The sequence below is a fragment of the Xyrauchen texanus genome, chromosome 23 (assembly GCF_025860055.1).
Source record: "Xyrauchen texanus isolate HMW12.3.18 chromosome 23, RBS_HiC_50CHRs, whole genome shotgun sequence".
NCBI lineage: Eukaryota > Metazoa > Chordata > Actinopteri > Cypriniformes > Catostomidae > Xyrauchen > Xyrauchen texanus.
In genome coordinates, this window is record NC_068298.1 from 18,801,089 (window position 1) to 18,872,322 (window position 71,234).

General features: G+C 38.4%; 5 protein-coding genes across 9 annotated transcripts in view; 1 reads left to right on the top strand and 4 right to left on the bottom strand.

Annotated features, from left to right (window-relative positions):
* Nucleotides 1-4,561: 4,561 nt before the first annotated feature.
* LOC127617055 (non-neuronal cytoplasmic intermediate filament protein-like) lies at nucleotides 4,562-22,616 on the bottom strand. The gene is made up of 10 exons (XM_052088927.1): nucleotides 22,514-22,616; nucleotides 21,790-21,931; nucleotides 21,269-21,427; nucleotides 19,746-19,865; nucleotides 17,480-17,575; nucleotides 13,388-13,525; nucleotides 10,958-11,092; nucleotides 8,531-8,641; nucleotides 8,333-8,457; nucleotides 4,562-5,227 (listed from the first exon to the last, which is right to left on the bottom strand). The coding sequence occupies exons 1-10, from the start codon at nucleotides 22,612-22,614 to the stop codon at nucleotides 5,185-5,187; spliced, it is 1,170 nt and encodes a 389-aa protein (XP_051944887.1). The 5' UTR covers nucleotides 22,615-22,616; the 3' UTR covers nucleotides 4,562-5,184.
* Nucleotides 22,551-45,317, bottom strand: LOC127617054 (inositol polyphosphate 5-phosphatase OCRL-like). The gene is made up of 25 exons (XM_052088926.1): nucleotides 44,545-45,317; nucleotides 43,774-43,853; nucleotides 40,276-40,367; nucleotides 39,959-39,997; nucleotides 39,611-39,724; nucleotides 38,578-38,727; nucleotides 38,237-38,462; nucleotides 37,991-38,149; nucleotides 37,802-37,903; nucleotides 37,348-37,462; nucleotides 37,132-37,248; nucleotides 35,820-36,001; nucleotides 35,596-35,707; nucleotides 35,248-35,357; nucleotides 34,965-35,100; nucleotides 33,808-33,918; nucleotides 33,282-33,447; nucleotides 32,938-33,173; nucleotides 31,083-31,106; nucleotides 30,174-30,290; nucleotides 30,006-30,090; nucleotides 27,807-27,934; nucleotides 26,247-26,358; nucleotides 23,807-26,157; nucleotides 22,551-22,600 (listed from the first exon to the last, which is right to left on the bottom strand). Exons 1-24 carry the CDS (start codon nucleotides 44,587-44,589, stop codon nucleotides 26,033-26,035), a joined length of 2,883 nt encoding a protein of 960 aa, XP_051944886.1. The 5' UTR covers nucleotides 44,590-45,317; the 3' UTR covers nucleotides 22,551-22,600; nucleotides 23,807-26,032.
* A 914-nt stretch (nucleotides 45,318-46,231) lies between these two features.
* LOC127617208 (protein eva-1 homolog C-like) lies at nucleotides 46,232-50,706 on the bottom strand. Of its 3 annotated transcripts, none has more exons than XM_052089136.1 (8): nucleotides 50,499-50,702; nucleotides 48,659-48,864; nucleotides 48,438-48,561; nucleotides 48,185-48,337; nucleotides 47,854-47,997; nucleotides 47,669-47,740; nucleotides 47,362-47,442; nucleotides 46,232-47,090 (listed from the first exon to the last, which is right to left on the bottom strand). In XM_052089136.1, the coding sequence occupies exons 1-8, from the start codon at nucleotides 50,593-50,595 to the stop codon at nucleotides 46,702-46,704; spliced, it is 1,266 nt and encodes a 421-aa protein (XP_051945096.1). In that variant the 5' UTR covers nucleotides 50,596-50,702; the 3' UTR covers nucleotides 46,232-46,701. The 3 variants fall into 3 exon arrangements, with proteins under 3 accessions (XP_051945096.1, XP_051945097.1, XP_051945098.1); XM_052089138.1 differs by having other exon boundaries at nucleotides 46,852-47,090; nucleotides 47,362-47,504; nucleotides 50,499-50,706; XM_052089137.1 differs by lacking the exon at nucleotides 47,362-47,442 and having other exon boundaries at nucleotides 46,236-47,090; nucleotides 50,499-50,697.
* A 7,138-nt stretch (nucleotides 50,707-57,844) lies between these two features.
* On the top strand, nucleotides 57,845-62,513 carry LOC127617209 (chloride intracellular channel protein 2-like). The gene is made up of 6 exons (XM_052089139.1): nucleotides 57,845-58,079; nucleotides 59,680-59,789; nucleotides 60,422-60,547; nucleotides 61,121-61,221; nucleotides 61,337-61,506; nucleotides 61,660-62,513. Exons 1-6 carry the CDS (start codon nucleotides 58,026-58,028, stop codon nucleotides 61,816-61,818), a joined length of 720 nt encoding a protein of 239 aa, XP_051945099.1. The 5' UTR covers nucleotides 57,845-58,025; the 3' UTR covers nucleotides 61,819-62,513.
* A 3,058-nt stretch (nucleotides 62,514-65,571) lies between these two features.
* The window catches only part of LOC127663444 (sodium/potassium/calcium exchanger 3-like), a 16,606-nt gene continuing 10,943 nt past the window's right edge, over nucleotides 65,572-71,234 (bottom strand). For all 3 annotated transcript variants that reach the window (XM_052155051.1, XM_052155052.1, XM_052155050.1), the window contains 6 exons: nucleotides 71,210-71,234; nucleotides 70,441-70,607; nucleotides 70,121-70,235; nucleotides 69,902-70,014; nucleotides 67,493-67,558; nucleotides 65,572-67,383 (listed from right to left, as the gene is read on the bottom strand). The exon at nucleotides 71,210-71,234 is cut by the window's right edge and continues 261 nt beyond it. In XM_052155051.1, coding sequence (XP_052011011.1) covers nucleotides 67,273-67,383; nucleotides 67,493-67,558; nucleotides 69,902-70,014; nucleotides 70,121-70,235; nucleotides 70,441-70,607; nucleotides 71,210-71,234 — 597 coding nt within the window. In that variant the 3' untranslated portion in view covers nucleotides 65,572-67,272. The remainder of the gene's footprint in view (nucleotides 67,384-67,492; nucleotides 67,559-69,901; nucleotides 70,015-70,120; nucleotides 70,236-70,440; nucleotides 70,608-71,209) is intronic.

The window sequence follows — 71,234 nt, forward strand, 5'->3', positions numbered from 1 at the left end:
ACTCTGTAATTTATTATTGTTCTTTTCTTATTATGAAAATACTTTCTCAATTGACTCTCACTTTTGTATATTTTCACAGTCATTATTTTCTTTCTTTCTTCCCCCCTCCCTCCCCTGTTTTCTCTTTCAGATTAACTTTGTTTATTAGTTCAGTCGGTTAGGTTGGGATAAAATGGCTGAGCTGCCTATCAGGAGGTGATGGCTGAATTGAATCATACCAGCTGCTCTCTCGTCAACAATTCCTCAATTCCTAATCCAATTTTTCCATGTCTGAAACAGCCTGTTCTCTTTGGCTCAAATATAAGGCTTTGGTAATAACTTTATACAGGGTTGGGTGCTGATTCCTTAAAAGAAATTCCCCACCAATGTATAAGGAAAGATTCCTTGGCAGCAAATCCCAATATTATTTTACTTTGAATTAATCGAAACTGGTTAAGAGCATGACACTGGTTAAGAGCATGACACAAGAAAGGCATATTTCACATAAAAATCAAAGGAAAAAAAATAAGTACAGATCAATGGTATGTTTACATTTTGTAGCATTTAGCTATTGAGGTTGTATAATTATAGTATAATTGTAAAAAAAAAATACTGCATTACAGTATTGAGAATCACAAGTTTAATCACCACTGAAGCTAACGGGAATAAAAATAAATAAATACAAACTCACATACAATGATTGCACACATTACAGTTATGCGAATTCAGGGAAATATATATATATATATATATATATATATATATATATATATATATATATATATATTAATAGAATTACTTATTAATATAACTGATTTATATATATATATATATATATATATATATATATATATATATATATTAGTAATTCTATAGAATTGAAATATAACTCTTATGTTTTATTTTGGGGTGAAATATGACCTGGATATGTTTTTATGCAATTCACCCTCAAATTCTCAATTTAAGCCTTTTTATTATCAGCTGAGTTCATCCATTATTATGTATTTGTATAGGTCTGTCTTCTGTGTAGCAATAACACTTGTCCAACCAGAGTCAGGTGTGTAAACTTTCAGAAGCTTTAAAAATTTGTAAAAATAAAGAGTGAGTTTTATCTTTGTTTTTCTTAGATGCCTCTCCCTCCATTTTCACTTCTCATCAAGGGCATCAGGATTAAAGAGCCAAAAGGGCTGTCACTGATCGTTGACCCAAAACTCAGCTTTGATGACTGACCCCACTGCCAAGTTGGAGAAGACCGCCCTCTGACCCCCTCAACATCACTGCTGGCCTACAAGGGGGTTAACAACCCCCTAAACCTTTTCAGGGTACTCTTGGGGCAAATACGAGGGCTGAAAATCCCATATCAACCAACGCATCGTGTCCAACTGTGCAATCATCTGCAATATCATTGTGTTAAATGTTTTAAAGAACAGTTGATTCAAATTTTTTTCAGCTGGATAAATTCATTCTTTTCAAATTGGGGAAAATGTAAATTTTGAAAATGACACACAAACTCTCCCCGGATGATTAACAATGCAGTGCAGAATCATTTAAAAATGCATTACCTATGTTTAAGAAACATTTAACTAAACATATTTAATTTGTGGTACATCATCATGCGGCAAACAAATTAGCAAATAATGAGAACGTAATTCATCACATAAGCAGAAGCAGAAACAAGCCAGATAAAGTGAGACAGAGAAAGACAATAAGCATCAAATAAGAAAAAAAATCCTTGTTAAACTATGCTGCCTGACCTTTTAATCTCCCCCTGCTGATGTCAGTTCCTCCCATCTCTCTTCCATTGTCAAACCAGAAGCAAACCAAGAGCTCAACAGGCCAGGCCCAGGGTCCCATACTTTATCATAAGCACCCAGAAGACTCTGGGATGTGTGCATGTTTAAAGAGGGGGAGGTTCAGAGTGATCCGGTGCCCTAGGGCAGCAAGAATGACTAAGTACCCCAGCAGTGAAGATAAAGGCCCCAAAGATGGAGTGACTTCCTCTCCTGCTGCCCATGTTTCATATCCACAGAATTGGAGGTGTCAGCATGGCTGCACAGGTCATTTCAGCCACAGCATGGCCTTTACAGATGAGCTTCAATTAAACCGGAATTAGTATCTGCACTTTTATCTTCAATGCAGATAACAACCTTCTGATAGAGAAAATAATCACAGTGTTACGTGCAAGGTTCAAAATGACGATTGAAGGCCATGCTGGGTAAATATCCATGGCTCCAAGACTTCAAAAGACTTGAACAACAGGACAATTGTGGTCTCTTTCAAGTCCACATCCGCAGAAAATATTCCCATGAATTGAAATGTACTGAAAATGAAGTGCAAAAGATAAATAAAAACAGACTGCATAATTTCAAAGGCAAAGATTAATTTAAAGGCCTTAATAAGTTCCACAAAGGAGACAACAAGAGACTCACTCAAATCTCTGAAGAAGAAAAAAAGCAGAATGTATTAACAAGCTACTAGACCAACAAGTGAATAAAAATGTTGAGGCCTTGCAGGCCTTTGGCAAAACAAATTTGTCAAAAGAGTTACAATTGAAATCTGGTCTCTTAGACCCAGCTTAAACCTGGTATTAAGATGCATTTCAGGTGACCCAAACACAAGTGGTCCGTGATAAATGCAGGTCTAAATGGGGTGCCAAACATTTTATGATCACAAAAAACATGTATGGAGTAAAAAACACAAGTGACTACATCACATATGAGGTGTAAATGCTAACCCGTCCTGAATGCGTTCCAGACAGCATTGAAGCACCACCCCTCACCTATCAATCAACCACTGCGACAAAAAAAAAATGACTTTGACCTTTGCTGGTTACAAGCAGCTTTAAAAAGGAAATAACCATACGTTAGGAAAATTTGAAAAAGAAAATACATAAACAAGCAAAAAGAACTACACAGAACATCTTCAGTGTCCGATATCAATATGCAGGGACAGAGATGACAAGCACACACATCTGAAGCTCAGGTGCTCCACTAAAACAACGGATAATTCTGGTAGAAATTTTGCTTTAGAATTTAACATTTTAAAATTTAGAATTTAATCTGGGAGAAACAGCACGATGGATTTATTAGCGCTTTCTTTATCTTTTATGACTTTTTGCGGTTTATTATCCTGCAGTAGTAAACTGAAATTAGATACCCTCCTCTTGAAATCTGAACACAAGTGGTCACAGGAGACTTACTTAAGCGACCAGGTGTAAACAGTGAAGTGCATCACCTGACCACATGTGATTGTATCACCCGAGACGTATCTTAATACCAGATGTTTTAGATCACGATCTTTCCTGTGACTTGTTTTGCTCAATAATGTGCAATCGTTCATGACACACTGTGAATGACACATGATGGTCTACCTACACTTTCAAACTAATAGATTTTTGCAAACATCTAAATATTTTGCAATAAACAAACAAACAAAAATAAAATAAGTCAGCATTTGGATTTAAATAAGCAGCCTATGATTGGATCATTATTGCAGTGATTAATGGGTTTCAGCTGGCTGACAATTCTTTTAACTCTAACTTGATGCAGTGTGTAGCTTCTCATTTCTTAAACATCCACGTCAGAAGATGTATCCCGTGGTCATGGATAATTTTTTTTTACTGTGTTTCAGAAGGGGCTGCATCAAGCAAAGAAAACACCTAAGTAGATTGCTTAAATCATTGGAATTGGTCTCTCAATGCAATAAAAAATCTGGAAGGATAGTGGTGAACCGTCAGCTTAAAGGAAGAAATGTGGTCTGAAAAAAAATCTTGAACGATCGTGATCAGAGATCACTAAAACGCTTGAAGTTACATCGTATAAAATCTACAGTAGAACTCACGACTATTTTAAATAGTGAAAGTAAGAGCATTTCCACATGCACAATGCGTAGAGAATTTACAGGATTGGGACTACACAGCTTTGTGGCCACAAGAAAGCCACTTGTTAGTGAGGCTAATCGGAAAAAACGATTTCAATTTGCGAGAGAGCATAAAGATTGGACTGAAGAAATGGAACAAGGTGATGTGTTTTGATGAGTCCAGATGTACCCTATTCAAAAGTGAAGGACACGTCAGGGTAAGAAGGGAAGCGTATGAAGCGATGAACCCGGTTTGACTCTCCCGTCATCAATACAAGATCTCGGCCAAAAATGTATGCAACTCTGGATGGAAATAAATGTTGTGACGTTGCATAAGTTTGTCGAAACAATGCCAAGACAAATTTATGCCATAATCAAAGATAAAGGCAGTCCAATGAAATAGACTATGCTATTTTTATTTATTTTTTTGGCCATGCAGTTTATATTGGTTCTATACTTATAAATTAAAAAAAGTCAGTAGTTTAATATTTTTCTAGAATTTTTCACACTTCATAGGATTGTAATTAATTTCCTCATGAATGTTGTTTCAAATCAAAATATGTAATGTTGTGATTAGGCTCTGAGCTGATTGGTTTGATTCATGGCCTAGAACTCAATATGAAGAATTTATGAAAACCCTATGGCAAATATTAATGGGAAAAATACTTCTGGAATCAAGAGGGTTGAGATTCAGAGAAAACTTTGTAAACTTTTTTGCTTAAATATTTGTTTATTTACCTTTCTTTGTAGGGCATTATCACTCATTGTGTGCCCTAAAAAAAGCTTTTGGACCGTGCAAGAGCCTGTATTTGCAGAATGACAAGGCTCAAAGAGTGAATTATTCAACAGAGCTACACACACACCAAGAGAGTGAGAGAGAGAGAGAGAGAAAGAGGAACAGTGAATGTGTGTATGCATATGTGTGAGAGATTATGATTATGTGTGTGCATCATTGAAAGGTTTAAGGACTGTTCAAATTCAAACAGAAGATTACTGTACTGAAGATCCCAACCCCATCTCTCACACTTTCTACAAGCATACCCCCAATGCGAACACACTCCTCACAAGGATTTTTCCACAGTCTAAATTGAGGACCTAAGGTTACCTACCACTGACCAGTTATCAATAAGCTTGCATGAACACTCATATGTTTATCTTTAGAGAAGGTTTAAATCTGCTCAAAAGGTTAAGTGTGTCTGACATCTGTTTTCTTTTTCTTTTCTGATTTGTGTGGCTCACTGTTAAGGGTTGAATTGTAAGTAGTTTTAGTGTTTCTTTGTGTCTGCTGCCGTCCAGAGGAGAACATCTATGTCTTGGCGTCTCTGCTCTCTAAACCTTTCTTGCACCTTACAGGCAGCTCAGTCTCTCTTCCTCTTCTTCCACCAATCCCCTGGAGCAGGAAAAAAAAAAAAAAAACTCAAACTGCTGTTATTCCCCCCCCAAAGCTTATCCCATGGCTAGCATACCTTACATCTCGGTCTGAGCAGTTTTTAACACTTAATTTCAAAATCCTGACTTTAAAATAAAGCTACATTTGATCTGCGCTAGAAAAGGGTTAGGGTAACTATTTCGGTGCCAAACTATAAATTGCTTTAAAATACAATAGAAGCTCATAAACACAAGGTCCAATGAAGAAATGTTCTTTCTTCCATGGAACACAAAGGAAATGTTAGACTGAATTATATTGACTGACATCTGTCAGCATGAACTTTTATTGTATGGAAAACTAGCAGTGTCAACATTCTTCTAAATTTCCCCTCATGCTTCATGGAAGAAATAAAGTTATATGGGTTTGAAACAATAACATCACACATGTTGATTTTTGAGTGAACTATTCCTTTAAGCTTTACACTGTGTCTACACTGGAAGCGTTGACGTCTCAGAATGTTCATAAAACCAATGAGCTGTTAACGAGGCTGCACTTCAACAATAATACATTGTTTCATTCAAAAACAGTTCAATGAAAATAAAATCTGTTTAAAAAATAAAACCCTACTTTGTTTTCAGATGAAATCCATTATAGTATAAACATTTATTTTATAAAAACAAAATAACATTAAACGAAATGTTAGTATTGCTACAACTGCGTAATGTTCTTGGTTAGAAACAAAATATATGAAGAGAAGGCTCAAGACCGGGAAATCACAAGATAGCTTTGATGAAATGGTCAGAAGTTAAATACAAAAAGAACATAAAATTTAAAAAAATAAATAAAAATCATTGAATTTCAAACTGACAGGAAAAATAAAGTGGCTGGCATAGCTGTTCAGATGTTAGATACAGAAATAGATTACAGTCTAGACAGCTTCATGCTTATTATGGGAGGGATTTAGCCTTAAAAGAATAGTTCACGTAAAAATTGTAATTATCTAATTATTTGTGAACACAAAAATCAATTTGCTTCAGAAGACATTCATAGATCGACTGGAGTTGCATGGATTACTTTTATGCAGCCTAAATGTGACTTTTGGACTGTCAAAGTGCTGGCACCCATTTACTTTCATTGTAAGGACCTTACAGAGCTCTATCTTCTAAAAAATGTAATATGTGTTCTGCAGAAGAAAGACAGTCATACCATGATGCCATCCCAGATGTGTAAGTAAATAATGAGAGAGTTTTCATTTTAGGGTGAACTATCCCTTTAACACAGCGCTTGTGTCTGGAGCAGAAATGGTGTTAGAATAATCATAAGCAACTGTATATCAAGATGAAATGTCTGTTAAGATGCTGGCACAGATGCTGGGATGAATGGTGTGCAGCCTGTTCGGGTTTTAAACTGATAATGATGCTGAATCTAACATAATGCTCGTCACAGGCAAGACAGACCAGCATCTGGCAAAAACTGCATTTGGGATTTTTCACAAGTCAAATGGCAATGGAGATGACAGCATTGTGTCATCAGGGGTTTGTGGAGCAGACAGCTTTCTAAAGTACCCATGAATATACAAACCAAGCTTACATCTCTTATTAATGGTCTTTCATCAAGAATAAGCAAGAGGCAAAAATATGACACATCATTGACGATGCACAAATTACAACCTGTAGACAATCTAGCTGACTTTAAAGTAAGCTATTGGGTCAGAAAGTACACAAGTGGCATCAACAGCCTTACTTGTTGACAGAGGAGACAAAACCAGCTCTTTATGTCCATTTTAATGAGCCATTGTTTGTAAGGTAGTCGTTTCCTGTGCAATATTCCTCTGGGGCCCGGAGGCTCTAATTTAGGAGCGTTTCAAGGGATCATTGGTGAGGTTATGTGGTGGATGAGTCATGCCGCATACATCAGGGGAGTTTTTCATTCCGGTTAGTGCCATGTAAACGAACAGGTTTAGGGAAGAAGGAAATGACCTAATGTTTTCTGCGACTGCAAGGGGGAAGTGTTTCCTGTGACCTTGCTTGGCCACAGGAATGAGGGCACTATTCTTAGGTATGTCTTCATCTGTGCATTGTGTCACTCATGCGCCCTGCTGTGCAATGACATAATCCTATATATACGTATTCTCTGATGTTCCTCAAAGCAAGTAATAACATAGATGTTAAAATGAATAACAATATCACCATTAATATAGCACGTTATGATTCTGGCTCTGCAGGTGAAAATTGTGTCTAAATGGTAACGGTCTTATTTCATTGTTTTTTTGTAATCCCCCTTTTCTCCTAATTTGGAATGCCCAATTCCCACTATTTAGTAGGTCCTCGTACTCCCCTCAATCCGGGTGGCAGAGGACAAGACTCAGTTGCCTCAGCTTCTGAGACAGTCAGTCCACGCATCTTATCATGAGGCTCATTGTGCATGACACCGCAGAGACTCCCAGCATGTGGAGGCTCATGCTACTCTCCATGATCCACGCACAAGATATAAATCCACAGATGTGCGGATGCAATCTCGGTTTATTAAAATAAAAAGGTAACAAAAGAATGTATTCAAACCTGCAACTTTACTCACTAATGATGATAATGTTACCACTAGTTCAACCAGTCAGGCTTTTAACAGTAGAGCAGACTGATGTCTTTTACCATGAGCTAACAATATCCAATGCCAGCAGCTTTAGGGCTGAAGTTATCACATTAATTATGTGAAATATTTGAGTGATTTAATTCGACATCAAGAGTTTCAACCACAGTTGCCGCCAGAAAACCCAAAGTTCCATAGTACAGCTTTAATAAGCAAGCCAGGAGTGGCGGGATCTTGTGAATGTACAAAATATTGTGAATGGCGGGTATTGTGCAGAAATCAGTCAAACTCTCTGCTGAGTTCTGTGCACACATATTCCCTGCTCATTATTTACTTTAACCAGACAGAAATAATGTGTGACAGACTTGCCACACAAATAGTGCTACTTATAAAGAAGCATATGAGAGATAATGCATTTGATCGCATACAAATTATAACCTGCACAAATACTGGTACAATTTTAGCAAGATTATTTTAGCAATACTTGTTGGCTCTGAATGAAATATGTTTTTAGTTAGCCAGTAGTTAACCATGTATCACCTGTAGGCAGCGATCTCTATGTCCAGAGCCATCTTCTGACTCAGCAGTTCTTCATAATCCCCACTTTGCACCTTCATCTGAAGATGAAGATCAGCCTGCTCTTCCTCCACTTGACAAATGTAATTCTGTCCAAAAACAGTACAGTGGTGAGATATTGAGAGCTCCTTGTAGTCAAATTCAAAGGGTGAGTGTTTGTACCTCTAGCTCTTCTATCTCTTCCATGTATTTAGCTTTTTCTGCCTCTATTTCAGCCTGAAGCTCATCTCCATACTTCTCCAGCTCAGCCACCTCTTTATGCAGCTCTGTAATCTAAAATTATACATTTACAATAAACACAAACGTGTGCAAAAATACAATATATACTGTAACATAACCCTGATCTTGCCGTTGTGTTGTGATTAATGGCTATTTTTGTCCAAAACTATCATTTCTGTGAGCATGTTGATATTTCATGTTGTATATACCCCTAACAACAAACACAATTTAGAGAAATGTCTGGACACAAGGTGCATGACTGAGTAATTACTGTAATCAGGCAAGTTAAACAGTCAGCTGTCAGAGACGGATGGAGATTGCCGGCTGTTTCTCTTTCAGGTAGATCACAAAGACTCTCGGCTCTGTGCTATTAACAGGCTGATGAGATGTCGGACGATGAAAATAGCTGTAGCTCTGCATTGGGTTTTGAGTGAGATTAGGGAGGTCTGGCATGTTGCCTTGAGAAGTCTGGACGTGACTCTCCGATATTGTACAGCACAAGTTAAACAGGACCTGATTTCACCACCAACAGTTTATTTAGGCAAACTGTCTTACAGAGCAACTAGATCACTAGTATCCATAATTCATGGAAGGAATGAGAGCAACAGGTAAATTAGGAACATGACTAAGAGGGGAGGTAAATGACGAAGTAGTAAAAGCAATAGGAAGAGAGAAAGACATTGTGAGATGGAGGGAGAGGAAGAGCAAAAAGAGAGAGAGAGAGAGAGAGAGATAGGAAAGAAGCAAAGCACGCATCACGGTTGTGCTGCAGATCAGGGAATAGGATCCTGTGTTATGAGAGTGGGCAGTATGGTTTGAAAGGGTCAGTTTATTTTAAAAGAAGGGCTATGAGCACAGTAATTAGAACCAAACCTCCCGGTTTGCCATTTCAAATGAAAAGGTGCCATTTGTGGATGACCAACAAATATCTTGTTATGGTGAATGTAAATCGTGGCCAATAAGCAGTTTCTATTTGTTTGAAACAAATCTTGAATGATTTCTCTTTATCCTGATGCACCATCAATTTTTCTTTACTGTCTTTTTTCCTTTAAAAAAATAAATAAAAACCCTTCTTGCCGGAGAGGGAGTCTGACAGGTGAGATTTTATTACTATGGCTCAGTATGGTTTGCCGTCTCCTGAGGCACTGCAGGAATGTGTTAAGTTTATGAAGTTTATGATTGGGGGAGAGAGTGCGTTGGCAGACTGTGAAATGTATTGTTCATAATGGAACAGTGAGAGAGATAAACGCTGTTAGAGACAATACACTCCTCACATCACCTAGTGATCTCTCTCAGAATAAACACTCCGGGCAACAGGAGTACTCTTACTTTATTCCTCAGCTGTCAGTCTGACTGAGGACTCTGCACTGTGAAACACCCTCCCCCACAAAAACTTCTCAGCTCTTACCGCTCCTCCTAAACACTGATTTTCACCATTAGGACTGACACGAGGACTGATGTCTGATGCTGAGCTGTTGAACTGGTGGGTGTCCAAGTCAATCATTTGAGTGAATCTGTGGCCATGTAGACACTGCAAAGTTTTGGGTGTGACAACTGAATTTAAAAGCATGAGTGAATCCCCTAAATTATCATTCCAACTGTGTATGTATTACAGGAGTCACTCCCTAACCCATGATGCTTGACATGGTGATAACCATAGCAATGCTTTGGCGTCTCGCACTGCACATGAGAAAAATGGGTGTCAACAGGTTAATGAGCAGAGTTAGGCTATTTTTGACCCAAGTAATATTATGACATTTTTTAGAAAACTGCTGTCAACAGAAGCACTGCATTTTGTTTATGTTCTTCAAGCTGCTACTTTCAAACAGCATGCTCTCTCTGGACCTTAATGTACAGTATGTCAAGGCAAGTACATCCATCTCAGTAATTTGCTAGCACTGCATCAGGAGAAGAGGCATAACAGCATTAACAAATTGTTGTTCAGTTTGATTCTGTAAACACTCTACTGATTTAATGAGAATATGGCAGTCATTACCTTAATTTTTAAGCAGTGAATTTGGCTGTATATTGCAGTTGTCATTCCCATAAATAAGCAAACTCTGTATGTCAGCTGAAATGAAAACTAGGCAGTCAGGGATAGAAGTTAATTCCATTCTATACGCAGTACTATTGTGTGTTTGGGCTCAGAACGTTCAGCTGACAAAACATTGAAACTGTGAAATTTTGAGAACATTAAGGTCTTCCGATGAAAATCAGAAGTGACCTCAGACCTAACCACAGTATGACATATGGACCGTATCTATATCACAGCCAGTTTTGTTTATATCAAATAAAATATAGCATCTACTCTGATTTAGGCCTTTTGGTGGTTCAGAGCTCAAGAGCTGCATTGTGGGTAAACTAACTCACCAGGTCCTTCAAGTTGTTCACGTCGGTCTCTTTGGAAATGTCCATCACTTTCCCTCGAGTCAGCTCAGCCAGCTGTTCCTGCTTCCCCTTTTCTGCAGCATCAACGGTGGCAGCACTCGAGGCTCTGGATTCGAACTGAAAGGCAGGTTCACAGCCTCAGACTTACTGGATCTCAGAAACAGATTTACTTCACAGAGAAACCCATTAAACAGAGATCCACAGAGAACAGGCTGTGAAGATGAATCACTGATTATTCCCAAAGAAAGCATATGAAGGCCCATCAGGTCAGCAGGTGCAACCAGACAAAAATCAGCCTCCAATTACTGTTTGCCCCAAATCACAATCAATATCAAGTGTGAGTGAAACAACTGGACCTTGTACAACACTAATTAAAAACAAAGAACCAGTTTTTAAATCGGAGAGAGGTGGTTAAGAGTGTGTTTGTGTATATGGGTGTTGTTTTTTGTGCATGTATACAACATTTAGCACACTAACAGGAGATATTCTATGCCTGCTTTCCTTACACTCAAACACACACTAGAAGACTCTTTAAAGTCCCTGTAAAGGCAATTCTAAAAAAAAAATTCTAAACACATTATAAATGTTAGAAATGTATTGCTAAAACATATTACAAAGACTGTGAACTGTGAAGGACTGAATTGTGGAGTTAGACCGTTAAACAGCTTTTCACCATTGCTATTTTCCGGATTTTTTGGGCGGGCCTAAAACAGGGGCTCGATGACGCACTGGAGCCCCTGAGCTCCTGGACACGCCCCTACTTGATGACGCACTGGAGCCCTGAGGCTGGCCGCTCCCTAACAATATAAATAGAGCACATTCAAGCATCAGTTTGGCTCAATCATGAAGTTACTGTCAGTACTATTATTAGTTACTACAGCCTACAGTTTGCTAGTTAGCTATGCCTTCGCACAGAAATGCGTACTACCTGGATGCGATCATGTACTGAAACAGATCGGTGTCCTTATTTAAATTTCCTAAAAACGATCACATCAAGAAGAGGTGGATTAATTTTGTGAAGAGCCACCTTGATGGAGAGCTGAGGATCACCACCAAAACCCGCCTCTGTAGTGATCATTTTACAAGGGATAGTTTTATAAACTTTCGTCGGAGACGAAAAAAAATATATATATAAAGTATAGTTTTACTTTTATTAGTAAAACCTAATAAACTGCTAGGAGCATCCATTCCGGCTGTAGCGGTGACAGTTGAGTGTGTGTGGCGACGGCAGCTTTCCCGCGAGTGGGCGTGGTTTCAGCGCAGCCAGCGGACACGCCCCCAGCGTTTGAGAGCAGAGACCGTTGCTCATTTTTTCAAGATTTTGATAGCTTATTTTATGTACTTGCCGACTTTTTTATCATTCAAATTTGGCTGGGTGGCTAATAACACATTTTTCTGTGATATGATAAACTCAGAACACATACTTAATTTTGACTTTACAGGGACTTTAAAGGCTCTCCAGTCTCCTGGTGGAAAAGTGCATTCTTCTACACTTCAGACCCATTCTGCCTAGGAGCCTGGGAAGGGCTCCAGAGCACTGATTGCTGCTTTGACCCCAGTAGAGAGTATCTACTTCTGGGGCAAACGGGGTCAGAGGGCACTGGTGCTCTAGAATGACCTTTAGAGAGTCCACTTTCCTCAAATGACATAGAGGGGACAATAGTGCTCTGTGGACGGAGCTTTTAGATATACAAAACTGTCCCATAAAGAGTAGTGTGAAACAGGAAAGGAAAAAAATACACATACCAGCCCCATTGAGATATGCTAGTTCACCCAAAGAATAATTTACAAGTCCTATTGACAACTTAATGACAATTTAAAAGCATCAATCCCAATTCAGGTTCACTGCATGGAAAAGAGCACCATGAACATTCTGCTACATTTCCTGTTTTCCACAGAAGAAATATTCATACAGGTTTAAAGTTTTAAAGGATGAGCACATGACGGAATTTTCATTTTTGGGTTAACTTATTGAAAATAGGGTGGTCCACATTGAAAATATGGGATTCAAAATCTATTTAAGCCTGTAAATAAAGTTTTAAAATGTAAAAAAATGTTAAACAAAATAAATGTTATGGGGTAAAATGAATAAGCACCATTAAAAATTCTGCACTATTCAGGTCACTAAACAAATAAACAAATTTGTGACAATGGCCATGTTAACTCATTTGTTTCAAAGGTCAGATTTCTTTGCTTCCATTGAAGCACACAAGTTGCTTTTTGGAACATGCTCAAATCAGGGTCCATACCAGTTAGAATGCATGTTTTCATTAAAGCAAAATGGAAGTACTGTATACCCAATACTATGAAACTCTGGCCATGACAGCTTGACAAAAGGAAAGTTAATGTGGGAGTAAAACAGCTTAAGTACATATGTGTTAAAGTTCCATGGTCTGTATGTGTCTGATGTACCTTTAGGCTTTCAGCCAGCTCACTGTAATACTCTTTGATGTCCATGATAGCTGGTGTGATATCAATGGAGGGGAATTGCAGGGAAACAATGGGAGAACCTTCATCCAGAGGCCTGGGCTCACACAGGTTCTCCACCCTCTGTCGACAAACAAAACATTATGACCTCTTGATTTTCCTCAGGTAATAATATCTGCTTTTTCAAGACAGGAAAGCTGTTCATTAATCTAGGCCCAATAAAGTGTTCATGAGGAGATTGAGTCCGAATCTCAGCTTTTTCAACCCAAGTAATGATAGAGCGGCAGGGGGGGGGTTGTGCAGTGTTGTCTTGCGGAGGATTCTGTCTGACCGGGGGGTGGGGGATGTCTACTGAGGCGGAACGCTGTGTCCTGCCAGACATGGGCAGAATGTTGTTATGGACCATGCCAGACATAGATGGGTTAAACCATTACGCACAGTCTCCAGGATGCGAGTCAAGTCCAAGTTGGGGTGGCAAAGCTAATTTTTAGGGTGGCAGCTTCCAACATCACCCCCCCCCATGGCAGAATACGCTGATAATAATAGCAGTTAATAAAACATGAGGAACTTCTATTTTCATTCCATATGCCTGTACTGGGAGTTACACCGCACATCCCAGAGGGAGTGTAATAAATATGATACAGAGTCAAGTCAAGTGGTTTTTATTGTCGTTCAACCATATACAGTTAGTACAGTACACAGCGAAACGAGACAACGTTCCTCCAGGACCATGGTGCTACATAAAACAACATAGGACAAACACAGAACCACATGAGACTACACAGACTAAATAACATACCTATATAAAGTGCACGTGCAAACGTGTGCAAAAAGTACGGGACGGTACAATAAATTACTACAAATTAACAGGACAAAAGGTACAGTGAGAGACCAGTACACAGTAGTGCAAAAAGATGACAGTTTCTAAAAATACCAAATGTAAACATAATATTAGATACTATGAGATGAGTGTTCTATGCACATAGCAGTTATTGAGGTAGCAGCCAGTTATAAAGTGACCATAATTAAAGTGCAACTCAAGACATGTGTGTGTGTGTGTGTGTGTGTGTGTGTGTGTGTGTGTCAAACCAGTCTCTGAGTATTGAGGAGTCTGATGGCTTGGGGGAAGAAGCTGTTACGCAGTCTGGCCGTGAGGGCCCGAATGTGTTGGTACCTCTTGCTAGACAGCAGGAGGGTGAAGAGTTTGTGTGAGGGGTGTATGGGGTCATCCACAATGCCGGTTGCTTTGCGGATGCAGTGTTTTTTGTAAATGTCTTTGATGGAGGGAAGAGAGACCCCGATGATCTTCTCAGCTGTCCTCACTCTCCTCTGCAGGGCTTTACTCCAGGCAGTGTTGCAGCTGCTCAGGATGCTCTCAATAGTCCCTCTATAGAATTTAGTGAGGATGGGAGGTGGGAGATGTGCTTTTCTCAGCCTTTGAAGAAAGTAGAGATGCTGCTGGGCTTTCTTTGTAATAGAGCTGGTGTTGAGGGGCCAGGTAAGGTTTTCCGCCAGGTGAACACCAAGGATTTTGGTGCTCTTGACGATCTCCACAGAGGAGCCGTCGATGTTCAGAGGAGAGCGGTCACTCTCTTAAAGTCAACAACCATCTCTTTTGTTTTGTCCACATTCAGAGACTGGTTGTTGGCTCTACAGCAGTCTGTTAGCCGCAGCACGTCCTCTCTGTATGCTGACTCGTCATTCTTGCTGATGAGACCCACCACGGTCCTGTCATCGGCGAACTTAATGATGTGATTCGAGCCGTGCATTGCTGCACAGTCGTCAGTCAGCAGTGTGAACAGCAGTGGACTGAGCACACAGCCCTGGGGGGCCCCAGTGCTCAGTGTGGTGGTTGAGATGCTGTTCCCAATCCGGACTGACTGAGGTCTCCCAGTCAGGAAGTCCAGGATCCAGTTGCAGAGAGAGGTGTCCAGGCCCAGCAGGTTCAGCTTTCCAATCAGGCGCTGAGGAATTATTGTGTTGAATGCTGAGCTGAAGTCCATGAACAGCATTCAAACGTATGAGTCCTTTTTATCTAGGTTGGCGAGGGCCAGATGGAGGGTGGTGGTGATGGTGTCGTCTGTTGAACAGTTTGGACGATACGCAAACTGCAGTGGGTCTAGTGAGGGGGGCAGCTGGGTCTTAAAGGCCTCATGACGAGCCTCTCGAAGCAGTTCATGATGATGGGTGTGAGTGCGACGGGACGGTATTCGTTGAGGCAGGACACTGAAGACTTCTTTGGCATGGGGATGATGGTGGTGGCCTTGAAGCACGTTGGAACGACGGCGCTGCTCAGAGAGATGTTGAAGATGTCGGTAAGAACATCTGCCAGCTGGCCTGCACATCCTCTGAGCACTCTGCCAGGAATGTTGACTGGTCCAGCAGCCTTCCGTGGGTTGACTCTACCTAGAGTTTTCCTCACATCAGCCGTGGTAAGACAGAGCACCTTGTCATTGGGAGGAGGGGTGGTCTTCCTCACCACCATGTCGTTCTGTGCTTCAAACCAAGCGTAAAAGTCGTTCAGAGCATCTGGAAGGGAGGCATCTTTGTCACAGGCAACTGATGTTGTCCTGTAGTTGGTGATGGCCTGGATGCCCTGCCACATGCGCCGGTGTCGCTGCTGTCCTGGAAGTGACTGGATTCTCTGGGCGTGTGTGCGCTTTGCCTCTCTGATGGCCCGGGACAGTTTGGCCCTCGCTGTTCTTAGGGCAGCCTTGTCGCCTGCTCTGAAAGCGGAGTCTCGGGTCCTCAGCAGTGCATGCACCTCCGCAGTAATCCACGGCTTCTGGTTGGAGCATGTGGTGATGGTCTTGGAGAAGGTGACATCATCAATGCACTTGCTGATGTAGCTGGTCACTGATGCTGTGTATTCCTCCAAGTTGGTAGAGTCGCCATATGTTGCAGCCTCCCTGAACATGTGCCAGTCAGTACACTCAAAACAGTCCTGAAGAGCAGAGATGGCTCCTGCTGGCCAGGTATTCACCTGCTTCTGGAGCGGTTTTGAGCAACTGATGAGTGGTGTGTATGCTGGAATTAGCATAATAGAGATGTGGTCTGAGTAGCTGAGGTGGGGGCGGGGCTCTGCCCGGTACACACCTGGGATGTTTGTGTAAACAAGATCAAGCATGTTCGCCCCTCTTGTTGCAAAGTCTACATACTGATGGAATTTAGGGACCACTGTCTTGAGATTCGCATGTTTGAAATCTCCGGCGACAATAAACAGTTCGTCAGGGTGAGCGTTCTGCGAGCCCGTCTAGCTGAATGGCAGCGTCCGGAACTCTGTCGCTGAGCCACGTCTCCGTGAAAACAAAGACGCAGCAGTCTCAAAGCTCACGCTGCATAGTCTTCTGGAGTCGGATGTAGTCCAGTTTATTGTCCAGGGAGCAAACATTTGAGAGCAGGATAGACGGGAGAGCCGGCCAGCCATGATTTGTTTTTAGCCTAGCATGGACCCCCGCCCTCTTGCTGCGCTTTCGCTTCCTCACACACCGCTTGCGATGTCCCCTCCCACAGGCATCAGGCCACGCCGAGGACTAGAGGCCTGGTCTCCGCAGCAAGCTGAGTTTGCGTAGCAACTCCTGCAGATCATCATGAAGCTTGGTTGTTGCATGAATCCTATATTTGAACAGTGTCTGGTGATGGTAGACACGAACCCCGGTTGCTCCGATGTCCATGTGCTGAATAAGTCGGGCTAAGTGACAAAATAGCACCATTTTGGATCCTGAGTGGCCACTGCCACAGACCATCTTGGATCAATAGGCTCAAGAGGAAATCAAAGAGAAAAAAATATGGGCGATTGAGATTTCTGTTTCCAGCACTTGCATACCTCCGGATTCCTCATATGGGAGATTACTACATTCTTTTGCTGTGTGATCTGAGGGACTGTGTTTCCTGTCAGTCTCTATTCCCCTAATCCTGTTCTCATTACAATAAGAGAAGACATCTTAAAAGGTGAAAGTCCCACTTTGCCCCTTACTAGAAAGTGCCAACAATTCTACGGTCTAATGTAAAATGATTACTTTCAATTTCCAAACCTCAAAAGAGAGTTATTATTGTTGACCTTCTGCATTGCCTTACCATTTCATGCTGCCTTTCCATGGCTACCAGCTGCTCCTCATAGATGGACACTTGCTCTCGAAGGGCCAGGCAGTAAGCGGTAATTGCATCCACCTCCTGAGGGGGGCAGCAGAAATAAAGGTCAGTTGATTCACAAAGCACTTACCCTCTGCATCTACTATCACGATTATCATCATTGTCACCGGGCTATCCTGATTGCACCCTGGTAAAAACTGCAATGCAGGGAAGATGAGATCCACACACAGCCTGTCCTCCCCCATTCAGACAAAGCTCTGCTTTATTCGGCTCATCAGGGTATCTTAAGTGCCTGATTAATTGTCGAGGAATTCAATTATACAGAATTAAAGCATTTGCATGTGAATTCTGCAGTGTGGCAGTGGGTCTGGGCAGAAGTGGAAGCACAGAGCACACAAACTTCCCCGGAGCCCAGAACTGGAACAGTGGCCGCTGTTCCCGTTATCTCAGCTTGAACACAAGTCTGGTATTGGAGGGAGTCTAGACATCTTTTTGATGCTGATTTGCTTCCTCTGTTCCACACTGCCAAAGGGCTGAGCTTCCTCTGAAACCACCGCATTCCAGCAAGACGCAGTACTGGTGACTCCAACCACACTTTCTAATGCTACCTATATCCACGGTCATCATGTCTTTAAAATGCTAGTGAAAAACCCTGGCAGATGCTGTAAATTACTGACAACAGAATACTAGAATGTTAAGTAGCTGCTTTTAAGTCTGTAAACACAAATATGATGGGCTTTTGAAAGTTCAGCCTTTCTATGGAAAATTAGAACAGAGAATAATGACCTTAAAGATTCGTTACTCAAACATTTTAAAGATTCTGTCATAATTTACTCACCCGAACTGTTGTTCCAAACCCATCTTTCCTTCTGAGGAAACTAATCCATTAAAACTATAGTTTACCCCAAAATTTAAATTCTCTCAGCATTTACTCACCCTCATGCCATCCCAGATGTGTATGACTTTTTATCTACTGCAGCACACAAATTAAGATTTTTAAAATAATCTCAACTCTATAGGTGCCACAACATTTTAAATCTCCAAAAAGTACATAAAAGCTGCATAAAAGGTAATCCAAATTACTTCAATGGTTTAACACATCTTCTTAAGTGATCTAATTGGTTTTGGAAGACAAGAGACCACTCCTACCAACTCCTTTTTTTCCTATAAATCTTGGCATCAGCAGTTACCTTGTTGATCACGATTACAAGCTCAATTACACTTCCTAGCACCATCTAGCACTCTGCACATGCGCAAAGCACTAGGAAGTGTGACGGAACTTGAAATCATGATGAGGCCTAGAGAATGCAATGTCAAGATGTACAGGGAAAGAGGAGTTATATTTTGGTCTGTTCTCACCCAAAATCAATTTGATTGCTTAAGACAATCAATTAATTTCGATTAATTTGGTGTCATTTAGATTTATTAATATATTCCTTTAAATCTCTTATTGTTACCATTCTAATATTGTTACCAGACCATGTCTCTACAGTATAGTATCTATATAAGACTGCAATCATATTTCAATGTTATCCATCTGAATCCATTATAACTATATATTTTTTTCTCTTTACTCTTTTATTTTTTCTCTTCAACCCTCCATTCACATCTCAGCCCAGACTGAGAGCTAAGCCATTCTCTGTATTGCATCTAGGAGATATGAGAGGCTGAATGAGTGAATTATTAAGCATGGTGAAAGCTTTCCCACATCTGCAGTTTTCCTGGAGATGTGCTCTGGCATCTGTGGGGTGACGGAGTGGTTTATAGAGAAAGCAGCTCAGGTTTCAGAGTGGCCGCTTGCCGGGAGACAGCAGGGCCCATAATCAGACTTTCCAGAACCGATCTGGGAACAGCAGCTATGCTGTGCCACTCCAGGGACTTTCAGTCACCATCACTGGAGAACAACCCATCCAGAGCACAGACCAACAATGCGCTCTAGTGGTGGGGACAGTGTAGAACTTTTCTAAAGTTATAAATGCCTTTATAATCATATACAAATATATAAATTAGAATCTGGATATACATTTATGGTGGGCTGGTGTTGCATAGTGGTTAAAGCTTATGGTTGTAATAAGAATGCTGATTCAATCTCCACCAAAAGCTAGGTGGGATTGTTCCTTTAATAAGGGTATACTATACGTTGCTTTGGATAAAAAAAATAATCCATTGCTAAATGACTGCTTAATTTAATATACTATGTACATATCACATGTCAAAAAAAGAACTGCATTTGTCGTGTACTTTTCATTACCACTGAGACATCCTCTTGCTCCAGCTGGATGAGAGTCCTTTGTTCAACCACCTCATCATATTTCTTCTGAAGACGCTGCAGCTCACCCTTAAGCTCCTCTGTGTCACATAAAATCTCCTCCTGTGAGAAACAACAGACCAGCAGATAAATCAAAACAGGCCCAGGAATAGATAAAAAAAATTGTTCTGATGACATTACCAAATGATAAAACTACAGCTCTTAATATAGTCAAGCAACACTGTCTGGAATTTTCCAAATATTAATATAAGGATATTGCAATTAAAAAATCAATAGCATATATGAATTGTAAAAAGTGACATTTGAACTAATTAAATGTAAACAACTTTTCAAAATTCACTGGTGTCAATTCAAGGAATAGTTCACCCAAAAATAAAAATTATCTTATCATTTTGCCATCCCAGTGTAGGGTATTTCACATATAATTTAGAGATGTGGACGGGATCAGTTAAAATGCCCGCATTCTCACACCATAATATGTAGGATACTTTGCACGAATTCTACCACTATTATATGTAGGGAATAAAGGAAATGTGACATTTAGAAGTGAACTTTAAATTGATTTTCATTCTCACAGCATTATATAGGATATTTGGTATGCAACATTTAAGAGGGAATTTAGGGTCTCGAAACATGTGAGCTATGGACTGAATTAAACTGTCCTTATTGTACCTTATTAGGTAATTCAATGTATACTGGAATTAGTCACGTTCGACGACCATTATAAATTAGATAAATGACAAATAACTAGATTATTTGTTTTAATAGATTCTCCACCATTGAAATCGTAAAACAACATCTAGTTGTATCAGCTCACAATTTCTACTGTAAGGAATTAGCTTTAGTGAATTATGATTAATTCACTTAATTTGGGTGATATTATTCTCATGGCTTATTGAAAATAATATCACATGTATTTAGGTACAGCTTTGAAGCAAAATCTTTTAGAAACAGGGATGAGATTATTTATGAAAATATACCAGTCACATCGTTTTTGAACACAGACAAACTTTATTACTAAACATAAATCTAATCTAACACATATATGCATGAGACAGGTTGGTGAAAAGAGTGATCAGTACAGTGAAAATTAATTTTATGAAGTCTGTTGACAATACCTTAAGAAACATTTATCCTTTGAGTCGAAAATCGGATTACCCAAATTATTTAAATAATACACCACCACTTTGAGCACAATTCTTAAATATTGATCTGTTTCTCACCCACACCTATCATGTCACTTCTCAAGACATTGATTTAACCACTGGAGTCTTATGGATTACTTTTATGATGCTTTTATGTGATTTTCTGAGCGTCACAATTTTGGCACCATTCAATTGCATTATATGGACCTACAGAGCTGAATTCTTCTTCTAAAAATCATAATTTATGTTCTGCAGAAGAAAAAAGGTGAGTGAGTAAATGATGAGAGTTGTTTGGGTGAACTATCCCTTTAAAACCACCATAAATTTCCAGCATCATCCAGGTTGGAGTTTGTGTGGTACCTTCTCTTTGCGGAGTCTGCCTATCACAGCCTCCAGATTGAAGTCTGCAGGACCACTGATGTTGTTGGTGGTCGTTGAGCTCCGCTCTGACTCCATCCTCTCCTCCATCTCAATGATCTGAACCTCCAGAGATTCGTTCTCCTCCTCCAGACATCGAACCTACCAAATCCACACATTTCACAAAAGGTATGAAAGCAGAGGAACACTGTATAAAATGAATGTGTTATTACTAATATCTTTATAACAGTGTAATGCGTAATTTATAAGTGTCATACTGTATACTCAAAATCAGTAGAGGACATTGTGACTTATGAACCAGAATATTCATGGCCTTAATATGATTTCCTTTACACCCTCAGGCAAATGACTGACCCTATTAAACGTAATGGAAATATGATAATTGGGCCACACACAGGAAGACCTTTAGATTCAGTGTGTGCACAGCTGATTTGATTATACTGCAGAACCTCGTGTGTGTATATAAATGAGAAACATTTCATGCGAGGGAGCGAAAGTCTCACCACATCGATAAGGACAGCCAGGCGATCATTGAGGGCGGCGATGACAGAGCTCTCATGGAAAAATCGAGCCACACCCTCCTTGTTTAGAGCACGAGCTGCAGCAAAATCTGGCTCGGGACATTCACTCATTGAAACTCCACCCCTGTCAAAAAGACTGAAAACTTTTCAAAAGCCAAAATGGTTCATTTATTTCCTCAGTAAACATAAGTAAACAACATTGAAGTAAAAGGGGAAATAGTGAAGCATAAAATGGCTTAACTGGTAACACATTTACATGTTAAAAAGTGCATGTGAGGTATGTTTATAAATCAAGAAAGAATAAAGAGTGAGATAATTTTATTACATTATTTAAAAAATTTGCACACAACTAATTGCAAATTCCAGAAGGTGACTATAATACACAGTACGGACCATACATTAATTTTTGAGAAACAAAGCAGAGCAGTGTGAGTAAAGATGAACCCCAGACAGTCAATCTGGGAAAGTTCTACTTGATCTTTCAGATGTCTGAGCAACAATAAACTTTGTGTTACTGTAAATGAGCATCAATATAACATTATGTAATCCAACAAATCTTTTCTTAACTATAAATTGTTTTTCTGGAAGAATGCTCTTGAATGCCAAAATGCAATTCTATAACTTATTTCTGCTTTACATTTATTTACTATCTAGTGTTCCAAATATACCAGCATATGTGTAGGCTTTCAGATCTATAGGCACTGACCTTGCACTGAAGCGGGCCTGGAATCCACAGCGTTCTGCAGCCCGGCTCCACTGCTGCTCCTCAAACATCTTGCGGTATGAAGATACTCTTAACATGGCCATGGTGGCAGCAGGGAAAACCAGAAGATAACAACTGAACATGACTGGGGTCTTTATAGATGCTGGGGCTGAGAATGTCACACACACTTGTGGGATCTCTCACTGAACTAAAGGTGGACTAACTAGGGGAGCAGTGTCAGAAGACAAACCTTTCACATGCAGCAGAGACAATTTAGCCATATCAACAATAGTTTAGGTCACTCCTATAGAAAGCAGATACAAATATTAACCAGAGTACACTGGTAATTCGTTGTTGTGGAACGATATTTCAGTGCTGAAGAGCCATAACTTAAAGAGATAAACTTTAAAAAGTTATGACACTCCATATGATTGAGTAGTTATAATAGAGCAACAGTGGTCTTTGTGTCTCAAGCTACAGTATTCACCTGTCAGAATGCATAATCCAACATTTGATGGATGCACGACAAATACAATGGGATAAATACACATCACACACCCCCTGTCTTTCGAAATGTGTGTGCACAACATTGGGGTCAGATTAATGAGTAGATCTATACTACATGCTGGAAGAAGCCGAGCTACGAATGCATTATCTGGGTATGTTAGTCCGGCTTCGCAAACAAGAGTCTTGTACTATTTCAGTCAGACAAAAGCATTTAGATGACATTTAAAAAAAGACAAATTATTGTTTTAGTCTGACCTAAATCAAACTTTTAAAGTGCACGTAAACATACTGTCTGTTATCAGAACACATCTTATAAGCTACAGAATTTGCAGTTCTCCACAAAAACAAAGCTACATTTTTATTCAATACAATGTATTAGAAGAGCTTCACTTGTAAATTTGAGAGATGATTGTCTATGCAAAACTAATTTGGTGTTGTAAGCGGTTGCCAGGGCATTACTGTGCAGTTACTAAGGTATTCTGAGTGGTTACTTTTTGGCCAAAGCAAAAAGCCCTTCAAGTCAGTCCACTTGGCAGCCATTTTTGGACTGCTCCAGGCCAGGCATCGGCAGCTATTTTTAATGTAAACAAGCGTCATAAAAGTACAGCTCCAATCTACTTGAATGGGAAAAGACTGAAATCTACCAAATTCTCTCATTTATTTTATTACTGGTGGTCTGTCTCTGCTAAACTGTCTCAAAAGAGCCCACACCCAATCTATGGCTTGGGCCCCTCAGTCAATCTGGCAGGTGAAAATGTAATGTAGTCGCTTAGAAAAGTAATTGCATACCTCTCCTCGACAAGCTGCAGAATTTGCAATATTCAATAAAAATCTCAGAAAGCCTAATTAAATGGTCATTGTCTTTATTACATTAAATTAATTAGCTTTCCCGACCCCTCTCCCACAAATAAACAAAGAATGTACAAGCACTCAGCTGCAAAGTACCAGAAACTTCAGACTGAACATTACAAAAACTGAATGGTACAGAAGACAGGACAAAACAATAAACAAAGAGGCAGGGTGGTGGCCATAGCACACCAAAACTCTGTGTTAGAATAATGGCTGAATCTGAATTCCTGCTCCTGTGATTTAGTCTCAAGCAATGAGGTCAATTCCTTTCAGAAACGTCATCAACTGGCATTGAAAAGCAAGTGATTTCAGGCCATGAATGGCTGGATAACAGCTCTGGAATTTAACCATAGCCATTTTCACAGCAGATATATAAAAAAGAACAAGCAGAAAGCTCAGACTGGAGCTTGTAAACATGATAGATGATGTTAAGTGATTCAAAGTATGATCGTGTAAACACAGTAAATAAGGGGGTGTCTCAGAAGGCAATTAGCTACAGCCATGATCAATCAGGGAGTCACTTCTTGATTATTAAAATAAAAGCAGGACATTAAGACTTTGTTGACAACTCTTTTTCATTTCTTTTTTCCAGCATAGAGGAAATACTGCTAATGGACTGGGGAAGGCATCACATGCATTATTTTGTGAAAAGGTTTTGGTGGTTTGTTCGCTAATAATATTATAGCTTTAGATTTATGATTACTATAAGCATAACAGAACAGATGAAGCATCCTATTCATATGCTGTTGAAAAAAAAAAAAACACTGGTTGGGTAGTATTGAGCCTCTGTGGCATCAAAGATTACTATAAAGAAAAGGTTTTTCAAGGAAATAAACCTTAGCAGAATTTCAGTCACCACTCACAAATAAGTTCAGCAGAATCCCAAAGTGTTCTATAAATGCAAAAGAGATTTCCATGTATCGATGTCACTACATGGAAATACAAAGTATAACAAGACCATTGCTGCACAAAAGTTCAAAATGACTATAAACGGACACTCAATTTTCCCACTCGGAGTTAAGGGGCAGTACGACATACAACATACACATTAAGAGAAAACAGAAGACCATGATTGCATCTTCATTACAGAACAGACAATATTAAAGCACCCAGTGAGCACATCCGTTTAAACATTAACGTGTTGGAAACACAACATGATTTAGATCAGACCTGTAAAAGAATAAGGATTCATCCCAGTCCTCTGGATAACATTGACTTCAGATATAATGAAGGTAACTATATCCAAGTAGGTTGTGGCATCAAAACTACAAAGAATACAGAAAGTGTTTCTGGAGCACAGCCAGATCATAAGGATGAAGAACATCAAAATGTACAATGTTGAGGACAACAGTATGAAACTAGACACCATATAAATAACATGTGCACACCACAACGGGCAGAGCCGTATGAATCATCATGATTCAGATCCAACTGTGAGTAATGACAACAGAACAGAATTTCAGCACTGATAGTCGATATTAATAAAACACTTCTTTCTCTGAAAGTCAGTGCATGATTCTGATACCAATTTCAAGATGGCAAAAAGAAGGGGAGACAGAGACCGACAAGCAGATTGAGAGAAAAGGTGCTCCAAGTTCTGATAACTTAACCGATCTAGGAGATAAAATTGAACCCAGCAGCAGTCAATACAATCTCCTCAACATGGCTTTCCTTTAGTGTTATAAAGTCATTATCTGAGTGTCCAGATATTAATTTTCAATCATATTCAGTCAAATATTGGATTTGGTATTTCAGCGCTCTACTCCAGAGGTCAATAACGGTCAATGTGGGGTCTAAACACACGATTCTAAATGCTACAGTCAAAAAGGTGACGTTTATTAGAGTCAAAGTGTACTTCTTAATAATTCCAGTGCTATGCAGAGTGGAGACAAGTTGACACCAGAAACTATTCCCTTGAGAAAGGAATAGAAGAATAGTACAATGTAACCAGTGGGCAATGTCTGTGCAAAAGCAGGCACTATCCAATGCTCCCAAACTGCCATGAAAAAGCTTTTAGCCATTTTAGTGCAGGGTGTCCCAAATATCTCCCAGAAGTCCAGCCACAAACACACCACAACGGTCCAGTTTAAGTCCCCTCACTCCAGAACCACCAGAGAGGAAGCATGACACCTTAATGTCTGACCCTCCATTCTGCAGTCAGCTCCCTCAGTCTTCATCACCTCCCATCAGGAACCCCAAGATGAAGTCAGTGGCTCTTTGACGATCGCTTGACATCTGTTTGCTAGCAAGTTTGGGCGGTGGCCGAATAAGAAGGCTTGCAAAGAGAGTAGCTACACAGAGGAACAAGGGAAAATTTAGATACTACAGCCATGCAACTGAATATATGCGGTCTGCAGAAAAGAGAAATACTCAGACTAACCTAGGAGGTTGGCGTTCAGGTTGTTGTCAATAAAGTGTTTAAGCAATTCTCTCAAAAAGGCCATCAGGTAGCGGAACACATTGCGATGGGCCCGTGGGAGTTGAGATATTAGCTGTTATTCAGAGTAAAACAAACAGTTTATCTGATGATTTCTCTTGGATGGTTGGCATTTCAGATGTCATTAGATGACCATTAATAGAGTATAAAATACAGTGGCCCAAAAAGTATTTGGACACAAACCACTTAAAAATCATTTTATTAGTCAAAATATCAACCCAATTTCAAGTGGCATTTGTTGTAAAAATAAATAAATATGTAGTTTCTTTTCAACTAAATCATTTACAAAGTTTGTACATTTTAAAGCAAACCATACATACAGTTCAAAATGGAGACAAATAGTACTTTGACACATTCTGGTAGTCAAATATTTGTGGAACATGTCCAAGAAATGTGATAGGACATATGCGTGAACGGACTTCATTGAGGGTGAAGTAGGAATCAAGAAAAGTAAAGATTGAAGTTATTCTTTTATTACTATTACTTTGAAGACATTTGCCAAAGAGTTCCTTTAAAATTTTGCTAAAAGCACTGTTCTTGAAAGTGCTAAATGATCCATGAGAGATGTACTTGGACTAGAAATCAGCCAGAACAGGGCACTGGTAACACCAAAAGGAAATATTATCTAATAATTCTGCTGTAAAATATAGAATAGGTTAGATACATAAGCTGCTTACACACGGTCACTGGTTATATAATTAAACATTTTTAAATTAAAATTGTATTTTTCAAAAATAATTATCTCTGATTATATATAAATATTCTTTTCAAAAATACATATTCAATGGAAATGCATTGTTATTCAGTTAAATAATAATAATTTACTTATTAAATTAAAGCAGACATGACGTTTGACATTATGATTATATTTTCCCATAGCATTATTATACATAATATTCTGCATTATACATAGTGGGTTAATATCACCATCATTAATCCCCTGTAACCTTTAATTTTCTCTCAAACAGTCAAGAGTAGATCCCTCTTGCGCTTCAAACAGACATTCGATCCTTGAGCTGAAAAGGCATGTTGAAAACTCATCATACAACACCTGTGGCTGCTAGTGTGCAATGACGCAATTTCCATTTGTTTGCCCACGTTACGTAGGCATAGGGCATTGCATGTATCAGATATAATAGATGCCAAAATAACAAAAAAAAAATTATTATTACAATTTCCACGATGCGCAGTCACATTTTTAAAACAAAATGTATCCATGTCAGGATCATTTGTAACAACCCTAGAGTTCATATAACCTTCAAAAATCACCTCAACACCAGTTGGTAAAAAGTAATTACAAAAATGTATCAACATTTTAAGTTACAGTAGTTCTAGGAAATGATCTCCCATAATTTATTCACAGATGACACTCGGTTTGATATTTTGTTTTCTAATATATTGACATTTATAATGTCTTAATGATCTGAATACTTTTTGGGGTCACTGCATATATTTGAGACACTACCACACAATAAGTACCATTGTACCGTGCCGTGTAAATACCTGTTTGCAAAGGCGATTGTCATGAGAGCATTCAAGACTGCGCTGGTAGAGTTCATAACACAGCACAGGCTCAGGCAGAGCCTCCAAGAAGATCAACAGAGCTTCAGCAACTGAGTGATTACAGCCAGCTAACCAGATGTCAAGGAGAACCACAGTGAAAAGTAAAAATGCACATTTGAGAGACAGGAGAAAAATATGGCAGTAAGAAAAAGGATAAGACATCTAAGGATGCCACAAGAACCTTGATAGTAAAACAGAGTGAAAATTCTCAGTCTCTCAGCAGCAGTGTTCCAGAGCACAGGGATGAATTGTGTGGGAGAGTCCAGCCAGTCAAAGTAGTTTTAAAGGGAGGCATTCCGTCACATTCACTGAACTGGCAGGCATTAGCATTTCTATGGAAAGTAGCTCTAACAGTGCTTAAAGAGGTTTCTCCTAATCTCCAGATGGTGAAAGAGCACTGAAGATTCCTTCTGCTGGGAAAATCACTTACTCTCTGCTCCATTTATTCATCCATCCATTCATCCATCCATCAATACAGATATATATATATATATATATATACATACATACACAGACACACACACAGGAGGCCAAACGTTTTGAAAAATGTACAGATTTTGCTCTGATGGAAAGAAATTGGTAATTTTATTCACCAAAGTGGCATTCAACTGATCACAATGTAAAGTCAGGACATTAATAACATGGGATTAAGATCCATAGCACTATTTTCCAATGATCTGTTGTCCAATGTCAGTTTCTCTTTGCCCACTCTAACCTTTTCTGAAGTTTTTCTGTTTCAAAAGTGGCTTTTTCTTTGCAATTCTTCCCATAAGACCTGCACCCCGAGTCTTCTCTTTACTGTTGTACAAGAAACTGGTGTTGAGTGGGTAGAATTCAATGAAGCTGTCAGCTGAGGACATTTCTCAAAACTAGAGACTCCGATGTACTTATCCTCTTGTTTAGTTGTACATCTGGCCTTCCACATCTCTTTCTGTCCTTGTTAGAGCCAGTTGTCCTTTGTCTTTGAAGACTGCAGTGTACACCTTTGTATGAAATCTTCAGTTTTTTTTAGTTTTTTTAATTTCAAGCATTGTATAGCTTTCATTCCTCAAAACAATGATTGACTGATGAGTTTCTAGAGAAAGCGGTTTCTTTTTTTAAATTTTTTACCTAATATTGATCTTACGACATGCCAGTCAGTTGCATACTGTGGCAACTCAAAACAAACACAAAGACTATATTAAGCTTCATTTAATGAACCAAATAGCTTTCAGAGTGATTTTCTAGTACCAAATTAGCATGATTACTCAAGGATAAGGTGTTGGAATGATGGCTGCTGGAAATGGGGCCTGTCTAGATTTAATAAAAAAAAAAAACATTAAATAGTGATGTGTTGTTTTTTTTACATCAGTAATGTCCTGACTATACTTTGTGATCAGTTGAATGCCACTTTGGTAAGTTGATGTGACACACACACACACACACACACACACACACACATATTGTGTAGGTCCCCCTTGTGCCGCCAAAACAGCACTATCCTGCATCTGCCATATTAGGCAGGTGGTTTTAATGTTGTGGCTGATCATATATATACACATATACATATAAATATACATACACACACATATATATATATATATATATATATATACATACACACACACACACACACACACTCTAACGGTCAAAAGTTTTGAAACACTTACGGATTCTTTATTATAATAAAAAAACAATTCTTCACATTTTAGAATAAAAGTGAAGTCATCAAAACTATGGAACTTATGTTGTGACTAAACAAAATCCAAAATAAATAAAAACTGTGTTATATTTTAGTATCTTCAAAGTAGTCACCCTTTGCCTAGAATTTGCACACATGTACTCTTGACATTTTCTTAACCAACGTCTTGAGGTATCACCCTGGGATGCTTTTTAAACAGTATTGAAGTAGTTCCCATATATGTTGGGCACTTATTTGCTTCTTTTCTTTATTATTTGGTCCAAGTCATCAATTTATCAAATAAAATAATTTAATATGGAGGCACAATTATATTTTTTTTCTACAAAACTAATTTCAAACATTTAAGCATACACCTTCATATCAAAATATTTTTAAGATCATGAGAAACATTTCAGTCAAGTGTTTCAAAACTTTTGACTGGTAGTGTATATATATGGTCTTTTCGTGCAAAAGGATACGGATGGATTCAGGAATGCTGGTATCCAGGCAGTCAATAATACTTTGTAGCTCATCTTGAAGGCCAGGGGTTTGGAAGAGGTCCTCCTTAATAAAAGAAAAATCTCATTAGCATTTGTCTAATGTATAGCTAATAACTGGTGCTTTCTCACTTTTATTTGGAGTTTTACCTGTTGGCAGGCCTTTGTGTAGAGGTGATTAACAAGCAACCAAACCTCTTTGGGAATCTTCAGAGGTTTATCCTCTGCACCAGCACTGTCCAACAAGAAGTTCATCCTGGATTTCTCCTGAAAAATTAGGAATGTTTTAAACTGAAGTACCACACTTGTAAATGCTGTAAATTGTGTAAAGAGGCATAGATTAAGATGGTCCCACATTTACAGGGAACTTTAGCTCAGAGGAGGAGATGTTTAAATCATTTCACAAACATGACTACTTGATCCCTGTGATCTTTGGAAAAGGGCCACAAATAATGTTATCCTGGTCACATTCTCGCTCTCACACACAAAGACGCACACATGTTAAGTGGAGAACAGTGCCAGCCTCAATACCTCTGAACAATATTAGGGGACTCATGCAATTGACAGAAATTAAGTTCAAAGTTGCAGCTCATGCTGAGCCACAGAGTAAAACCCAGACAAGATATAAAAAAAAAATAAGTAATAAAAAAAAAAAAACAACTCTGAAGAACAGTCACCTCTAAATTACAAACACTATGATTTGTGAGGCTAGTTTCAACATGCTGTGAGCCGTTTCCTCTCTCTGCTAATCTAATATTGCTTGCGGAAGAATTGTGCACTGGGCAGGGAAAAGAGTGGCAGAATTCAAGCTGAGAGGCTGAAGCCTCAGTAACTTTCATTAGCCTCTACCAGCAGAGCAATGAAGCAAGTTGCAGCAAGTTGACCTGGGTGGCCGAGACAGCATTTAGTTCAAAACAACATGCACAAGCACACTGATACGCTGTTAAACTTGGACACAAATTTAAAATGGGACAAAAAATAAAAATCACCATCATTTAGACATATAGGGCCCAATACATGATTTAACAAATCTTTTCTGTAGATGAAGAGGGGCTTTACCTTTTCCATGCAGCCATCCTCTCCCTGAGAATCATGCAGACCCAGAATGATTGGTTGGAAAGGAGTGGTAAGAGCAGAAAGGCGTAAGGGAGGAAAGAGAGGTAAGACAGAGAAAATTGTGTAATCACTGAGCCAGTATTGCATAATCACATATAAGCAGCCTCCAGCTACCAACAGTGATCAGATGGAATAGTAGAGTGATCGAAACAGCAGAAATCAACCAAAGATGATTGACTACTCTCTAAATGAAAAACTAAATCACATTTGAGAAGATGTGAAAATGGAACAGTTCTGAACAGCTTTCTGGGCTGGGTTAGAGTCCTATCGCATTAAAATAATAGAAACATGCCAAACCGGAGTCTCTACCCTGATCAAAATTTGAATCTATTTTTAGTGGTGGTGATGGTTAACGGGAGACACAATTCTCAAATTAATTGAGTCGCAACTTCTTGGGGAGTGTTTTTGCATGATAATAGCTTGCCTTGCTTAACAGTGAAGAAAAGTAGGCACAGTAAGAGGTCTCTTTAATACATAAATGCATAATTTTTATGCACCACTGCTGTTGCACCCATCAAAGCTTCAATTCGACATTTAATGATGATCACTGTCAAAAATGTTTACCGTTTAAACTAGAATGCTGATTTCCTTACGCCACTTAAGTATTAAGAGAAAGCGTTTTAAAAGACCTAGGTTTCTGTCCGAGAATGTGGCTTAATGTTGTCATGTAAACGCATAAGGGTGCAAGTCCGTGGAACAGACCGGATTAACAAATGTCATAGTTTGGGGCCCAACAACAAGTCAACACAGTGGAAAGAACTCAACATTTCTGGGAGTACAGTGGGAAAATCACATACACTATAACTTATACCCATTTATACAGACAACGTAAAATATCAACTGTCCCTCACGTCCTGTATATGCACATTGGGGAAATCTCAGAGTTTTACATAAGAGGGAAACCCCACTACTGCATTGCAATTCAGCTGGAGATTGGAATAGAAAGTGAAGGAAACAAACACAGCAACAACTCTGTAATATCTGGAAATAAAGCGAAGCAACAGAGAATAAAATAGCCAAGTCTTCCTCGGATCCCTTGTTTGTTATTTACACAAGTTCCACAGGGAAAATAAGTTGCTGTAGAGAAAGCTGCTTACTGACTGAGTACAAGAGTACGCCACTTATACAGTACATGCAAACTGGAACGCTGTTTTCTTGCAATAACCCGCTTTCTGGTTTCCATATAGTCACGGATTCTGTCTGACATTGTTTAAATGAATAGTTGCACACTTGCAGTAAAATAAGGTTTCAAATTCTGGATGTTGTGAGCTAAATGTTGTCTACCAACAATATTACAGTTATGTGCATTTGAACCCTAAAATAAACCTTAACATAACCCACACTGAAGCACTTCGTTTACATATAGCGTGTCATTCTGTATTCAGAATACGCATAAGCGGTTTTGTGCTGCTAAGCATTGGAGCCTTTCTTGTTTGTTACTTTGATAGTTCTGTTCAATAAGATGTTATATTTACTTAACCTATTTATTTATTAAATATATTTTAGTTACTATGTTGAAGTGCTGCACTTAGCATCTGTATTTCTCTCTGAAATGCATCTGATTGGGGTCACGTGAACATTACAGAGCCTAATTTAACATGGGTTCCTAAACAACGACTAGTCTTTCAGACAACCCATTGCCAAGTAAATTATGAAAATGTTTTGTTTTACACATCCCTATTTTCCCATGTTAATATTCTATCTATCTATCTATCTATCTATCTATCTATCTATCTATCTATCTATCTATCTATCTATCTATCTATCTATCAAACAGCAGCTGTGGCCTGCCCCTCACCAGGTCGATGAGTTTGGTGATTGGGATCTCGCGAATGGGCTTCTTCATACGGCATAGCGTCTCTAGAGAAGTTCCAAAGCAGCTGGGCAGGTAGTTCCCAGAGATAGTGATGAAGTAGTCTTTCCCTCGGTCCAGGTGAAGCACTAGGATGTCCTCGATCTTATCCTCACCAGAATTTAGCAGAGTTACAGAGTCTTTACTGACATAGACCTCCAAGAAGATTTCTATTTTCTCATCTGTGAGGAATACAAGTATTTGAGAAAATCGGAAGGATTAAATATATTCTCTACTACACAGTTAAGCCATAAATACAGAGAGATGCTGTATATTATAGAGATACTCACTAGGGTCTAATACCCCATCGCAGGGTTCAGCGCGTAGCCAGTGCTTACAGTACTGAGAATCATTGAGTTTGGGAATGAAGGCGAAGGTGCAGGGCACCTGTCCATCATTAGTGATGAGAAAACTCTGACGCTGCAGCTGACGGAACTTTACATTCTCAAAAGTGAACTGTGGGATAAAAAGATAAAACAAAAAAATGAGGCAACAAACACACACTAAGGTCTCATAATTACAAGATACCCTCAAGTGTGAAAAGATGCAGTGTTTTCAAGTAATGCTGAACAGTTTTTTTGTGTACTTTTCCATATAAACAATTTCTGCCTTGACTGCCACAGAGCATTGAGTCTCAAAGCAATTATGGCACATGTTATTAGGCTATAATCACTTATATTCATCATGCAAACATATTGATCCTCCACTGATATATAGTTGGTTCTCAGAAAAATATGGAGGCAGGCCAGTGGATCGATGCAGAGTGAGTTTGTGAGGGGAATACATTGCCCTGTCTGGCTCTCTTTCATTACTCACCTCCCGGCAGGTAAGGGACAGAGAAGGGAGAAAGTCATTTTCCATTCTGTCCATGTCCCGCACAATCTCTTCAAACACCTTCTTGTAGCGCTGATCATTCACCATCTTCACCTGCAGAAGACACAAACACACACAAATAATCAAATCAAATCACTTTGTCACACTACCATGTACACAAGTGCAACAGTAGGTGAAATTGTTGTGTGCAGTTCCGAGCAACATAGCAGTCATGACAGTGATGAGACATATACCAATTACTATAAACAACATACTTACACAACACAATTTACATATCAAATGTACACATAATTACACAACAATTACATACAATGTACAGTAGACAATACACACAATATACAATAAGTGGGAGTATATGAAATATATACAAGTAGTTGAATTGAGGAGAATATATTTGACAGTCCAGTGTGAGATTATAGATGAATAAAGTGCAGTGCTAATTATTGATCCTGATAGATCAAGTGTTCAACAGTCTGACTGCTTGGGGGAAGAAGCTGTCATGTAGTCGGCTGGTGCGGGTCTTGATGCTGCGATACCGCCTGCCTGATGGTAGCAGTGAGAACAGACCATGACTCGGGTGGCTGGAGTCTCTGATGATCCTCCGAGCTTTTTTCACACACCGCCTTGTGTATATGTCCTGGAGGGAGGGAAGCTCACCTCCGATGATGTTTCTGGCAGTTCGCACCACCCTTTGCAGGGCTTTGCAGTTGTGGGCGGTGCTATTGCCGTACCAGGCGGTGATGCAGCCAGTCAGGATGCTCTCTACAGTGCTGGTGTAGAACCGTGTGAGGATGTGTTGGTTCATTCCAAACTTCCTCAGCCGTCTCAGGAAGAAGAGGCGCTGGTGAGCCTTCTTCACAACGGCCTCAGTGTGGACGGACCATGTGAGTTCCTCAGTAATGTGGACACCGAGGAACTTGAAACTGCTGACTCTCTCCACCGGTGCTCCATTAATGATGATGGGGCTGTGTACTCGGTCTTTTCTCCTGAAGTCCACTACAAGCTCCTTGGTTTTACTGACGTTGAGGGAGAGAGAGATTGTGCTCCTGACACCAGCGTGTCAGAGTGTGCACCTCTGAAACGCAATGTGATGCTCATAAACTCTGTTAGAGAACCCTAATTGAAGGAGTAAAACTCACCCCGATGATGAAGAGTGAGCTGACAGGTTTGTGGTCACTGGTCTTCAGCTCCATGTGACTGCGATAGTGAAGCTGCTTCACGTTGCTCCCCCTCCACAGGATACGGTCACACCATGCAGGGATCCGACACTTCCCGCTGTGCCATACCCCAGAGAACACAACCAAACCATACTGTGTCAATCTCCTTCATTTAATTTTAGGAGTACTGTACAGGCAAGTGATCCTTAAACAACAACAAAGGTAATTTAAAAGGAAGACATTCAATAGATAACAAAAACATTACCTTGAGTCCCATCGATCAGATTTTGCATCATATTTGTAAGTTGGGATGAAATTAAGCTCCCCTTCCATGAAATCAGTGAAGGCACGTTTAGTCATTCTCTGGAGGTTCAGCTGATGAAGCGAAACAAGAGATGTGATTATGTACACATTCAGAGCAAAAAAATGGAAGTCAGTCTATATATAGCCACCACTTAAAGAACTGCCACTTAAACATTGCACACAAAAAAAAACGAAGCAACCAATATTACCAGAAATATGTTGAAAGATCTTCCATTTTGTTCTTTAAACCTTCCTTCCAATCATTCAAGTGTATTTTGCTTTATGCAATGACTGATACTGGAGGGCTCACCTGATCATATTCTTGAAGGCTCTGTAGATCGTTGTCAGCAATAAGTCTTTTCACCTCCACTGCATCAAGCAAACAAAGCCTGTAGTTGAGATCTCCGAGCCAAATCACCACACTTAAAAGGAGAAACATGTATAAGCATTGAACTATTGCTTACAGGAATATTATTCAGAAATCTGTTTAGAGAGGAGGCAACACTAAATGACTCATTGGTCCACGACACTCACTCATGTTTTACTATATTGAGAGGGGGGTAGTCCAGCAGGTGGAAGCTCATGCGGGCACATATGTCTTTGTAGTCCTGGTTCCGACGTTCATAGTCATCCACATGTGCTGCCAAGTGAGTGTTTACGAAGCAGAAGCTAGTATTGTGAAAAACAAAGCGTACTGCCACTCCTCCTTTATTCCCCTAGAGAATAATAAGTATATAAGAGCAATAAATCACATTGAGCACAAATCAGAATGCCTAATAAACACGCTCTCTAGAATACAGGTTTCTGATTGGTAAATAGTGGCATTAAAGGTTTAGTTCACCCCAAAAATTAAATGTAATTGTTTACTCACCCCTGTGTTGTTATAACCCCATTTGTCTTTCTTTTTTGTTAACATAAGCTATAAGTTTGTATGCTGTGCTCAGTAATTTCATACAATGGCAGTTTATGGTGGCTACCTCTTCAAGCTTCAAAAGGATGCAAAAAAGTACAATTCAGATGTCTAATAAATTATTATATGAGACTCATGATTGTTCTGAAAGCATATGATGAGCTTTGGTGAGAAACAAAACGAAATCTAATGTATTATTTTGTGAAATTATTGACCGACCGCTACACTGCGCATTCATAAGACTGCACGAGAGCCCTATTCAGACATATTTAGTAAGTTTGATTCTCCAGTTTGTGTGCATCTGTGTTGTGTTCTGTTGTTTCTATCACTGTGGTGGACCTGTTTTTTTAGATAAACAAACAGCATTTTCTCTTGAACGCCCCATTTCATGAGGGGCCTGCATGAATTGTTTCTCCCATGCAGTCTCATCATGAATGCGCAGAGTAACAGTCTGTCAACAGTTTCACTAATACATTAGACTTCAGTTTCTTTCTCACCAAAGCACAAATCAAAACAAATCATCATAACAATCATTAGTGTCATGGAATAATTTATTAGACTTCTAAATTATACTTTTGCATTCTTTTGAAGAGGTGGTCACCATAAATTGCCATTGCTGAGCACAAATTGTGTAACAATTTCTCCCTTTGTTTCAAGAAAAAGAAAGAAAGTCAAATGGGTTTATTACAACACTGGGGTGAGTAAACATTGACAGAATTTTCATTTTGGTGTAAACTATCACTTTAAACACTTTTGTATAATGACTGCTTTATTTATTTGTCAAGAAGCCATGTGATAACGTACAGTACACCACATCGGGAAGTTTTTGAAATAATGGCTGGTTGACTTTACATTATCCCTTTTTACATATAATGATCTACCAAGAGATATATGCATTCTAAAGAAAGAAAAGGCAACAAGCAAATTCAAACGTACCATTTTATTCATGAGACCAGTTCCCACAGACTCGGAAGCTATGTCTCTTATGTAATTTTTATGTGCTTTGTTGACATACACCACCAGCATCATTCCCACCAGGCGAATAATACGAATCTGGGGACAGGACTCACCTTCATGAAAAATTCAATAACAAAAAAATGATAGAGTAAAAAGCAATGATCTGACTGGATAGAGCAATCAGCTGTCACTCACTCGTATATATTTGGCTTTAGGGTGGAGGGATCGCTCTATTGCATCAACCCACAACTGTTCTTTAGATGAATCCATATAGAAAAAGGCCTCTGTGCTCAGATCCAGCTCCTGAAATCTGCCAAATAACAGAGTATGCACATAAGCAATCAAAACCATGAATTGACATGTACAATGCTCTAGGGAAGTTTTAAAGGTGAAGTGTGTGATTTCTGTACCACTAGCATCACCAAACAGAACTGCAACAATAATAATTGTTTAATGACCAATGATCATTTTAAAAAAGGTTTCCCGAACAATCTTATTAAGATGGGCAAACCTGCTTTCGGCTTTTGTTTGGTAAATGTCTTTTAAAACCAATGGCCATGAGACATTTTACTTAGAGTATAATAAGCTACAGATGAGTTGCCAGTTCTAACTATGACAGTAAAGACAGGTCTTTTGTTCATCCACTCACCCCAGTGCATAGACATCTGGAGGGTCTGGGACACAACACAGCCAGGGTTCCAGAGTGCTGTCAGGGGACTGACCATTCACATTCCACGTGCCAATAAAAAACCTGTACAATACAGTGGACTCAACTAAATAACTGGAATCAGTCAAAACAGAATCGTTTGTGTCATGCGTTTAAACATGTGACATTCACCTGAAGTTCTGAATGTCCACATATTCTTTCTCCTTCTTGCCGAGCCGATACTTGATTAGACCTTCCCTGGAGCCTGTGTGGCTGCTCATCATGGCCTGTCTCATACTGTAGTTAGATGGGCTGTCAGACCAGGAAACGGAGCGGTCTACGGAGTTATAACTGTAATGCAACACAGTACTCAGTTAACCTATGCTGAAAATCCACAGGCTTCCACCACAGAGAACATTCCAGACTAGTAACACTCACTCATGTCTGACCGGTGTAGCACTCTGTGCAGGCGATGGCCTTTCTTTGGGGGTTGGGCCTGCCGTGAGGTTGGTTGGTTTCCGAGGGGGAAGAGGGGGCACTGGAGGTGGTGGCGGATCTCGTTGTGCAACTATACGGTTTTGCTGGTTCTTCTTTTCTTCCACTTTTAAAGCATGGTTAAAATTTTCCTCGAAACCAAAATCAGTCACAAGCGACAGAACGGAGTCTATAGAAATTGAGAGAAACAGAGCAGTAAGACCGTAAGTGACAAAGCAATCACCAGAACTAAAGTTTTTGATATCTCTGGCAATATATAAATGCCATTTTTTTTTATTCCACACCTGTATTTAATGGCTGCACTAAAGTGCTGTTCTTGATGTTGTTTGAGGTGGATTTGGAGGTTCCTCTCTGAGGTGGGATTGGAACGCAGCCTTTGACTGGACCAGGTACAACAGGCTCCATCTTATTTTGCAATGAATTCCTTCCCTCAGCTGAAGATAGACCATTTCATATTTTACCATTTTAATAATATTTGAATTGATGGCATATACCTTAAAAAACTTTTTTTTTTAAATCCTTTTATTACAGACATCATGAGAGTAAACAGTAAAGGACAGGCCAAACAACATGTCTGTTTCAGATTAGGGTGGGCATGAATTCTCTGACACAAGACAGTATATTCAGAACACCTTCACACAGTACACTTTATACACCATGATGACAGAGTAATCAATTATAAAAACGGCTCTGTCAAGAATTAAAACCATAAATAAAAATGAAAAACAGGATTCCATAGTGACCTGGAATTTCTTATAGAAATAAAAAAATATATATTAATGTTCATTCAAAAAAGATTAGATTTCATTAGAATATTCTGGCACTTTTTTTATACATGGTTTCTTTGAGTTCTCCAACTTACCTTCCCAAATTAATTAATGTACAAAATGTGGACTTTGGCACTCTTTCAAAAATTATGCATTGGCCACATGAAAAACATGAAAATCCATTATGCCGACAACAATGCCAAGAGCAAATCCCTGTTCTCTCATGAAACAGCTTGAAGACAAACCTGTCCTGTGCAGTGTGGTAAGAAATCAAAGCAGGTTGCAACAGATTTCCTAACCTCTGAGCTGACTTCTGGACTGGAATATGCAACAGAGAAAACTAAAGTAAACCAACACCAAAGAATTATAACTCTCAAATTGTGTGCCTCACATTAAGGTCAAATTCTTCCAGGAAGCATTCATTGCTGAAAAACCTATAAACCTGGGTGATGATTACCCTTGTAAATTAATGATTAGAGTAGTTAATAAATAAGAAATGTGCCTTGATGTTTATGGCGGCATCTTGTGCAGGGAAAATGAGGTGCATCACCTTGCTGTTTGGCCTTCATCACATGCTGAATGAAGGATTGCGTATGCATGTCATCTTGAAGCTCCAGCACAAACTCTGGAGTTTGTTCACCTCGAAGACGAATCCGTACCGTTGCTGTTGAGAAATAGGATTTTTTTTAAATGCCTTTCACACTGTGCACCTGCACTTGAAATGTTTGCTATGCTACCTGCCGTTGCAACACAACACACTATACGCACTGTAACAGAAGGCACTTACGAACATGGCTGCCAAGAAAGCAACTACAAACATAAGTGAATTTAACTGAGGAACGATATCTAACAAAACAAATATATAGATAAATATATATATAGGCAAATTAAAACTTACTGTTGTTAGAGATGTCAATGAGAAGCACTTCTTCAGCCTCTAAAATGGGATTTACAAGAAAATTAGGGATGTTATGCCTGAATATGTGCCATGGCTTCAGAGGACTGTACTAGGATACAGAAAACATAAATTGCTGTCTGTCAGTGGCAAATGTTTTTCAAATATTTGATTAGGGAGAGACACCGTGCTAATTATCTTGACAGAGACCAAAGGTGAGTTTGTAAAGGTACAGAAATATTTTAATGACTAGAGAACAACATTATTTACACTGTTACAAAGACATTCTATAAACTATAAAGACTCTATAAGAAGCTTACCTCGAATAAGCTGAAAATGGTTATTGATAGGGATGGACAGCTGGGGCACAGGACTTAATACAATTGCATCAGGGTTTGCCAGAATATCCAACCTAACAACAAGAGATCCATTCATAAAATGTCATACAACAGCACATAAACTATTTTATTTAGGAAATCTTCTTATTTTTCTCAGATTTTCTAGGATTGCAACTTGTGTTTTTTTCCAATGAATTATATTTACTATAAGTGCCCAATTATATGACAGACTTCTCTTTAATTCTAAAGAAATACACTCAGATTTCAAACTGAACCAAAACAGAGGGACAACATCACGTCTGCTCCCTTAATGGGTTTAGCATATCCCAAAAATAAGTATGTCTCATATTTCCACTATGGTCCAGGTCCAGCATAATCTTATCACATCAAAAATGTAGCTTTCAGAATGCAGAGGGAGGCTTATAGAAATTCAGCAGACCAAATGCATATTGAAGGGCTAATTGCAGACCATATTTCACTCTCTGACAATAACAGTGCCAACTCTTGGGCATCAGGTTCCTCTCAACATGGGCATACCTTAATTTCACTCCATGGGAAATTCAATTATGGTGGATTATTGGAAAAACCTTCCGATTTTCCTGCTTGAGTGTGCTGCCCAAACTCATAGAGGCAAGTCTAAAACCTCTATGTGCTGCCAGTGAGCCCCTTCTCTCTCCGTCTCAGAAGACTATAATTGCTATAATGGATGCTGTTGCCAGGAAACACAGCCCTCATGAACAAGTGAAAATGGGGCCAAGAAATCTCAAATGTAATCAATACAAATAATAGCCCAATGTGGTGATGACGATTATAACCTGCTCGTTCCAAAAAACTACCTCTTTTCTGAGGCCAAACTGCAACATTTATAACCGCACTAATTTTTCATAACACATTGACAATGTAGGTTAAATCTGTTATGTAGCTAAATCACCCACCCCCCCTGTTCTATATCCACACTGTAAACCCTAATGCTCAAAATAATTCATTGTTATGAGCAGGGAAAATTAAGTCATACAAATTAGTTCAAATAAATTAACTTTGATGAGTATTTAGGACTTTTTCAAAACTTACATCATTTAAGTGACCTGAATTGTTTAATTACCTTTTTTTTTTTATCCCCTTTTCTCCCAATTTGGAATGCCCAATTCCCACTACTTAGTAGGTCCTCGTGATGGTGAGGTTACTCACCTCAATCAGGGTGGTGTGAGACAAGTCTCAGTGGCCTCTGCATCTGAGACAGTCAATCCATGCATCTTATCACATGGCTTGTTCTGCATGAGACCGTGGAGACTCCGCATGTGGAGGCTCATGCTACTCTCCACGATCCATGCACAACTTAACACATGCCCCATTGAAAGTGAGAACCACTAATCACAACCACAAGGAGGTTACAGGCATGAAAACTGGTCAGGGGTAGAAAAGGTGAGAAGGATACTCCAGCAATAAATCCAATCCAATCAAATTTATTTTTATAGCACATTTTAAAAAACAACAAGGTTACCAAAGTGCTGCACAAAGAATACATAGAAAATATAATAAAACATAATACACATAAAATATGGGGGCCATTTTAATGTGTGGAGGCAAGTCATTCCACAAAACACACAGCATAAGAGGTGTCTTTTTTTATTTTTCATATGAACCAGACTCTCAAGGGCACATTTTCTCTGTTTAGCAGCATGTCTCAGACTTGCCCTCTTCATCTGCCTGTTTTTTGAGATCCTGAGCACTTCTGGATCCTTTGCAGCCATAGTTGAGTCTCTTTTCAAGCAGACTCTGCTGCTGCTGGCATTTGTAAGTGGTTCCTGCTGAACGGATGTTCTTGCAGAGTGTGCGATCCACCTCCCCATATTTGACATCATCTCATCTTAAGAACTCGACTGCCGTCTTGTACCTGGATTGGAGGGTGTTCTTGACAGTCTGAATGGCTATTGAATGTTACACATTATGGGTAAATATACTTTCTTATGGTGTTTGCCTAGTACCATAATAGTGCACATAAAAATCCGGCACTTGTATGTAATACGAGCGCACAGAACAGTTTCCGCGGGCAGTAAAACCGTCCTCACGAGGGAGCATTTCTGCTCTGTGTGTATGCGGCTGTGACAAGTGCTTTTTCAGACATATCATGAGGGGAAAATGAGGGGTCTTATATTCGGACCAATATGGTAAAATACATTTACTAAATTAAAATCTGTATCTTTCTGGCCATTTAATAAATCATTATAAAGTGCATTATTAATTTATCAGCATCGTATTCAACATGTAAAACGGAGGTCAGGCTAATTTCTGTAAAAGCAAGCAGATAGGAGCTTGCTCCTGCTTGCATTAGCTTACATGTTGTATAGATAACGTGCAACAAGAGAAAGATACCGACACGTTTTATCCTGTTTTTGACGTTAGCCTACATTACATCCAGGTTGCTGCCACTCCTCTCCATAAATGAACATTAGCATAACTAACATTATTGGTAAATAACAGTGGGTTAAATAATGAAATTGGCAACATCACTGTATCTGACAGGACAGTTAACATTGTAAGCTAACTCCGACGTGCAGTTCGTTTGGAAGTGTGTCCAGTTGTCAGACTCGCAGTGTAGCAGACTCTGTAGCGGTCTTTGAAAAAAAACCCTGCCCTACTCTGACTCTGATTGGCTGTCAGGTTTCGGCATTAGGAGTGATGATTGGTTAAGCAGAGCCTAAAGTTTTTAAAATGTATGGTAACTATGCAGATATAGCAGTTAAATGCAGGAAAATCTGAGTGAGTACACTTTTAATGCAGTTAAATAGTTTGTGTGCTCATTGAGGCTTATTAGGCTCTATGACACCAAAGTGGAATGCAGGATAATGGGCAGCATGCTGACATCCACCACAGCTGATCTAACACAGACACACAGACAGACAGACACACAGACAGACAGACACACAGACAGACAGACACACAGACAGACAGACACACAGACACACAGTAAACCACACTGAAAGCATGACTACCTAAACTACCTAATCTGATTACACCAGCAGTTATGTCCATACTGTTCATAAAAATCATGACATTTAAAAGTATCCAAGAATGGGATCATTATACTTTACTTTATACTTTGATTGAAAGGCAAAGATATTTAGCGGAGTTTGTAATCAGCTGCATGAAATCGTAACATCGGATCTAGAAAACAACAATTAATTAAACTGCATATGTCTGTTTGTGGGATTGGTTGCTAATTATGAAGAAAAGGCCAAGATGACCAAATAATCATCCAAGTAATAACATGGAAACATAACAGCTATTAACCACCTTGCAGAATAAGCAGTTCAGCCTAAATAAGGCTGTTTTGCTATCCTGACACCTGCTTTGATGCTCTTTTCTGTCTAAATCAGAACATTTTTTGTAACTACTCCTGTTAAACACTTAAATGGAAGTTTAATTTAGTAGTTTAGAATAAAGTGGAATGTATCAGGAAAAAAAACAGACTCTACTTACTTGAATTGTCCAGAACACTCTAACAGGGACAGGAGTCTTGGTTCTTTCTGTCCACCTCTGAGCTCATGCCCTCTAACAGTCTAAAAAGTTACAGTCAAGGGTGGAATTAAATAGCTAGAAAGGAAACAGTGAATAAACCTAGTGTGTGACGCCTGATTGTTGTTCCATGCTTTCTCTCTCTCACAAACACACAAACAGAAAAAAAAATTAATAAAAAAAAATAAAACTAAATCACAAAACTAGTGGACTTTGCATAATTTCATTAGGTAAGTGATCACACATAACAATAAATAATGATCATGCTGCAGCAGATTACTGAAATGTGGTTTAAGTATAAATATCTTCCCTGTAATTTAAGAACTTTGTTATTCTCATCATCAACTGCAGCTGTTTCTGTAGCATCTGTAATGCCATGCTGCGTTTCATTGGAGATGCACACATCATATCAAGTGGTATAGCAATGTGTATCCATAAGTAATTCCTGAGAAATTCCAGAGCAGCAACAGTGTCTGTTTGCATAACAACAAAGCTTCCACTCTATATATTTTGTCTAACTTTATCTATGGACAGAGATAAAACACCGACACGAACAGACAAAAAGCGGTATTCTGTACAGCCTATTTAAGATACTGACAAACCAAAAATACACATTGAATCATTACTTCTACAACTATGCTAACAACATTGCTGAATGACTTTAAAAGAGACAACAACTGCTATGACGCCCTTCACAAAATACATATGAACGACTAAGCTCCGAAAAAAGGATACAGTCACACATTTGCTCTCAGAAATCCCGAGTGAAGACTCCATCATGAATGTTACGTGTGTTGATTTAAAGCCGTCAGGCGGCTAGCTAACAGGCTAAACTCCGCGCGATTGTTTGCTCATGTCAGGTTCCGCCCCTCACAGCGGCCTTCCGGGGAGGTCGCGAGAGTCAAAACAGATCTGTATTTTAAAACGTGCAAGGTATGTACGCGCTCGGTCGCCCCGTGGCTTTTGAATTAAATCCACTACTGCAAATTATATCAATGTACACGCGATCCATCAAAGAGCAGTGACGTAGACGCTTGTGAGCCGGTGCGGAGTCAATAAATAAACTCTGGGATGAGATCTCAGGTCCGTAGAAAATTATACCTATGGAGTGTTTGTGGAGTTTAGGGTGATAAAGCAATCGCCGTGATGTTATATATGTGGTCTAGTCGCGTTATAATTGTGAATGTATCCCGGTTTAGCTTGAGCAAAATATGTGGCAAAACGTCACCGGTATGGAAGAGGTTCGAGGGCATCATTACAGCGCTCTCCTTGTGGCCTAATGCGCTGCTCATAGATGTCAGGGATGCGCAGCCTTTTCGCATATTCACTGGAAGCGCAGTACGGGTGACCAGACAGTTTAAATATTTCTATATGCAAATCTCAAATGGGATATGAAACTCATGAGTGTATTTTGGTTACAAGATACTTCTTTCAGAGAGAATAATATGTTGCAAGGGTATTATTATATTTTTTTGGCTCCTATTCATTCATCTAGTTAAAATAGAATAAAAAATGCAGGCTAAAACTTACTAGCATGGAGTGATCTTGCCAGAAGAATCGTGTCTGTGGTGTGTTTGATAAGTACAATAATGCATTTATTTAAATTTTCTAAAAGAATAAGTTTACACCTCCATCCCCACTATTTTACTAACCTTTTTTCCACAGTGTATTATAGGTGTAAATACTTAAATACACTCTGAGCCCAATTTGTTAGTAGTGTAGAATAGGGCATACAACGTATGCCCCACCTATCAATTTGTTTCCCTGCTAAATCTAAATGTATACTTTTAAATGTAACTTTTGTGATTAAACTGTGAAAAAACTGACTTTTTCTCGTGAAATCAAATCTTTTCAATGTATATTTCTAAGTAGAAAAACAATTTCACTATACATAGAAAAACATATTATTGTATATTGTACACAAATAAAACAAATAACCATTAATTCTTATGTTAGGCTACATGGTAACGCAAGATAACGTGTTAACGTGAACATTACTTCACTCATATTAGCTATACAATGCTTAACCTTTTATTGCGTATTATGTATGTATGTATCAATTTATTCATTTGAGTAATTATAAAGTATTAAGAAATTAGCCTAATGAAAGGAACGTTAATGACACCTATTTATTTAAATACATTTATAACATCAAGTTACCATACCATGGTACTTAGTAGTGCACTGTACACCATGGCAGTAAAAAAACTTACCCTGATATATATTTTCATGTTCATGTGGGACTATAATTTCAACAGCCAATATTATTTTATTTGTTTTATAGAAAAATATTTTTCTTAAGCATTTTACATATGTACTCTAAATAAATGTAAATATATGATTTTTAGAGACTGGGTGCATGTTTTATTTAAAAGAAATTATAAAAGAAACTTCAGACACTACTACACCACTGCAATGAGTAGACTCTTACGTAGAGGTTCAATGTGTCCCCTTCGTACAGGGCACGGGACAACATTTCCGGTTGTCCCCAGACATCCAGCCCCGCAAAAAACAGCCTATCTGTAGGAAACATGTTTATGTAGTTACAATCAGGTAACTTGAAAGGATTGTGGATACACATTTAAGATCTGAATAATCTAATCACACCTTTTAAGTTGTTTGTAATAAAATATTTATTGTCAAGGATTGCATTTGGAGGGTTATGTGTGTGAGCTATGCTACACTATCAACATCAATAAACTCTTTTCCCCAACAAGTACTTCATCTGGCTTACACTTCATTATGTAGTAGAACTTTGATTCATTGGCCACCCAATGTCTGGTCAGCCAAATACAAGATCTAACACACTCATATTAACAGTATAATTAGTGTTTGTTTTAATAAAGATAACAAGCCCAAGCAGAAAATATTAATTAAGATAACATCACAACTTCAATCAGAGGAAGTTTTGATTTTGTGCATTGCATAAGGGCTAGAGTTAATGTGGGACCAGATGTCTCCATTTGGCATCTCTGGTTTGTCCTCATCCCTTCTCTCCTCCATCACCACTGTCATAATCATCTCTGGGCTGAACATGTCTGCTGTGCGGTAAGGACGTGCAAGGTGGCGATAAGAAGAGCGTAGAGAGGCATCGTCATCATCAAAATCCTCCATTATTCCTCCTCGAGGACTATGGGAGTCCTTGAGCTCATCTCCTAACTCAGAAACTAGGTCCTTCAGATCTCTCATCAGGGTGGGCTTGAGACCAAACAAGCACAGCAAGAAGAGCAAACCAGCACATATACCAGAGACAAAGTATAGAGCCACTGTCTCTGGAAGACCTTGGGAGATGGAAAACAAGGCCAAGATGAAGAAATTAAACATCTTTGCCAACGATCTAAAATTTAACAAACCTTACCTTCTAAAATAAACAAAAGGATGGGTAAAATTAACAAGTAAATACTATAATGGTTAGTGAATGAGAAAGGCCACTGCTGACTGCTGATATTAGCAAATCATGAAGAGATGGGAAAACTTATATATAAATAAATAAATAAAAAACAGCATCAAATCATTTAAATATTTTGGGATCAGACCACACATCTAACATACCCTGGATCTGGGAAAAGATTTCCAGAGAGTTGGTGAAAATGTTTTGTGGCCTGGATACACCGGGGCCCATATACCACCCTCCTGTAACGGGGGAAGAGGGCATTGGATCCAGCAGTCAGCAGGACCATTAAAAACCAGTGATTCTTGGAAGACACATTGTGGCCAAGTTGAATATTGCAATGTTATATACTGTATATTTGAATCAGAGTTATTTCGTTGAAATGTCTAAAACAAACCAGATCATTCAAATGAAAATTGGCTATGCAATAAAGAGGTTGTCCTCATACAGTAAACACCCTTTTATTACCATGTGTATAATCAGAGAGCAAGAAAGGATCTATTTTTCCACGTCCAACATCTTCCAGTAGATACTGTGGTACTAAATGCAGAACAATAATCAGTCTTTTTATGTAAAATATTCATCATTAACATTGGCAATTTTTCAGCATTAATGAATTGTGTTGAATCCTCTTTGTACGTCTTTAAACTCACCACAGGTGAAGGAGACTCGCAGGTGCTTCCTGGTGCCAGGGAAGCAGGGGTCTCCAAAACTCTGAGCATCAGCAATCACAGAGCAGTTCGTCCTGCCATGACATTTCCTTGACACCCTTCTCAAGGCTGACGGAGACAAGCACTCTGACAGGAAACAATACGATTTTAAGCTATGGTCTCATAGAACGTTTTCAAAGACATTAAATTAATTTCTGTTTTTATGTATAACCAAAATGATTTGAGGATAAGATTAGCTACATAAAATTTTGTGGTTCTGCTGTTATTCCAGATCTTATCCATTAGATAGGAGAAGTGTATTTTAGTCTCAGACCTATGTCAGGCTTTGTTTTAGCCTCTTGAGGGCACCCAAGGCTGTCATGCACCAGGTGGCCAAATGTGGCTGAGTAAATGGCCAGAACTGTGTCATTCTTGCATGCCAGCTTCAGTCTTTCATTCTCGCACACCGTTCTTGAACGATGGTGCTCTTTGGAGAAGAAACAATGTGCTTATACATTGACTTCTGTGATTACTGTATGTAATGTTTTACAATATTACAAGACCCATGCACAAATACATTGTCTCACCTGGCTTGCACTTGTAGGAGACAATGGCGTACTTGCTTGTTTCAGGGCAGGGATCTTGACCAAACACAGGACTCATCACAGGAATCTGACACTCCCTTCGATCTTGGCACTCTGACATAATTTTCTTCATGTAAACACAATTTTAAAAACAGTTTCATACTGGTACACTTGTCTCTTGAATTACAAAATAAAGGCAGATCAAAGTTATATCATAGAGATACCTGAATGGCTGTGGTTGATATGCAGTTTGTACTTTCTACTGTTGTGTTTGGGTTTGCATTGGGGGGGCATAAATACTGACTTGGGACACGGCGTCCATAAAATGCTGACAGAACAGCCACAGATGTTCTAATGGGGCATCTGATGGACAGCGTTTCTCCATTACAAGCATGTGCAGTGTGGTTCCTTAGGATGTTGTGGAGGTAATCTAAGGAACAGCAAATAATAAAAAAAAAAGATTTATGAAATTTCCACAGCTGACTTTTTTCAGCCAAGGTTGCTGAGATAAGGGCCTACAATATATCACTGCTCAGTGTACAACGTATGCATTGAAAACCCATTTAGAGTGTGCACTACACAACAGCATTGTACACCACAACTAATGTATTCTTAATCTGCACAACTGTGGTATTGCAGTACAAGCTATATGACAATGGCTAAACCAACTCCCTCACTTATCTAATATTTCAAGGTGTGGTTGGCATTGTAGCTTTATGGTGCACTCAGTAATTATTTTCTTTATTAAAAACTTTTACTCCTAAAGAAATTAATTGAAATTTTGAAACGTATGTTTAAATTAATGACCACTCACCTGAGATGAAGACTCCATTCATATCAGTAACCTTACAACAGCTGTTTAATTTGACATGGAGCGAGTCCTGTCATTGGGCTGCCATGTTACAATCACATGACCAGCCGGATATTCTCACTTAATCTCAGTAACCACCTTGTTATGGAAACTTTCACTCATGGATAAAATGAATCATTGTTTAGATCCTGTATTTATTATTGATCAGATTCTTTTAAAATGACCTTAAGAATTCTTTATCTTTCATAACTTTATCAGACAATTGCAGTAAGAGAGAGTGGCAGAGGTCAGGGACAGCTATTTAGTCAGAGGAAATGCCCAAACAGGATTTGAAAGAGGTCTTCCTGTTCACAGAGCAGATATGGTTTTTAAATCTTTCAAAGCTGAGATGCCAAAAAATAAAAACCTGAAGGTCACTGTATATTACTCTTTTAAAGCTTTTTTTTTACTTTCTTGTCCTCCACTTTTTTACCCAGCTCAGGGTAAAAAATATATATTGTTATGTTTTTAACACAGATGGCTATTTTCCTACATTGAGCAATATCCACAAGCAAATGTGTATGTTGGAGACAATCAGCGAGAAGGAACAGGATCAGTTTGTCAATTGTAATGTCTGGCCTGTACCTCCCCTCTCTCTTGGGATTGGCATACTGCATTTGTAGAGTCCTCTGTTAGGCAGTGCCAGGCACAGGCATACACACACAAATAAACACAATGAGCTATTCTTGGCTGTTTATCACTACTGATGCAATTATTTTGTTTTTGAAGTAAGATAAGGCATGGCTGAACCATGAAGCCAACATTTGGGAAAAATGCATGTGTATATCTGGAATAAGAGAAATATGAAAGGTATTGTTACCTTCATACCATTTATGGCCCTATTGCAAAAACACTGTTTGATGTTTGTTTTATTATAAGTGAGTTCTAAACAATTTTTATGTACACATTCACAATATAGCATCATTCACATTTTAGCCTTGCTTCTGCAAGTCTTTGACTTTGTATTGATTAATGTAGACAATTGCATTGACTTCCTAAATTATTTGTTCTCAAACAATGGAGGAGGATGGGACATTGTTGTGACCCTCATTCACACATGTCTCTCTTAAGCTGATACTGTACAGCTGGAGAATGATTGCGTTATAGACAAAATGCCAAATGTTCTCATTTCTTTGGGATGAACACTCTAAGACAACAGAGCTAAGAGCTTGAATTCCCTTACCACAGCAACAAAATGACAGAAAAACACTTACCAGAGAAATCTGGAGCAGATGAGGCATGGTGTGTGTTGACAACTAGGACAATGAAAAGGAAACACAAGGACCAACAAGAGCTCCATGGAGGCAGCATAGTGCACAACGTACATTACTAACTGTGATTTTATTACTAGGAGAAGTTGTTAGGCAGTTTACTGCCCTCTGACTTCTGACTTCAGGAGAAAAGGGTAAATGGTGGCATTGTGTTGTAGAGAAAACAAGGTCTCTTTCAGTGGCACTGACACACATTGGAATCGTTGTGATAATTAGACATTTTCATGTTTTTTTGCATATATTTATTTATCAAAATGCCAAATTCAGGTGAGAAAGTTCACACCTCTGTGTAATAAGAAGATGCTGTAATGTGCTAAACATCGCTATTTCTACCTGACCTGACCCTTACAAATTACTTTTGTCTGTGTTACCTTATGTATTCATGTTAATTCAGCTATATTAATTAGTAGGCTATATTTTAATTTTAATAAAACTTGCTAATTTAGTTGCTACATTTTCATACCACTTTTTTTCTTTTCAATCCGAAACCAAACACAATCAAGGTCAAAATTGCTGATATCGAAAACTAATACAACACTTCTATTAAATTGACTTTTATTTTTTTTATTTCTAAGGATAAAAAGAGTAATTTTAGACATTAAACATTATATTTAAAAGCCATCACTACTTTTTATTTATAGGGCTAAACTGCAAATCATCAGACATCTATTTTTGTTTATCATTTATGAACAACAGATCGATTTAAATTGTTTAACAGATTTCATATTTTAAATATAACTGTTAATAGAGAAAATACATTTAAATATATTTAAATTAAATCTCTATCAAATGAGCGCTGTCTACGACTGCTTGGAGACTGTAAAAAAATAAGTCTTGTTAAAAGCTACACATTTTGGGAAAAAATGTTGGTTTAGAATAATCATATTATTTGTTTCTTAAAAAAATAACCTTTGAAGCAGTATTGTTTCAAAATATTAATAATATTTGAAAAAATGTTGCCCATTAAATCAAATAAAAAAAATTAATAAAATAAGAATAGTTTTTTTTATATAAATTCATATCAAATAGGAGCTGTCTGCGACTGTGTCTTTCAGCCTTACTGCACATTAAGTTGAAATAGGAGAAATAGATCCAGTCTATGCTATTTCCTTTTTTCCACAGTGAAACGCAGTAGTTTTCATGTTTAAGAAATAATAAAATCACTAGTTTAATAAAAACTAGTTTCTATATTTTTATGTGAGTTTCCATCCTCTCGATACAACATCAGTATCGGAAGTATGGATACTTTAGAATCGATCCACCCTCCAGCAAAAGGAATATTCTGGGTTCAAGTTAAATTCAAGTTTAAGTTAAGCTCACTCAACAGCATTTTTGTTAAAATACTACGTCATGGCAGCAAAGTTGTAAAATATAATATAATTTTACACTTAAAAGGTTATTAAGTGTTTTTATTACACTAAATCATTACATCATGTTAACACATATATTTTTATAGCCTTGTGGCAGTGAGTATTTTACTGTTTACAGATTGGCTCCGTTCACTTCCATTTTAAGTGCCTCACTGAAACCCAGATTGTTTGCTTTTTTTAAGAAAAGGAGGGACAAGTATATATACAGTATGGCGATTATCTGCCATTTTTTGCTTTGGTCTGTAATAAGAAAAAATTGTTACACTCCCTCCTACACTAAACAAAATAAAAAAAAAGTTTTTTTGTGGTAACCTCTCAATTAACTTGTTTTATTCAAGCCAAAAATATTATTTAATATAACCGAATCAACCTGAATGTATTAGGTGACACCAACAAAACACACAGGATTAGATCAGGTAGAAATGCTGTTGCTACTTAAGGTAAAAATGGCAGGTCCCACTTTTTTTTTACAGTGTATTACGTCAAGGTGCATCATTTTTTCTTTTTTTAAATGAACAGATGGTCTGCACTCTGAAAATATCCTAAAAACAATTTGTTTACATGTTGTTAGCAACGGGGGAATAATAGGCTACAGAGAATTCAGCTGTCTTCTTCTTTTGTCCACAAAGGGAGGTTTTGTCTGATTTCTCTGAACTTTTTGGGACACATTTGTTGCCAAAGAGTCACACTCAATAAGGCCAAAATGCCAGAATTTTTCCATTTGCTTTTAATACATTGAGACATTTCCACTGTGTGCAGACCATCTCAGTTCATGTTCTATGATCAGTCATAAAAACCTCAAAACAAGAAATTATATTTGCTGGGCTTGACCATTTTGTTCCCCTTCTGTCACTCGCTCGACGTTGTGTCGATTGTAGTGACACAAGGGGCTTCTTTCGGGAGCCTTGGATACCTCTGAATATGAAAAAGTCCAATGCCAAATTGGCAAACAGAATTTGCATGTTCCGCCCCCGGACATACGGTTATAAAAGGCGGGATGTGCCTCTGTTCAGTCAGATTCTTTCTTCGGATCCGAGCGGTTGTGTGTGTTCAGCGAGCTGAAACCTCACTCTGTTCCACTTCACCTCTAGAGAGCTTTCCTGTTGGATCTACGGCACATTGCCAGCGGCTTTCTCCCTCCTCTGCACGGCAGCGCAGTCCACGCCCCTGGGCACTTCGACAGTCTTCTAAAAGAGCAACATTCCTCTAAAAGAGTATTATTTTCAAGAAATAAAAGAGTTATGCTTGGCGTTGAATGTCTTTTCAAAGACGTATCTTTATCAAGATGCCCTTCCACCTTTGCGTTGTTCCTGGATACGGCAGACATCTCTCCGCTTCGGACGGCCATAGGCGCTGCCTTGTGAGTCTGGGTCACGATCACACCGAGGCAGCGTTTGTGGATGTTCATGTACTCATTGCGAGAACCGGACCATGGCACCAGGCCAAGGCAATAAAAGATCTGCATGTGGGTAGTCCTGATCCTGATGTGCTGCAGGAACTGCGCTCAGCTACCGACCTCGCCCTCCGGACCACGAAGGTCACAGCATGGGCACTCAAACAGGCGATGGCCACCCTTGTGGTTCAGGAACGTCACCTTTGGCTGAACTTGGTTGAGATGCGTGAAACTGACAAAGCACACTTTCTCAACTCCCCTATCTCCCAGCTCGGCCTATTTGGTGACACCGTTGAAGACTTCGCCCAGCAGTTTTCAGCGGTGAAGAAGCAGACGGAGGCCATCCAACATATACTAACTCGCACCGGTCTACTTCCAGCCGAGCCCCGTCTGCCCACCAAGGGCACCCCCAGTGGAAGCAAGAAACCAGCTGGTAGCTCCACCGCAACCAGGGCCCAGCTCTCAGCAGGAAGAGTAGGCCCCCCATCTCACGAACCTCCTCCAGGACCTGGAAGGCTCCCGAGCGTTCCTGATATGGACCGCCCATGGGACGAGATGTTCGCTCAGGATCTGGTAGCCAGACCACTCCTTCCCTCGGTGGAGGGCCGGGTGGAGAATCCTTGGTTTCTATTTTTTCATTTGCCACACCATCTACGTGCTGAGGTACCCACTTTTTCAACCCACTTTTTCAACCTGCTCCCCACCGCTGCGAAGCCCCACCGGGTATGTCAGAAACTATCGTCCCTTTATTGCCCCTCGCGCATAGCTTGGACGCGTGGCTTACGCTTTCCAACATGTCGCGCTGGCTGGCCAGGACCATTCCACTCGACTACGCGATTCAGTTCGCCAGATGTTCACCCCGTTTCAGTGGCATCCACCCCACCTCGGTGCTCACCAAAAAAGCCAGCACCCTGCGTGCGGAAATCGCTACCCTTTTGCAAAAGGGTACCTTTTGCCTGTCCCACCAGCCAAGATGGAGAAGGGTTTCTACAGCCCTTACTTCATCCTACCCAAAAAAGGGTTGAGACCAATCTTGGACCTGCAAGTTCTCACAAACCCACTTTCAAGATGCTCAGACTGGCTGATCCTAGCTCACTCTCGAGAGACACTATGCGCCCACAGGGACCAGGTGCTCAGGCACGTCAGCCATCTAGGTCTTCATGTCAACTGTGAAAAGAGCAAGCTCCCCAACCGGTTCAGCGCATCTCTTTTCTCTCCATGGAGTTAGACTCAGTCTCAATGGTAGCGCACCTCACAAACGAGCGTGAGCAGTCGGTGCTGAATTGCCTCTCTTCATTCAAAATAGGCGCTGCGGTCCCCCTAAAACAGTTCCAGAGGCTCCTGGGGCATATGGCATCCTCAGCCATGGTCAATTTGTCATTGGCCTTTTTCATATTCAGAGGTATCTGAGGTCCCCGGAAGAAGCTCCTTGTATCACTACAATCGACACAACGTCTTGTTCCCTCCATCAGGGAACAGGGGTTACACTAGTAACCCCCGAGTGGTGGTGGTGTAGTGGTCTAAAGTACATAACTGGTAATCAGAAGGTCGCTGGTTCGATCCCCACAGCCACCACCATTGTGTCCTTGAGCAAGGCACTTAACTCCAGGTTGCTCCGGGGGGATTGTCCATGTAATAAGGGCTCTGTAAGTCGCTTTGGATAAGAGCGTCTGCCAAATGCATAAATGTAAATGCAAATGTAGTAACCTAGACGTTTCCTTTGCTTGTGTTGATGTCAAATAACAGTGATGGGCACTCATGGTCAACGTTTGTTTGTCTGTTTAAGATATAAAGCGAGGATTTTCCAAGCTGTGTTTCCAGCTGATAGATTTCCTTTTGATAGACTATATCATCTTAAAATAAGTGCTTCCTCTCTTAGCCTAAGGAAGAGAGAGGTCAGTGGCTAGCGACTGAATCATTTCTTTGTAATCCAGAAACACTAGAAGATACAACTCGGTTGCCATAGCAACTAAATACATATAGCTGGTTAATATCTGAGTCTTGTAGTGTACTAGTTCCAGTTAGGAGAGGATGTTATCAGCACGAACCATGTATTCACTGGAACAGCATGGAGGACAGTTTCTCAGCACATTGTCAAAGCATACTCCCCAAGTGAAGGGATCCGTTTCAAGTTAAAAGGGAGTGAGAGTTATACTCCCACATGTAGGATTGGTCCAGTTACTGAGAGGAATATTTCTGTATTATATTTGTGTTAGGAGACAAAATGCTTTACAGTAATTTGCTGACCTTTGATTTGCTTCGTGGTTGCGACAGTGATTTCCGATTAGAGGCTGAGCCAGTATTCATTGCATCTCACTCACATCTCTATGGTGAGTTCTTGTTTGGTGGTGCATCATGTGAGGTGATGCAGTGTTTAATCTTGCTCAGTAATGTTGGCATTTAAGTTAAAGGGGATAAGAAGCAACTGTAGTGTGGACAGATTATTATTAAATTATACAGTAAATTTTTTTATATATATATTTTAAAAGACAATACAGTAGTTTTTACAATAAAATGTTGTAAAAAAAATAAAAAATGTTAGATGTAAAAAGTAGGATTTTCCTGTATAATTCATGGTAAAAATGTACATTATGATTAACCTGTACTTTTTACAGTTAATTATTGTTAAAATTACAGTAAAAAACAATGATTGGGCCTTCCCACAATTCCCTGCATGACCCATCATATTTCATTATATTTTATAGGAATAATTACGTTTCTTCTTGTTTTTAATATCAGTTACGCACATTGGTGTGTTCTATTTTACATTTAATGTAGTTTAGTTAATGTTTATTGTATTATTTTAATTTCACATGTGTTACCCTGATGGAGTTTAGTATTTGTGTGTGACACTGAGCACTGTCTCTACATGTTTATTGGTCATTGCTCCTGGAAGAACCACTAATGGTGAACTTCATGTCATCATGTGCTCTTCTGTAATTCTTACAGTTATCAGGAATGCTTTATAAAGTAAAAAGCAGATTTTTATAGTTTCAGAAGATTAATATCAAGTTTATGATTTTTTTCATTTTTTTTATTGTACATTTATATAATTTTTATATAATTGTTTACAGTGCCAGCGTGGTTATGTTTTAAACTGTAAAATTGACAGGTTGTTCTGTAAAGTTGTTTACATTTTTACTGTATTTTACATAATTATTCTAGCAACCACAGACGCCAGTTTTTTTTTTTTTTTCATAGTATCCTGTTGGCTCCAAGAGGAGGGAGTATATGGGGTAAACTGGCATGGCTCATTTCCTGTGCTGGCCTAAGTGGAACTCACTATATTTCCAGCATTTGTTAGGAGTTACCATTTCAAATTTTTGTTTGGAATCACAATTCCCTTCATATTTTACAGTCAAGAAGAGCTAAGATTTGCTTTCTGTTTCTTTCTTTCATTGAGGGTCTTTATAGTAATGTGTCTGCTTTTTAACATAATCATGATTCATACACTTGTGAATTCCCCAGCATGATGCAATAAGTTACGTTAACACAACATCTGCATACTCTGAGAGGAAATGAAACTCTTGCCCATGCAGTTTAAAAATACGTTTTTAGGGTTGCCATTTGGTGTTTGGCATTTCTGTTTTTATATGGTAAAATGGTTTACAGGGTTCATTTTATTGTGTAAATTGTTGGTAAAGAGATGTGTTGCCATGTTAACATGTTCAGTTTCAATGGAAAGCAATGAGATGTCAGAATTGTTTCCTTAAGAGTCAAACACAGCCAGTGACTCAAGACAGCAACAGAGGGAATGAGGGGATGTACCTATTTGTTTAAAGACAACCCTTCCCTTGAGAATGACCACATACCCCACACCCACATTTACCCATTAATATGCTCACAGAAGCACACACTTATACCAATCAAACAAAGACTTCCCCAAATGTCCCCAAAGGGAGGTTTTGTTTGATTTGAACTCATTTCTGAAGACACGTTTGTCCCCAAAATCATTTGGAAGTTAGAAAAATCCCAGAAACAGATCAAATGAAAGAAAAGAATGAGACAGAATATAAAATGCCGAATACTTTTAGTGTTTTGAATCATTCAAAGACAGCAGGGAAAGTACAGACACTGTACTTGTGGTCTGAAATGTAAAAGTAATTCTGTATTCTCTTAAAAACAACAGTTATAAGCAGTGATTGTTTCAAAGAGGAAATAAGAGTAACAGAGGATCTTATAATCCATACATTTTTTGTAAAACAGACACTCCCCATTGAAATAGGTCAGAAAGTAGCACTTGTGGTTGAACATAATGAACACACAGAGTAGTGGTTGTAAAAGGTCAGTATAAACATTAAGGTCTGTGTAAACCTGTGTTAGGTGTTAATAGCCTGCATGAATGGAATGTGGCCCTTCGTTCATGTTTAAGATAACACAATGATGTTTCTCTCCAGTATAAGTGTTGGATGAAATGAAAGGCTATTTTTGAGCTCTCTGTCACAGCTTGGCAGCACAGTTATATAGTTGGGAGCCACACCCATTCTCTGTTGCCTCCCTCCCTCCTGACTTTTAAAGTCTGTTGCCTGAGGGAGACTGCAGAAAGCAAAGCTCTTACCAACTTTTATCAGTGAAGACTTACAAATATTGCAACAGTTTACATCTCTGCTTTTGGGGATCTTTTGTCTTCTGGTTGCTCTCTGGGATATTTTTCAGGAGGTCTGGACTAACAAAAGTTTTTATTTTATTTATTTTTGAACTGGAAAAATGGCTCTCAGACTGGACTCAAATAAAGAACCAAGTGTTGAGCTCTTCATAAAGGTCAGTTGTTCAACTTTTTCAAGTTTGACTTCATCAGACACTCACATTCAAGAGCAGCTATTACTGTAAATAATTAAAATGATGTAATCACATATAGGATTGGAAGATCACATGTAATGATTTAAGAATCAACAATTGAAAATATAAAAATCTATATTTTGAAAATACATTGAAACGTATCAATCAACCACTATTGTAATTATTATTCAATGGGTCCTCCTCATTGTCTATGATGTTTACATCCCTGTTTCCAATATTCCTGTATTATGTAATCTTGGACTCATGGAATCCTGTACTCTTGAAGTTGAAATGCAGTTTACTTAATTTTTGACAGAATTACTTAGTCTTTCAACAGTTTTTACTTACTGTATCGATTTGCTTTTTATTGTTTCTAGCTTTTTAGACCACAGTCATAGTGTAATTTATTGCTGATGGGTAGGATATATATTTACATTAATATGGACTTACATAGTCATTAATTGATTGTGGCTGCATGAGTAGGTCAGAAAAGTTTAGATTTACCATTAATTTGTTGAATGGGACTCTGCATAGACAATAAATCTAGTGCTCTATCAGTGCATTCCGTTAGGGCAGAGATTTCCTGGGCGAAATGAATTATGCTTTACTGTACATGGTTGTCTTGAAGTATTGAACACTGCTAGTATGGCTGACGTGTGACTTTTTCCTCTTACGTTGTTCTTTATCAGAGTCGACACACAGACCAGACTGGGGTCCTCTTATCAATAAACATGCACTCATGCAAAAAGAGACTTGGAATGCTTAGCCCCTTGTCGTCACACCCACAAACACATATTTGCTACAGTACTATTTTAAGCTGACATGGACTCATATTAGCCTCTTTTTGCCTTGCAACTTCCTGATGATGAGCCCCAACATATGGACCCCAAAGATCATGAAAGCTTTGTAGATGGTCCTATTTTTAATGCAGTTTTTCACATTTCATATTTTTGTTCTCAGCTGAAAAAGACTGAGGTTGAGGCATTGTTCATATCTGTTATCTGCCTATTGAAGACAATGCATGATTTTCCTTTCTTTGGATCAACCTTTTGAATTGTCCCTCCACACCCACACAACACATAGGCTATTTATGTCCCTTTCTTTTTGAGGCAAGGAACACAATTAGTTATAAATAAAAGCTTTCCGTCAATGTTAGTGTAATAGAATTTGAATATGAAGTGTGTAATTTCTGGGCCACCAGCAGCACCAAACAGATTTTCCAAACACTCCCCCAATATTCCATTGAGAACAGAAAAATATGTGACAAACAGATAGTCCCATCCCAAACACACACTACTGATACAGTGTAGCCATGTTGGGCTGGTCGGAATTCTCAAACAAACTGAGCAATGCTTCAATAGCGCCAAAGAGCAACAGTGCTTACACATTTTGGTGCAATCAGCCAATGAATGGCTTATTGATAGTTGTCTCTGCATATTAAGCTAGAACTGGAAAAAGTATTTATACATAATAGAAATGACATGCTTCACCTGTAAGAAAATCAACAATGTGTGTTTCTGAACGTGACCTAGTGTCTTTGAAAATATAATGCTGACCATGGATTTTTCCTCTTTGTCTCCAGGCGGGCCATGATGGAGAGAACGTGGGGAACTGTCCCTTCTGCCAGAGACTCTTCATGGTTCTATGGTTGAAAGGAGTCAAGTTCACAGTAACCACAGTTGACATGAGAAAGTAAGTGTCCCTTAGAAAATGACTTTCACAGCCACCATGATGATAAGGCTATCTAATGGAATGGAATGTTACAGACAAACAGCATATTCTGTGGAAATTTGGGCCAGGACTGGACTAGCTTTGATAAGGCTGGGAGCGGCCCACATAGGTGTTCTTCAAACAGGATAAGGGGAGTGAGAACATTCCCATTGCACTGTTCCCATCTAATTCTTCTGAAGCAAATTAAATTACTTAATGGTATAGTTCACCAAAAAATGAACATTCTATCATCATTCACTTACTTTCATGTTGTTTCAAACCCATATGACTTCCTTTTTTTCTGTGGAAAAACACTAAAGGAATGCTAAAGTTATATTGTGAGTGTTTGTCAAGGATGACAGAATTTTCATTTTTGGTGAACCATCCCTTAATGTTTGAACTGGTGCCAATGCAAGAATAATCACCCTTTTAGTAGATGGCCACTCCCAGATCTGTGTGCTTTGCTAATGAGTTTAATACTGTTTCAAAGAACCATTAATCATTGGAGGTCTCAGTCAAAGACACTTTATATCCAATAGATTGACTTCATGTTGACCATGTTCGCACCCTGTGGTTTACACTCCCTCTGCTTTGCACCACCCTGTGTTGTTTAGGAAGCCAGATGAGTTAAAGGACTTAGCTCCGGGTACCAACCCTCCTTTCCTCCTGTACAATGGCACCCTAAAGACCGACTTCATTAAGATTGAAGAGTTTCTGGAGTCAACCCTCGCCCCTCCCCGGTACCGCCCATGTATACTTTCTATTAGATCATTTGATGCTATAACAAACATGACTTTAATTTTAAGATAGAATTGTTTAATTAGGATACATGGCTGCAGATATATGATGTTTCAGTCTGTAAGATCTGAACACTGAATGAGCATTTATTTGATATATTTAGATATAGAAATTTGTACAAATTTGATAAATTTGCATAATATCAACCACATAGTCCACCCAGTATTTCAGATAGTGTGATTTTAGTGCAGTCCTCGCTGACGGACATTTCTCATTTTGCCTTGACTGTTCCGACACTGTAAAAAAAAATTGTTAAGTAACCTAAAATGTACTTCATGTGGTTGCAACTAAATTAACTACTAATTAAAATATTTTTATTAATCCAACTGAATTTACCTCACATTTGACGGAATATGTAATATAACATTTTTGTTTTAATGCAAAGACATATGGCATATCTACTATATTGTACATATTTGTAGTTTTTATAAGATGTGAATGCTGTTGAATGTATTTATTTTGGGTGTCTGATGATTGACTCTATTTATTAATTTCACTCTCTTTTATCATATCAGCTATCCTCACCTCAGTCCGCGCTACAAAGAGTCTTTTGATGTTGGTGCTGACATTTTTGCAAAGTTTTCTGCTTTCATCAAGAACAGCCCAAACAATGCTTGTGAGTTTGCATCTGAACAAATGCGTTTCACAATTGTAAAATATAATATATAGTGACATGAGGTGGCATCTAAAATTGCTATGCTTTTATACAAAGAATAATATTTTGTTCTCAGTCCATGAAAAAGCCTTGCTGAGAGAGTTTAAGCGGCTGGATGACTATCTGAACACTCCGCTACAGGATGAGCTAGATCAAAACATTTCTGTATCCAAAAGGAAATTTCTTGATGGCGACCGCTTGACACTGGCAGACTGCAATTTGTTACCAAAGCTGCACGTCATCAAGGTAAGACACAAATCTAGAAAAGAAGACCCCTCTGGGGTGTATCTACATACAAACACTAAATATGCTCACACAGAATTGTAATTTAAAACGGGTATATGTGTAAATATTTATAAATATGTGTTTGTATCAAATTCTCTGTCTTTGATTTTGCAGGTTGCAGCTAAGAAGTACTGTAATTTTGATATTCCTGTTCAGCTCACTGGAGTGTGGCGTTACTTGCAGAATGCATATGAGAGAGAAGAATTCAGCCAGACCTGTCCAGCAGACATTGAAATTGAGAAAGCCTATCTGAGTGTGGCCAAGAGGAACTGAACTTTAGATCAAGCATTGAAATAAAAATGAGAAAAAAAAAGAAAAAAAACATTTATATGAATTTTAAATAACATGAAATCCCATTTTTTCCTCATATGGGGCTTGGAAGAGGCAACATAGAGTAGAACAATGGTTAGTGTCATAGAAATAAGTTTATAGCCATCTACAATACAACTGGGATACACAGTTTGTTAAAGCACTTTCATTTTGCCTGTGATACCAGAACCCATTAGATATGCTAGAATACTTTTGATTGACTGCCACTGTTAGTTTTAAGCCATTAAGTCATTTCACAAACAGGCTTTAATTTGGTAGCTTTCGGGTAATAGAATCCCTTACAAATGATCTAAAGCTTAACAGTCAGTTTGCGTTTGTTATACAGCATTTCACATGTAATGTTTTCTGTGCATAGTGTATATATGTATTTTATAATCCTTAGGGTATATTCAGTTATCTGTAAATATATATAGATAGATATACAAAAAGTGTATGTGTCTTTTTAATCATCCTAAACACTCTAAAGATAAGAAAAGTGAAGTCAATATAAAGTGAAATCCAGCGTATGAGTCATGGATCATGATTTCCTCAGCAATGGTTGTATTGTTTTAAGGGTTACTGAGTATAAGTTGTACTGAGTCACATAGATATCACCATTGTTTAGACCTCACACATGTTTAAAAAGAGATTAAACTGCTTTCTTTCAGATTTGACTTAAATAAAACAAATATACAAATGACCAGTTTGTAACCATATTTCTTTTTTTTGTGTGAATATTTTAATGAAACATATTCAGAGATTTGATGAAAAATATTGAGGATTAAAATAAATTAATACGTAACACAACTGGGACGGCTAATGTGGACTCAACTGGACATGAAAAGCAAAGTGGCACAATGAAAACCACAAATATTACATCCAGCCAGTTTTACCCAGACTATGTTTATTTTACAGCTTTACAGTTACAGGTCTAGGTCCGTTTTCATTTAAGATACAAAATACATTCATATTCCAGTTAGCTACTATATATAATACAATATACACAATGCCAAAGGGTAGTTGGATGGATAATTAACGGGGAGACAATAGACTGATTTTCAGATGTTTGTACAGAAAGGATAGGCTGGTCCTCCTTCATCACATGGAATTAACTCAGTTTGTTACACAATACTTCCAGAAACAGGCTGGGAAAGAAAGAGCTGTTGTTTAGTAATGGAATGATGACATAAATAAAGCCATTTTGCTATTGGCAAATTTTGCATCTGAATAAAATGTGCATTTCATTCTGCTTTGTAAAGACTTGTCTTACATCTTGCCTTGTTATTACAAATTATTTTTAATTTCATAGCAACTTTGAGAACCTATGTTTAAACTAATAAATTCAGACAGACTCACCTCTCTTATTGTTTTTGGGCAAATTTTGCTCAGATCGCAGATAGCCTTGAGAACGCAGGTTATCAGCCGCTGCTAGTTTCAACACAACTGCTTTTAGGTCATCCACCTGATGTCAAAGGGCATTACAATGCAGAATCAATATCACCATATATATATATGTAAAAAGTGAATTTATTACAAAGAATATGATTTTACCATGTTAGTCATTTTCTCTTGCTGCCAGGTCTCTTTAGTGCCTGAGAAGGGAGTTAAAGTAAAAAAATATGTCATTCTTTTTAGGTAAAACTGAGAATCAAACCCATAATAAAAAAATAAATAACAATTATTATGTAGGTTATTAATAACTACATCACAACCCACTACTCTTAGCCCAGAGTCTCATCTTTACCTCTCTGAAGCAGGACAGGGAGCACATTTTTAATGTCATTACTCTGTCCCTCCTCAACCTCTGCGACAAGTTTCTGAATCAGTTCTGCCAAGCACAATAGTCAAATCTAATCAGATTTAATCATGACATCAGATACGCAAAAAAGAAACATAAAAAAATAAATCACATAAAAAGTCCAAATATTTGATTTATCTTTTCTTCTTTATTTGTCTCCTATATGAGGTTGTTATATAACTGTTTACGTATTTGAGAATATTGATCAAGCTCAGGGTCTTTATCAAATCCTTTCCATAGTGCTTCCTGTTAACCAATTCACTTGAAAACAACTCATCAACCCAATGCCTAATAATTCTACATTCACATTTATTGTGCTATCTGCACATTTGTTTAGCTGTACATTGAGTCTATTGTGCAGCCTTAACTAAATGTTTACTAAATCATGAGCTTATCAACTCAAGCAAAATCACAATATTGAGCTTACCATCCTGTTGTGGCAGCGCAGTGTCTGAGTATAGAGGCAATGCATAAGTTCTCCGTGCTGAGCAAACTACGGCCAAAATGTAGAGCAGTGCCAGTGACAACATGTTGACAGATTCTAGGGTGACTTCAGTCTTCACTTCCTTTGCCCTGGCTGGGATGTTCAGTTTTATATCTTCTGGAGCCATCTATCCTGGAGGAATCAATACATCTCATGTCATCCCTTTCCAGTGTTAATGGTTTTGACGTGATGGTACTCTCGTCATAGATACAATTTAGGGTGCGTTGTCAGTTCAGACAGAGCCTATCTCTGCTTGCACAGAGAGCCCTAACAAATGTTTACTCTTCACAGCCCATTAGTGACTACTCCGTCAAATCAAGCTCTTTGTTTCAGACATCTCACGTTGCACACCTCATTTTACCCTGTTTCTAAGTCTTTTCAGTCTGCAAGCAGATTTGATGTTTCAGTGATTAGCCCAATAAGAAAATCGAGTTTGCCTTGAAATCAGACCACAGCCAATAATTTAGCTTGATTCCTCTATTGAATGGTACAAGCAAAGTGCATTACATGCATTTGGTTTCTAAGAGTTTTAGCGATAATTCTATACTATGACAGTCAGAAGATGTTTTTGAAGATACTGACACCCTTGTCTGGTTAGGCATTCAAAGCAACCAATTAATACCCAAGACCCCTTATGCACTAGATGACGTGTGACCTGGAACATTGCTATTGGTTTGTCTTTTGCTGCATTAATCAATGTGAAAGGTGTATAATACAACACAAAGCTTTTGTGCCAAAAAGCAAAACAAAAAAACAATGTGATGGATTATGGCATCTTTCTGAAATTGCAGGTGGAAGTATTAGGCCCAACCAACATCTCTCATCTGCCACAGTCTTTGATAAAACATTGTGTCCAAAAAAAGAAAGAACAAAACAACAAGAACATAATTTAAAATTTTGCGAGTAATAGAAGAACCATATTTGGTGAATGTGTTGAGACAATAGTGTATGCTTTATATATTTGAGATGATATTATGAAAATGAGATGCGTTAAATGAAAAAGTTCTTTCAAATCAAAATCTTCAACTAAAAGTTTTAAAATACAATGACCTTTGAATTCATAAAGTGTAATGTTGATATCAGCTAATTAGTTAAAAAAAAAACAGCATCTACATTCTACAAAATGTCTCCTTTTGTGTTCTAAAGTTAAAAAGAATGTCATGTCGGTTTGAAATGACATAGGGTGAGTAAATGATTATTTTTTGGCTGAACTAATCCTTTAATGCAACATGTAAAAACAGTTCCCAAGAGACTACAGTATGCAACACTTTACCCTAAGAATTGTTTCCCCAAACCAACAATGTCTTTAAATAAACGCTTAAGAAGAACTCAGCATCCCTTGAGTTTTTAACTTTCACATTATGAAACTTCATTTGTAACACTTCCATATTTTGAAGGGAAAGAATGCAAATGACTCATTCAAAATTATCAGGGGATATTGCACAGACCTTGTTTTATTGCACTTAACAACATACAAAAATCTTTTAAGAACATAGACAGAACTGTAACAAATAGTTAGTAATGATGGCCTTAAGTTTAAGCTTAAACATGAGTTCTAAAATTAATAGAAAACAGGGAAATGTTCGACTGATGTCATGAGATGCTTACTCTTTTAGGCTGCCACTAATCACATCATTTGCTATTTATTTCTCACACCCATTTAAGCAACAGATACTTCTCATCATGTGTGGTGTAGTTTCACGGATAAAACACAGAATTTCAATGAGTTACATCTGCTCATTATTACTAACAGAACTGCAAAACTACAAGCATGACATTTTTGACTATCAGTGCTGAACTCTTTTTAGCAATACATGTCTTAAAATTAAACTCTGAATTCAATAAAAAAAATAAAAGTACAAAATTAAAATTAAACATTAAATGCACAACATAACCAAAACATATGCACGTTTTTAATCAGGAAACTTTACAACAATTAAAACACAGCTGTACTGTATGTTTGCATTCACATCAAAATGAACCAAAAACATTTTCAACTCAAACAGAGAAAGCTTATATGTCGGTTTTAAGACCAGGTCTCATACTACCTACACTGCTCTCAGAATTATAATGAGGGGTCATATACAGTAAATCTATATGATTCACCAAATCTAGATTAGATTGCAAACATGTCCTTAAAAATTTGATTTTTGTTTTATTTGGTAAAGATCAAATAAGGTCTGCTTTTCTGTAGGATTAGTTGTTAATTAATGTGGTGCTTAATTACATTAATTATATTAAAAAGACCTGTGAATAATCCTAGTTATTTGTGAATAGCAAACAACAATATTCCTGCAGTATCAAGATTTCATTAAGGATTGTACTTTCTCATGTAATGCTGTTCAAAGTGTTACAGTGGGGCACATAAAGAAACATTTCATTATTTCAATTAGCCAACTACATATCAAAATTTGTAACAGACACCTCTAAGTGGCACTTTCAATAACACTACTGTATGTATGTTTGGTATGTAAACACTTACCAAAGACAGGGATATTTTTGGTTAATCAGTAATACTACAACTGTCTTAAAAATATTTTCTTTTTCTAGAAAATGTTCTTTTTCAAGGAAAAACACCAAAAGTGACAGGAAAATCCTAAATCCTTAAACCACAATTTTTACAGACCTGAAGGCTAAAATAAATAAGAAAAAATAACGCAATACATTGAGTGTATCGGGATTGAACTCTTTTGCATGTCATGTATTTTTGTTTGTAACATGTTTGATTGTGTCCTTTAAGATTTCAGAATACAAATATGCAAAAGGTGAGGCTATAGGAAGTGTCCTGTGTGCTGTAAACATTTTATACACCTTCTATAAATTTATCACATCTTGTGTTTTGAAATTGATTTGTGTTCTCTTCAAGAAGCTCAGTATGCTATGTAGAAATACCTCAGAGGTACAGTAAAGAGTACAGTTTCGAGTTTAGCAGGCGATTTGTTTCAAGCAGTGTTTAGAACTAGCCTGCTCTCAAACTACCAGACTCATCTAAGCAGAGTCAAAGTTATATTGTTCATTAACGTGGCATCAATCTATGGCTGAAATAACTGCTACTGATAAGGCAGTGACTGGGGGTAAAATATGGTTATCTAGGTCTAGATCTACCCTACAGCTAAGCAAATATGTCAAATGGAATCTAGAGCTTCTCAAAGCAGATAGAGCAAAGCAGGAAGATGGCATACAGGAACATGAGGCCAAGACCTAACTTCCGGTCCAGCCTCCAGTGGTTCAGGTGCACGCTCAGTACCTGCAGACAGAAAACAGCCCATGTGAGTTTGACCACCCCTTTGTTTATGAATACAAAAAATAGATGAATGAATATGTTTGTGGATATACAGTTCAAATTCTGAACTCACAGTGAGAAAAACAGATGCAAGGAGTAGAATCACTGAGTACACCAGCCCCTTACTGTTGATGAAGACCTGGAGGAAATTTACAAGAGAGAACGCAAGACGAATATAAATGTTTTAGATATGTTTTATCTGATTTGTTCAATTTATATTCAGCAGACAGGGCATTACATGTAAAGCTAGTTTTATAAACTCCGTTTTATTTGTAAACAGAGCACCAAATTCACAAAATAGTGGCACTTTTGAATGCAGTATTTCACTACAAAAAACCTGCTTCTTATTAATTAACCATCTGCAATCTATCAACTCCTCATAGACATAAAGAGAGAACCAAGATATTAGAAGCATGGAGTATTGCTTTTTATAATGTAAAATCCTTTACTTCTTAGCAGAAGAACATATAGGATGGCATGAGGTTAAGTAAATGATGAGTGAGTAAATGCATAATTTTGGGTGAACTATCCCATTAAGATTTCGCCTTATTCATTAAGTTAGTGCTATTTGCCTGGCGCAATAAATGTTGCACTATTAAACTGAATGTTTGCATACTTTTTTAGTCTGCATGGTAGCAGTAATTAATCAAACGGTGATCAAATGATGAAGAAGATTGTTACATCCAGACATATCTAGAGATGCACAATGTAGTCAAGTATGATTTTGCCTCAAAATAAATGTTTTAGGTGCATGGATTGCAATGACGCTGTATAATCTCATTAAAGTATGTGAGACCATGGTATGCTGTATCTTCTACAACCTAGCACTCAGAACAAGCTTGCAAGATGGGGAATTACACTGCTAATTTTGTTGGTAAGTTTGTGCCATTGCTGGTGTAAGGCGGGTGCCAGTGAGTCTGGGCTACTCCTCGAGAAAACAAAAGGCTCTCATGAGAATTAACATCTGAACTCTCTCTCGCAGATGTAACAGCAACATCTGAGATGCAACATACTGTGCAGCTAACACCTCCCTTCTAAAGTATCTTCATCTTACTCCTCCTCCTCACTTAAAGCTCACTAAAAACCTATGCAATGTGAAGTGTGTACAAAAAGTAACTATAACATGTTTGGTATCATTTAAAGTCTCTCAGTGCGCCTGGTAAACTGGTCTCATCCTCCCAGCCATAATGAAAAGCTAAAAGAAGTTATAAAATATGTGAAATGTGGTGTGCCCCTTAAAGGTGTGCCCTCCCCAGATCCTCCATACCTCCTGTATGTTAATCTACAGGAACCCCTCAACAGGGGACCAAAATCTAATTATAATGACAGACACCACCATTTGGTAAGCATGTTGAATTATCTGGGTATTTAAGGAGAGGCGACACATTGCTCAGGGCTCTCTGTAATCAGACGATCCCAAACAGTTTACTGTTTGTAGTTTATTTCAGGTGATTGCAATTCGTATTTCTTATGTTTTGATAAAATGTCTAACTTTGACTTATCAATGTCTAATTGGAATTGATGAATTGATTATGTTACCTGGTCAATAAATTGTCAACATTTGATTTTATTCTGACTGACTCTGACATTGTGTTTCCCAAACAGATTAAACGATTCAGTATGTTACCGCAAGTCTGCGTCAGATTAGTGACGACTAATATTTGGCATCGATTCAAGTGTACTTGGTTTGCAAAGACAAAAAGGGAATTTCCGTTTAGAACAGCAAACGCTGCTTGACCAATCTAAATCTGGGTGTCTTACCTCTGTTTTAATTTGATGTTTCTCCAGATAAGTGTACGTGGGAAACCACGCATGGCCAATCCAAAGCTATTATAAGAGAAGTTATGTTGGTCAACTTACATCTGTAATAGTGGCCGTGACCTCTACTGAAGAAAACGTTAAGTTACATTCAAGTGTATGCAATTCCATGGGGCTATACTGAAGTATCTTTGATTGTGTATACGTGAACGTGACCGATCTCAGGTATATAGCAATTACCTCTGTTTGATGATCCAATACTGGCCGCTTGTGATCGTGAGACCCGCGGTGTAGAGAAAAACACGCGAGGACCTCAAAGCGACATAGTTTCTTAATCGAAACGGGTAAAGTACAATTAAAGGAGTTAAAGGAATAATCAAACATTCGCTCACTTTTAATGATACTCAGATATCATTAAAAACCTTTTTCATTTATGGAGTCAGATGAAATAACGAGATAATACATAAGAGAAAATGTATTTCATTTAATATTGTTGTGTTGCGTACAAGAAAGACTGTAACGCGCAGAGACCTTCACCCGTATTATTGGAGACCGTCATTGGACCGATAAACGGGCTTACACTGGATTTGCTAAATTATTTTAATGTATCAGGTACTAAAAACAATAAAGACATATGGTTCAATTTAGCAGCACTATCAGTAGGCAAAATCCTTTCTTAGTCAATTTCCCCCTGAAAAGAAAAGTAGAACATAAAATAGCTCACCGTTGACCCATAATCAACCACAAGTGTGCGCAAAGCCCATGGAAATCCAAGACCCAGCAGAATGTCAAAGATGTTGCTTCCAATGGAGTTAGACACTGCCATGTCACCCATACCTGCACCACCATAAACATTTATTCATCCAACTATAAAATATGCTGATGTGATCGCTTAAAACTGAATATGTGGTCAAGAAAGGGAAGAGTGGGGAGTTATCTGCACCTTGACGGGCAACTATGAGACTAGCCATGCAGTCTGGGACACTGGTGCCTGCAGCTAGAAATGTAATACCCATGACAACATCTGGAATGTCCAATGTAAAACTGATGATGGTGACCTGAAACAAAAGAACAAATAAATTAAACATTCTTAGTGTAGGTCCTAAATGTAGGTGTACCCGGATACAATGAGGTGTTTAAAGTTCACTTGCTAATTAAAACCTAAAATCTTCCAAAAGCTGTTTTCAGAGTGATACCCACATTCCATGAGACTGACACTACTAAGCTGAGTGGAACTGACACTGATTAAAGGGCTATTCTTACCATCCACACCATGAGGTAGGAGAATATGGCAATCCAGAGTATGGAGGCCACAAAGGTAACCATGAACCAGCGCTCCCAGCGTGGCAAAACACAATTTGGCACAGAGTAGTACAGCAGGCAGCCTAAGGGCCATGAAAACAGCCACTTCACTTGCTCCCAGTGCCCCTCTGTGAACAGAAGCACTTCATCAGATTCAGTACACACCTAAATGATTTCAAAGATTTCATACTAGGCTCTTTATCGCCATCTAAAGGACAAAGACAGTGGTTACTACAACAGTATTACAGCCCACAAAGTCCACACAAGAGACCACAGTGAAAATCTGGGATGCTTTTTTTTATTATTAAACTTGGGGTTTAAACATTTTTGTTAGGGTTTTGACATTTTTTAAACAAAGAAAAGTTATTTCAAGTTCATCACCAATCCTGATATTTTCAGCTATTTTTTTGTTGTTCTGCAGAGATGGAGTCAATTTGATTGGAAATCACATCAGCCGAGAGATATGAGAGCTCTCATCACTTTACTATAATCATAACCCTTAAGTGCATGCATCTAAAATGCATGACTCCATTATCTACAAATGGCTCAGACTAATGGATTATGGTCCTTAAAGGGCAAAGAATTAGGACCATTATTCTAATCAGGATTTGAAAAAAAAATTATGTGAATGTTAATTTATTTATTATTCATTTTGTCTTTCTAAAAATTCTGTACATTCATATTGTTTAACTAAAATGTGTTGGTATTATTTACAAACATATCCACTAACCTGGCACAGTAAGTGGTCTGAAGGG

Excerpts from the sequence above, each read along its gene's own strand:
- LOC127617055 (XM_052088927.1), bottom strand. The coding sequence starts at position 22,614 with ATGGCCATGTTAAGAGTATCTTCATACCGCAAGATGTTTGAGGAGCAG. Across the intron at positions 21,428-21,789 it reads TGGCTGTCCTTATCGATGTG|GTTCGATGTCTGGAGGAGGA; the intron begins GTGAGACTTTCG and ends TGGATTTGGTAG. Across the intron at positions 19,866-21,268 it reads GCAGACTCCGCAAAGAGAAG|GAGGAGATTTTATGTGACAC; the intron begins GTACCACACAAA and ends TGTTTCTCACAG.
- LOC127617054 (XM_052088926.1), bottom strand. The coding sequence starts at position 44,589 with ATGATGGAGTCTTCACTCGGGATTTCTGAGAGCAAATGTGTGACT. Across the intron at positions 33,919-34,964 it reads GCTCACTCTTCATCATCGGG|GTGAAGATGGTGAATGATCA; the intron begins GTGAGTTTTACT and ends TGTCTTCTGCAG. Across the intron at positions 26,359-27,806 it reads ACAATCGCCTTTGCAAACAG|CTAATATCTCAACTCCCACG; the intron begins GTATTTACACGG and ends TCTGAATAACAG.
- LOC127617208 (XM_052089136.1), bottom strand. The coding sequence starts at position 50,595 with ATGCTGCCTCCATGGAGCTCTTGTTGGTCCTTGTGTTTCCTTTTCATT. Across the intron at positions 47,998-48,184 it reads TAAAACAAAGCCTGACATAG|AGTGCTTGTCTCCGTCAGCC; the intron begins GTCTGAGACTAA and ends GTTTCCTGTCAG. Across the intron at positions 47,091-47,361 it reads AATCTTTTCCCAGATCCAGG|GTCTTCCAGAGACAGTGGCT; the intron begins GTATGTTAGATG and ends CCATCTCCCAAG.
- LOC127617209 (XM_052089139.1), top strand. The coding sequence starts at position 58,026 with ATGGCTCTCAGACTGGACTCAAATAAAGAACCAAGTGTTGAGCTCTTC. Across the intron at positions 60,548-61,120 it reads TCAACCCTCGCCCCTCCCCG|CTATCCTCACCTCAGTCCGC; the intron begins GTACCGCCCATG and ends TTATCATATCAG. Across the intron at positions 61,507-61,659 it reads CAAAGCTGCACGTCATCAAG|GTTGCAGCTAAGAAGTACTG; the intron begins GTAAGACACAAA and ends TTGATTTTGCAG.